At 46.6% G+C, this 72,089-nt stretch overlaps 1 pseudogene; it reads right to left on the bottom strand.

The window, feature by feature from the left end:
• Positions 1–3,803: 3,803 nt before the first annotated feature.
• Positions 3,804–58,988, bottom strand: LOC139241225 (zinc finger protein 271-like; annotated as a pseudogene).
• Between the last annotated feature and the right edge of the window lie 13,101 nt (positions 58,989–72,089).

Genomic DNA, 72,089 nt, shown 5'->3' on the forward strand with positions numbered 1-72,089 from the left:
CCCTCCCCACAGTCTCCACATTCCCACGGTTTCTCCATGGTGTGGCTGTCCTTGTGTTTCTCCAGTTTGGACAATAAGTTGAAGATTCGTCCACACACACATCACGTGTAGCTTCTCTCCGCTGTGAATGTTGCGAAGTATTTTCAGGCTGTGTAACTGGTTGAAGAACTTTCTAGTGCACTGGAACAATCTCACGCAAATGTTTGTGTGTCGTGGTGCTTTCCCAGATGTTTGAAATATTTTCCCACAGAGAGAACAGACAAACATTCCTGCTTCAACATTCAAAGGCCGAGGATGTTGATCATTTCCACCTTACATGGTTGGGTTCAGACCTGCAGCAGCTGTGTGCAAAGTGAGAATAAAATCAATGAGATGCTGATTTTCTCTGCTGGCCACTCGGTCTTTTGTGCTGGCCTAATAGGGTGAGACTGTGTTGCCCGATAGGCTGAGCCTGGGCTGGCCCAATAGGATGAGCCTGTGCTGCCCGATAGTGTGAGCCTGTGCTGGCCCGATAGTGTAAAACTGTGCTGGGACGATCGGGTGAGACTGTGCTGCCCGATAGTGTAAAACTGTGCTGGGCCGATCGGGTGAGACTGTGCCGGCCCGATAAGGTGAGCCTGGGCTGGGCCAATAGGTTGAGAATGTGCTGGCCCGATAGAGTGAGACTGTGCTGGCCCGATAGTGTGAGACTGTGCTGGCCCGATAGTGTGAGACTATGCTGGCCCAATAGAGTTAGACTGTGCTGGCACAATAGTGTGAGCCTGTGCTGGCCCGTTAGTGCGAGTCTGGATTGGCTCGATAGGGTGAGGCCGGATTAGCCCAATAGGGTGAGCGTGTGCTGGCCGATAGTGTGAATCTGTGCTGGCCCGCTAGTGCGAGCCTGGATTGGCTCGATAGGGTGAGGCCGCGTTAGCCCAATCGGGTGAGCCTGTGCTGGCTCAATGGGGTGAGCCTGGGCTGGCCTGAGAGGGTGAGGCCGGGGTGTCCCAATAGGGTGTATCAATGCTGGCCCAATAGGGTGCGATGTATGCTGTATAGCGTCCACATCTCTGAGCCATACAGAGGGGGTGTATTGCACAGTTTGAAGACCATGTGCTTGCTGAAAGCTTTGAAATCAAATTGCTGGAAAAATACCATCAACGATGTCTTCACAAGATCATGCAAATCCCCTGGGAGGACAGATGCACCAACGTTAGCGTCCTTGACCAGGCCAACATCCCCAGTATTGAAGCACTGACCACACTCGACCAGGTCCGCTGGGCGGGCCGCATTGTTCACAAGCCTGACAGAAGACTCCTAAAGCAAATGCTCTAGTCGGAACTCCTACATGGCATGCGTTCCTAAGGTGGGCAGAGGAAGCGTTTCAAGGACACCTTCAAAACCGCCTGATAAAGTGCAACATCCCCATCGGCACCTGGGAGTTCCTGGCCAAAGACCACCCTAAGTGGAGGAAGTGCATCCGGGAGGGCATTGAGCACCTCGAGTCTCATCGCCGAGAGCATGCAGAAATATAGCACAGGGAGCGGAAGGAGCGTGCAGCAAACCAGTCCCACACAGCCTTTCCTTCAACCACCGTCCATCCCAACTGGGACAGGGACTATAATTCCCGTATTGGACTGTTCAGTCACCCGAGAACTCACTTTTAGAGTTTGATCAAGACATCCTCGATTTCGAGCGACTGCCTATGTTGATGATGAATAGGGTGAGCTTTGGATGGCCCAATAGGGTGAACATGGGATGGCCCAATAGGGTGAGCCAGGGTTGGACCAATAGGATGAGCCCATGCCCAGGGTCACCAGGCAACAATCAGCACAGCAAGGCTCTCTTTCTGGGGCCACTGACCTGGGCACAAACATGTGACAATTCAAACTGACGTACACCCTGAATCCCTGCCCACACGTTGTCCCTGCACAAAGGAATACACGTGCGCCGTGAGACCCGCCCTGACCAAGATGGCGGCCGCTGAGCCCGCTCCCCACCCGGGAAACAGTTAACACCAAGAAAGTAAGCAAGAAAACATCACCGAAGGGCTGCAAGGAATGCAGAAGGGGGAGGAAGGAGATTTACTCCATCTACATGTACAAAGTTCACCCCGACACCGGCATCTCCTCCAAGGCCATGGACATCATGAACTCGGTTGTGAACGATATTTTGGAGCGCATCGCGGGTGAGGCTTCCTGCCTGGCCCATTACAACAAGCGCCGCACCATCAGCTCCCGGGAGATTCAGACCGCCGCGCGCCTGCTGCTGCCCGGGGAGCTGGCCAAGCATGCCGTGTCGGAAGGGACAAAGGCGGTGACCAAGTCCACCAGCTTCAAGTAAAACTGTGCGCTGTCCTGAGAGATCAAACCCAAACACAACGGCTCTTTCAAGAGCCACGCACAACCTCTCTGAAAGAGCTGCACAAACCTATCTCCCTTGAGACTCAATTTACTGTAATTATTTCGTGAACATGTGTGTGGGGACTTTTGCAGTTCCAGCTGTAGATTTAGTTTTAAATTCTCAGATAACTGATTTTACTGTCCGGTTCTTCCTTTTCCCTCCCTAAACTACAAACACGGTCCCTGGTCGCCATTTCCCTTTGTTCTCAGACCTTTTTATTTACAGCGCCTGCCGAAGAATTAGAAACTTGTTTTAGGATGAGACTCAGAATTTAACCACCTCGTTCTCTCTCACGCCCTTTTCAATTTAAAAGAAAATTATACTTAGGAGTCAAATCGTTTATTAACCTTCGAGTCCGAGTGTAACAACCCAGAATGGGAGTTCTTACAGAGACCAGAAGCGCGGCAGTTTGCACACTCTGTCCCTCTTCACTTTTCACAGAAGGACTCCCAGTTCTGGTCTCACTGCTGCCTGTTCGGGGGTTCGATCGATAATCTATGAAATCCAACTTTTACAAAGATTGAGCTGGATTGTGTCCCGTTACAGAATAAGTGGGAAGTGATTCCCTCCCATTACATATAGTTTGAAACTGAACCCGAATTTAATCCTGATTGTAACAGCCTGGAATTTGCAAGTGAAATGTGGATAAAGACAAAGGGAAACTAAAAGTGTTTGGTAATATTTAGCTAATGGGGAAGTTACTAACATAATCCGCAATTTTAACAATTATTGGCGGGATTTTAAATCCTTCGAAGACTGACTGTTGAGAACAGTCATTTCCGCGCAGTTTTCTTTGGTGGGCTAAACAGGCTGCGATTGGTCATCGGAAAGGAGCAATGAAATTCACCACAGAGCGACCAATCACAAGTTCACTCCCTGCATTCCTCCAGAAGGTAGAAGGCAGATGTGGGAGGAGTTTCTCATTCTTTCCATGAACGCGTGGATTGTGGAAATGTCTAGAAGATGAAAACGCGGCGGTAAAGCTCGGGCCAAGGCCAAGTCTCGCTCCTCCCGGATAGGACTGCAGTTCCCTGTGGGCCGTGTTCACAGGCTTCTGCGGAAGGGGAACTACGCTGAGCGTGTGGGTGCCGGAGCCCCGGTCTACATGGCAGCTGTGCTCGAGTATCTGACCGCAGAAATCATGGAGCTGGCCGGCAACCCGGCCCGCGACAACAAGAAGAACCGAACCATGCCCAGACACCTGCAGCTGGCCATCCGCAACGACCAGGAGCTCAACAAGCTGCTGGGAAAGGTGACCATCGCTCAGGGCGGGATGCTGCCTGATATACAGACCCAAGAAAACCAGCAGTGTGTCCAAGAGCAAGTAAAGCGGACAGGATTTAATCTAATAAACCAAAGGGTCTTTTCCGAGCCACCCACAGTATCAAAGTAAGGGCAGGTTAATGCTCGCTGGATCACAATTATCCCAGATCTAAATTAACATTGAATCTCTGCAATTAAGCGGTTAGTTTCCTGATCAGAAATGACCCTCAGATATTGTTGGTTATAAACTGGTCACCGCCGACAGACAGTGTAACAGGTTTGCTGTTATAGAATCCTGCTGCAAGATACCATAAATCATTTCTGGCCTGCAAGGCGGCAAACTTACCCCGATTGCGATGGCCGGTAGGTCTGCGACTGAAAAAGGTGAAGTGCATCTTCCTAGCTCCAGAGGTAGAATTCCTGGGGATGAGGGTAGCAGCAGTCGGGATCAGACCGACTGTGTCCAAAACAGAAGCGATCCAGAGAGCATCCAGACGCCGTAACACGACGGAGTTGCATTCATTCCTGGGGCTCCTGAATTATTTTGGTCACTTTCTTCCCAAATTGAGCCGCGACACGTGCTCCTGCACAAAGGTCGTGAATGGGTCTGGGGGGGGACAGCCAGGAAAGGGCTTCTAATTGAGCGCAAAATTTGTGATGCTCCAACAATATGTTAACGCTATATGACCCATGTAAGAAACTTGATTTAAAATGCGATGCGTCGTTCTATGGGGTAAGGTATGTGTTGCAGCATGTGAATGCCAATGGTCAGTTACAGCCGGTAGCGTATGCCTCCAGAAGTCTGTCCCAGGCAGAACGGGGCTACGGGATGGTAGAATAGTAAGCGCTTGAATGGATATATGGTGTAAAAAAATGCACCAGTACCTCTTTGGCAGGAAGTTTGAGCTGGAGACAGATCACAAACCCCGAACGTCCCTTTTGGCTGACAACGAGGCCATAAATGCAAATGCATTGGCCCCCATACAGACGGGGCACTCACGTTAGCCGCCGGTGACTACACAATTCAGCACAGACCGGGCACTGAAAACTGCACCGATGCACTCAGCAGGCTCCCACTAGCAACCACCGAGGGGCCAACCGAACATGCTGCTGAGATGGTCATGGCTGTTAAAGTTTTCGAAAGCGAAGGCTCACCTGTGACAGCCTGTCAGATCAAAACCTGGACAAATCGAGACCCACTACTGTCTTTAGTCAAGAAATGTGTCCTAAATGGGGACTGGGCAGCCAGGTACGGGACATTCCCTGAGGAATTCAAACCATTTCACAGACGCAAGGATGAACTCTATTCAGGTCGATTCCCTGCTATGGGAAAACCGTCTAGTCATGCCCCAGATGGTCAGAGAGATGTTCAACAGAGAACTCCACAATGAACACCCTTGCATTGTCATGATGAAGGCAATTGCCAGGTCACACGTTTGTTGGCCAGGGAAAGATGCAGACCTGGAATTTTATGTTCACAGATGCAACACGCGTTCCCAGCTGGGCAATGCGCCCAGGGAAGTCTCCCCTTAGCCCCTGGTCCTGGTCCGCCAAACCATGGGCATGTATCCATGTGGACTACGCAAGTCCTTTCATGAGAATAAATGTTTTTGGTTGCAGTAGACGCCTACTTCAAATGGATCGAGTGTGACATTCTCAATTCAAGCACATCCTCCGCCAAGGTAGAAAGTCAACGTGCAATGTTCGCTGCCCATGGTCGACCGGACGCCTTGGTCAGCGACAATGGCCCGTGCTTTACAAGCATTGAATTCCAGGATTTATGGCAGGAAATGGTATCAACCATGTCAGAACGGCACCGTTCAAGCCGGCCTCAAATGGTCAGGTGGAACGAGCAGTGCAGATAATCAAACAGGGGATGCTCAGAATCCAAGGGGGTTCCCTACAAAGCCGCTAATAATGCCTCCTGTTGGCCAATAGATCCCGACCACACTCGCTCACAGGGGTTCCACCCGCAGAGCTGCTAATGAAAAGGACACTCAAAACCAGGTTATCCATTATACACCCCACCATCAAATAAATTGTTGAGAGCAGGCGCCAGTCACAATGTGACTACCATGACGGGAATGCGAGTGCGCGATGTATTGATGTCAATGACTCTGTCTTTGTCCTCAACTATGCTGCAGGGCCTAAATAACTTGCAGGCACTATGATTGCCCAAAGATGGAAATAGGATTCTGATAGTTAAACTTACCAATGGACAAATCTGCCGGAAACACGTGGATTAAACAAAAAGGGAGTTCAGCAACACCATAGAAGAAGCAGAGGAAGAACACGATATAGAGTTCACTCCTCCACAGGTGAGCGAACATCGGGACCAAGCGGAGGAGAGCCCAGTGACTGTGGGAAGTCCGGACGGGCCTGAGGCACGGCAAACAGCAGTAACTCAGGCCAACGCCCAACAACTGGATCCCCAACTCAGGCGCTCTACAAGGGAGCGTAAACCACCAGAGAGACTTAACCAATGATCCCAATAAGACTTTGGGGAGAGGTGATGTCATGTATTCAACTGTCATTGGAACCCATATACAAACTGACCTAAGTTGGACACCGTGAGAACATTGACCATAAGGGGGTGCATTTGTGGGAGACACTCCTAACCTGGACTATCAGTTATAAAAGGGGAAGCTCCACCCATTATCATCACTTCAGTGCTGGCTAATAAATGTTACTGGCCACAGAGTGACCTTCTCTCAAGTATGGGCCTCGTGTGCATTTACACTGAATAGTAAGGACATATGAGACAGATTGTTCAAACTGCCCTGGTTATGGTCTATATAATAACTCCCATTCTGGATTGTTATACTGCGGGGAGTGTCGGTTAATAATCGGATTGACGCAACAGGAATTGAAAAATAAATTTGATAAGTACTTGCGAGAGAGAATGTGTGACTGAAATCTGAGTCTCAGCCCCTAAACATGCTTTTAATTCGGCAGGCGGTGTATATGAACAGGTCTGAGAGTGAAGCTGCTTATCTGAGAATTCAAAACTAAATCTACAGCTGGAACTCCAAATGTTCTCACACAATTGTTCAGGAAATAATTAGTGATTTAAGTTTAAAGGAAGATGCGTTTGTGCAGCTCTTTCAGAGAAATTGTGGGTGGCTCTTAAAAGAGCCGTTGTGTTTGGGTTTGACCTCTCAGGACAGCGTGCAGTTTTATTTGGAGCTGGTGTACTTGGGCACCGCCTTTGTCCCTTCCGAGACGGCGTGCTTGGCCAGCTCCCCGGGCAGCAGCAAGCGCACGGCGGTCTGGATCTCCCGGGAGCTGATGGTGCGGCGCTTGTTGAAATGGGCCAGGTGGGAGTCTCACCTGCGATGCGCTCCAAAATTTCGTTCACAACCGAGTTCATGATGTCCATGGCCTTGGAGGAGATGCCGGTGTCGGGGTGAACCTGCTTCATCACTTTGTAGATATAAATGGAGTAACTCTCCTTCCTCGACTTTCTGCGCTTCTTGCTGCTCTTCGGTGGTGTTTTAGTGACCGTTTTCTTGGCGCCTTTCTTGGTAGTATCTAATAAGAACATAAGAACATAGAATTAGGAACAGGAGTAGGGCTTCTAGCCCCTCGAGCCTGCTCCGCCATTCAACACGATCATGGCTGATCTGGCCGTGGATTCAGCTCCACTTACCGGCCGCTCCCAGTAACCCTTAATTCCCTTATTGGTTAAAAATCTATCTATCTGTGACTTGAATAATCACCCATAAAACTGGTGGGCGGTGCTTCAGGATGTCTGTCAGTTTGATTGGTCACATGTTTATGTCCAGCTCAGTGCCCCCTGAAAGGGAGCCTTGTTGTTCTGATAGTTGTCTGGTGACTCTGGGCCAGCACGCCTCACCCTATTGGGTCAGACCAACCCACGCTAACCCTATTGGGCCAGCCCAGGCTCACCCTAATGGGCCAACACAGTCTCATCTCCTTGGGTCAGCCCGGGCTCACACTATTGGGCCAGACCGGGCTCACCCTATTGGGTCACCCAGGCACATCCTATTGGGCCAGCCCGGGTTCACCCTATTGGGCCAGCACAAAAGACCCAGTGATCAGCAGAGAAAATCAGCAGCTCATTTATTTTATTCTCACTTTGCGTACTTACCCAACCATGTAAACTGGAAATGATGAATACCATCTGCCTTTGAATGTGGAAGGAGAAACATTTTTCAGTTCTGTCTGTGGGAAAATATTTCAAACATCAGTGTGACTGTAAAAGCACCGAGACACACATTCCCTATCCGAGTGAGAATGTTCCAGTGTACTGAATGTGGAAAGAACTTCAACCAGTGACACAACCTGAAAAACATCGCACCATTCACAGCGGGGAGAAACTGCACGTGTTCTGTGTGTGGACGAAACTTCAACTGATCATCCAACCTGGAGAGACACAAGGACACCCGCTCCATGGAGAAATCATGGAAATGTGGAGACTGTGGGAAGGGATTCAGTTCCCCGTCTGATCTAGAAATCCATCATCACAGTCACACTGGGGAGAGACCATTCACCTGCTCTGTGTATGGCCAAGGTTTCACTCAGTCATCTGATCTGCTGAAACAAAGCGTCTTCACACTGGATAAGTGTGGGAAGGGATTTACTCAGTCATTTGAATTGCGAGTTCGCAAGTGACTGCAGGGGTTGTGTTCTACTGTTGTTACTGCTGTTAATCACATCTTGACTGAATCGTGTTCATTCTGTGAGTTGGGATTTGTTTCTGCTGATGTTAATCACCCATAAAACTGGGCTGGAGTTTAATATTTTGATATTTCAAATAACACAGTGTGTCGATACTTGGTGTCTCCATGATAAGAGGTGAAAAATTGATGTCTTGTTATCGAAAGCTTCATTTTGTGCCTTTTCTCCTTTCTAACTGTAGATTGTTTCAATTCCCAGAACTTTGGTTACTCTCAGGACAAGTCCCAGTTCCCCATACCTTCCAGATTGCCTTGATGTCCAGGGTAGGGACAGCTAACACGCCCTGGATCACTAAACACAAAATCCAGTCTGTTAATCACTTACAGATACTGGAATTTCCGTGTGTCCACAGCATCTCTCTCACCTTCAATGTGTGAATAGAGGATCACACCTGCAAAGCTGGTTTCAATTTGTATTTGAATCCACTCACTAAATGTATTTTTTTAAATATCTACATTAAACCGATCACATTAACTATTTGGCAAAGGTTTATTGTCAACTAGATGGACAAGTAAAAAAATAATGGCCCAATAACACAGCTCGATATTCACAGGAGAAAGTCTGTTATCTAAGTCCTCGAATGTCAGTTGGTGAGATGAGAGACTGAATCTCTTTCCACACTCAGCTGGTAAATGGCCTCTCCCTGATGTGGTTCCAGCCACAGCACATCTGCACCCATTCCCACAGTACGCACATTTACATGTTTATTCAGCTGGGCACACGAGTCTCAGAGGTTGACGAATGGTTGAAGTTCTATCCACACACACAACATGTGTACTGTTTCTCACCGCTGTGATTGGTGTTTTTCCAAAGGCTGATGATAAGGTGATCCTGATGAATCTGGTGAATCTCTCAAATTTTGACGTGATGTTTGGTTTGAGTTACCAAGCTGCAGATCCTCCCATTCTAATACCCTGCAAATGTAGATTACAAAAGTTGTTACTTTAAGTACAGGATATAAATTCAGAATAGACAAATCTAATTCTATAGGACATTCTGTCCCCTCCTGTCCCTCCAAAGATGTAAAAGCCTTATTCTAGACATTCTCCCCCCATCCTTACTGTCTAAAATCAACTGCGAGTTACTTTCTCCAGGAAGTGCTGAATCTGGCTGGGTGCAATTCCACAGAAATTTTTTAATCTCTGGTGCTTCACCATCAGTCGACTCAGTGAGTGTCAGCAGGATTTGCACCGTGGTAGGCATCAGAGACGAGTCCAATCCTACCCTCAAAAGACATCCATACACTTCACAATTGATATCACTCGATCAGTATCGAGAGCAATTGCATTAGCTAATTTTTACTCATATTTAGCCCAGTGGTACTGAGGACAATTATAACCCCTGAACTGCTGCCTTGGCTGAGATCAACTAACAGCCCTGATCAAGGACCGAATTTGGCACCTTCCCAGTCAGTATTGCAGAGTGTTCTAAAATTTGGTGTGGGGGGTGGTGTGAGGGAGGGTTAGAAAGATTATTTTGAAACAAGTTTTACTACACTTTTAAACAAAACCTTCGTCAAACTGCACAAATCTGAAATGACCACCAATGCGTCCACTATTTCTCGGGCCACTTCTTTAACTACTCTGGGATGCAGACTATCAGGCCCTGGGGATTTATTGGACTAGAGTCCCTTCAATTTCCCAAACACCATTTCCTGACTAATAAGGATTTCCCTCAGTTCCTCCTTCACGCTAGACCCTCAGTCCCCTAGTATTTTCGGGAGGTTATTTGTATATTCCTTAGTGAAGACAGAAACAAAGTATTTGTTCAATTGGTCTGCCATTTCTTTGTTCTCCATGACGAGTTCACCTGATTCTGACTGCAAGGGGCCTACATTAGACTTTACACATCTCTTTCTCTTCACATATCTATAGAAGCTTTTACAGTCAGTTTTTTATGTTCCCTGCAAGCTTACTCTCATATTCTATTTTCCTCCTCCTAATTACACCCATAGTCCTCCTCTGCTGAATTTTAAATTTCTCCCAGTCCTCAAGTTTGCTGCTTTTTCTGGCCAATTTATATGCCTCTTCCTTGGATTTAACACTGTCCCTAACTTCCCTTGTTAGCTACGGTTGAGCCACCTTTCCTGTTTTATTTTTCCGTCAGACAGGGATGTACAATACTTGTAATTCATCCATGTGATCTTTAAATGTCTGCCATTGCCTATCCACCGTCGACCCTTTAAGTATCATTCGCCAGTTTATTCTCACCAAACCACGTCTCATACCATCGAAGTTTACTTTAAGTTCAGGACCCTAGTCCCTGAGTTAACTGTGTCGCTCTCCAGCTTAATGAAGAATTCTACCATATTATGGTCACTTTTCTCCAAGGGGCCACGCACGACTAGATTGCTAATTAATCCTCTCTCGTTACACAAGACCCAGTCTAGGATGGCCTGCTCTCTCGTTGGTTCCTCGACATATTGGTCTCGAAAACCATCCCTTATACACTCCAGGAAATCCTCCTCCACAATATTGCTTCCAGTTTGTTTAGCCCAATCAATATCGAGGAAAAAGTTACACATGTTACCTGCTGTACCCTTATTGCATGCATCCCTAATTTCCTGTTTGATGCCATCCCCAACGTATCTACTACTGTTTGGTGGTCTGTACACAACCCAAATTAACGTTGTCTGCCCTTTGGTGTTTCGCAGCTCTACCCATATAGATTCCACATTATCCCAGCTAATGTCCTTCCTTACTATTGCATTGACCTCCTATTAAACCATTAATACTATGCCATCTCTTTTTCCTTTCTGGCTATCCTTCCTGAATATTGAATACCCCTGGATGTTATGTCCCAGCTTTGTTTACTCTGGAGCCAAGTCTCATTAATCCCAATTACATCATTTCCGTTAACAGCTATCTGTGCAGTTAATTCGTCCAACTTATTACGAATGCTTCTCGCTTTGAGACTCAGAGCTTTCAGGCTTGTTTTTTTTAACACTCTCTGTCCTTTTAGAATTATGTTGTAATGTGACCCTTTTTAATGCAGAATGAACCCCACAGGCAATTACCAGAAATTGACAGGTACAGGATAAAATCGATGCTTTCGTGTCAGAAACTAACAGAGTAAAACCCTCATCCACATCGCCGAGATGGACAGATTAGAGTAAAATCCACACTCCCATACCAGACACCCACTATATAAAAAATAAGAACTTTAGAAATAGGAGCAGGAGTAGGCCATACGGCCCCTCGAGCCTTCTCCATCATTTAATACGATCATGGCTGATGCGATCATGGACTCAGGTCCACTTCCCTGCCCGCTACCCATAACCTCTGATTCCCTTATCGGTGAAGACACTGTCTATCTCTGTCTTAAATATATTCAATGACCCAGCTTCCACAGCTCTCTGAGGCAGCGAATTCCACAGATTTACAACCCTCAGAGAAGAAATTCCTCCTCATCTTAATTTTAAATGGGGGGCCCCTTATTCTAAGATTATGCCCCCTAGTTTTAGTCTCCCCTATCAGTGAAAACATCCTCTCTGATACCACCTTGTCAAGCCCCCCCATAATCTTATACATTTCAATACATCATGTCTCATTCATTCTTCTGAATTCAATGATTTGAGGCCCAACCCCCTCAACCTTTTCTCATAAGTCAACCCCTCATATCTGGAATCAACTGACCGAACCTTCTCTCTTCTTCCTCCAAAGCAAGTATATCCTTTCATAAATATGGAAACCAAAACTGCACGCAGTATTCCAGGTGTGGCCTCACCAATAACGTCTATAACTGTAGCAAGACCTCCCTGCTTTTATACTCCAACTCCTTTGCAATAACGGACAAGATTGCATTGGCCTTCCTGATCACTTGCTATACCTGCATACTAACCCATTGTGTTTCATGCACAAGTACCCCCCAAGTCCCGCTGTACTGCAGCACTTTTCGATCTTTCTCCATTTAAATAATAACTTGCTCTTTGATTTTTTTTCTGCCATAGTGCATGACCTCACACTTTCCAACATTATAATCCATCTGCCAAATTTTTGCCCACTGACTTAGCCTATCTGTGTCCTTTTGCAGATTATGTGTGTCCTCCTCATACATTGCTTTTCCTCCCATCTTTGTGTTGCCAGAAAACTTGGCTACGTTACAATCTGTCCCTTCTTCCAAGTCGTTAATATAGATTGTAAATAGTTGGGGTCCCAGCACTGATCCCTGCCGCACCCCACTAGTTACTGATTGCCAACCCGAGAATGAACCATTTACCCCAACTCTCTGTTTTCTGTTAGTTAGCCAATCCTCTATCCATGCTAATATATTACCCCCAGCCCCGTGAACTTTTATCTTGTGCAGTAACCTTTTATGTGGCACTTTGTCAAATGCCTTCTGGGAGTCCAAATACAGCACACCCACTTTATCCACCATGTTCATTACATGCTCAAAGAATTCCAGCAAATTTGTCAAACATGACTTCCCCTTCATAAATCCATGCTGACTCTGCCTGACCGAATTATGCTTTTCCAAATGTCGTGCTAATGCTTCTTTAAGAATGAGCTCTTCAACATTTTCGTAACCACAGATGTTCCGTTAACTGGTCTATAGTTTCCTTCTTTTTGTCTGCCTCCTTTTTAACCGAGTGCGGGTCTCAGTCCCCGGGCAACACCGAGTGCGGCTCTCATTCCCCGGGCAACACCGAGTGCAGCTCTTGGGACCCGGGCAACACCGAGTGCGGCTCTTGGGCCATGAGTCAGAGCCACTGTGCCCAGCACCAGCAACCACCGGGGGCAGCACGTCCCCCACACCAGGAAAACAACAACTTGCAGGGCCAGCAATTCCCAGCCGCTCTGTATCAGGGTGGGCGCTGGATGTGAAAGTCGCTCCCTGACCTCCTGTGTGGGTCTATTTGTTACATCAGTTTGAGCTGGATGGAGAGGGGGGAGAAGCTGCTGGGTTTCACCCTCAGTGCTTCTGGGCCCAGTGGGAAAACAATTTCCCATGTGGGCCTGTCGAGGGAGGTGGGTTCCCTTCTCTGACGGACAGTACTGACCCAGATGTGTTTTTACGACAATCTAGCATCTTTCATGATCACTTTTTTCTCGTGCCGGCCACACAAATGACCAGATTCATTAAGCTCAATTTCACAACCTGCCTTTGTGTTTTTGTGGGTTCTCTCTCACACTCCCTTTTTCATGTTTGAAATTCACTTTACAGGCTGTTAACAGGAAAGGATTTGTAGACTAGAAGCTCAAACCAAACATCACCTCAAGATCTGACAGTCACTCGGGACTGGAATATCATCAGTTTTTGAACATGGAAGCAGAAGGCACCGTTCACAGTGGGGAGAAACGGTACACGAGCTCTTTGTGTCGACAAGGCTTCAGCCGATCATCCAAACTAGAGAGACAGAAGTGCAGTCACATAGAAACATAGAAAATAGGTACAGGAGTAGGCCATTCGGCCCTTCTAGCATGCACCACCATTCAATGAGTTCATGGCTGAACATGCAACTTCAGTACTCCATTCCTGCTTTCTCACCATACCCCTTGATTCCACTAGTAGTAAGGACTCCATCTAACTCCTTTTTGAATATATTTAGTGAATTGGCCTCAACAACTTTCTGTGGTAGAGAATTCCACAGCTTCACCACTCTCTGGGTGAAGAAGTTTCTCCTCATCTCCATCCTTAATGGCTGACCCCTTATCCTTAGACTGTGTCCCCTGGTTCTGCACTTCCCCAACATTGGGAACATTCTTCCTGCATCTAACCTGTCTAACCCCGTCAGAATTTTAAACGTTTCTATGAGGTCCCCTCTCATTCTTCTGAACTCCAGTGATTACAAGCCCAGTTGATCCAGTCTTTCTTGATAGGTCTGTCCCGCCATCCCGGGAATCAGTCTGGTGAACCTTCGCTGCACTCCCTCAATAGCAAGAATGTCCTTCCTCAGGTTAGGAGACCAAAACTGTACACAATAGTCCAGGTGTGGCCTCACCAAGGCCCTGTACAACTGTAGCAACACCTCCCTGCCCTCAACTCAAATCCCCTTGCTATGAAGGCCAACATGCCATTTGCTTTCTTAACCGCCTGCTGCACCTGCATGCCAACCTTCAATGACTGATGTACCATGACACCCAGGTCTCGTTGCTCCTCCCCTTTTCCTAATCTGTCACCATTCAGATAATAGTCTGTCTCTCTGTTTTTACCACCAAAGTGGATAACCACACATTTAACCACATTATACTTCATCTGCCATGCATTTGTCCACTCACGTAACTTATTCAAGTCGCTCTGCAACCTCATAGCATCCTCCTCGCAGCTCACACTGCCACCCAACTTAGTGTCATCCGCAAATTTGGAGGTACTACATTTAATCCCCTCGTCTAAATCATTAATATACAGTGTAAACAGCTGGCGCTCCAGCACAGAACCTTGCGGTACCCCACAAGTCACTGCCTGCCATTCTGAAAAGTCCCCATTTACTCCTACTCTTTGCTTGCTGTCTGATAACCAGTTCTCAATCCATGTCAGCACACTACCCCCAATCCCATGTGCTTTAACTTTGCTCATTAATCTCTTGTGTGGGACCTTGTCGAAAGCCTTCTGCAAGACCAAATATACCACATCAACTGGTTCTCCCTTGTCCACTCTACTGGAAACATCCTCAAAAAATTCCAGAAGATTTGTCAAGCATGATTTCCCTTTCACAAATCCATGCTGACTTGGACCTATCATATCACCTCTTTCCAAATGCACTGCTATGACATCCTAAACAATTGATTCCATCATTTTACCCACTGGGGAGAAATCGTGTATATGTGGGGATTGTGGGAAACGATTCAACTCCCCGTCCCAGCTGGAAACACATCGGCGAGTTCACACTGGGGAGAGGCCATTCACCTGCTCCGACTGGGGATAGGGATTCATTCAGTCATCCGACCTGCTAATACACCAGCGAGTTCACACTGGGGAGAGGCCGTTCACCTGCTCCGACTGTGGGAAGGGATTCACTGCATCATCCAACCTGCTGAGACACCAGGGAGTTCACACTGGGGAGAGGCCATTCACCTGCTCTGAGTGTGGGAAGGGATTCTCTCTGTCAGGCAACCTGCTGAGACACCAGCGAGCTCACATGTGACTGCAAGGGTTGGATTCTGTTGTTAATCGCATCGTGGACTGCATTCTCTTTGTTTTGATAGTTGGGGTTTATAATCCCTGTAACGCTGATGTTAATAACTCCTCTAACTGGACTGGAGTTTAATATTTGGGAAACAGACACATAAATTAGTGTTGCTTCCAACACATTGCTGTGGATTTTTGTCTTTCCCACCTGAGGATTTAGCATCACCTGGCTGGAGCTGAGAAAGGACAATCTGTGGGGAGGATCTTACACGGGGAACAGAACTTCAGCCTGGACACAGTCCTTCAGGGCCACACTGAGATCACCTCATTCTTCTGAACTCCAATGTGTATAGTCCCAACCTACTCAACCTATCGTCATAAGTCAACCCCCTCATCTCCGGAATCAACTCTGGAATCTGCAGCAGACATGAACAAGGACCTGAGGCTAATTAAAAGACACATATTTCATTACAGACAAGGTTACACTGGGTGAAATGTTCAGTTAGAACATGAGAATATAATTAATAGGAGCTGGAGTAGGCCATTTGGCCACTCGGGCATGCTCCGCAATTCAATAAGATCATGGCTGATGTGATCATGGACTCAGTTCCATTTCCGTGCCCACTCCCATAACCCTTTACTCCCTTATCGCACAAAAATCTGTCTATTTCCGCCTTAAATATATTCAAAGACCCAGCCTCCACAGCTCCCCTGGGCAGAGAATTCCATAGATTTACAACCCTCAGAGAAGAAATTCCTCGCGTCAGTTTTAATTGGGTGGCCACTTATTCTAAGACTATGTCCTCTAGTTTAAGTTTCCCCTATAAGTGGAAATATCCTCTCTGCATCCACCTTGTCAAGCCCCCTCATTATCTTATATTTCGATAAAATCATCTCTCATTCTTCTGAACTCCAATGTGTTTAGGCCCAACCTACTCAAGCTATCTTCATAAGTCAACCCCCTCATCTCCGAATCAACCTAGTGAACCTTCTCTGAACTGCCTCCAATGCAAGTGTATCCTTCCTTAAATACGGAGACCAAAATACGGAGTCCAATTCAGGCAAAATGCCAAGCACACTGGCACCTTAACAGTGTCTCATTGGCCGACAGGCTTTTCCTAAATAGATTTGGTGAGTGGATATAAACTTAAAGCAGGTTTGCAGGCATGATGCTCTATTCACATATTGAAGGTAGAAGAGATGCTGTGGGGTACATGCTAAGTCCAGTAGCTGAAAGTGGTTTACAGACTGGGTTTTGTGTTTACTGATCCCAGGCGTGTTACCAATACCAGAAAAATCGAAGCCCATGGAATAACGGGGACAGTGGCAGCATGGATATGAAAGTGGCGAAGTGACACATACAGAGTACTGGTGAATGGTTGTTTTTCAGACTGGAGGAAGTGGTGTTCCCCAGAGGTAGTTACTGCTTTTTTTAATCTATATTAATGAGCTAGACTTGGGTGTACAGGGCACAATTTCCAAATCTACAGCTCACACAAAACTTGGAAGTACAGTGAACAGTGAGGAGGATAGTGATAGACTTCAGAAAGACATAGACAGGCTGGTGGAATGGGCAGACATGTGGCAGGTGAAACTTAACGGAGAAATGTTTAAAAGTGCTACATTTTGGGATAAAATTGCAAAAGGGGTGCATGAGCAGAGAAACTCAGGAGTATATGTGCATCAATCACTGAAGATGGCAGCACAGGTTGAGAAAGTGGTTACAAAGACTTATGGATTCTCAGCTTCATGAAATGAGGTATGGAGTACAGAAGTGTGGATATTATGATGAACCTGCATAAAACTCTGGTTCAGCCTCAACTGGAGTATTGTGTCCAATTCTGGGTCATCATCATCAAAGGCAGTCCCTCGGATCGAGGAAGACATGCTTCCACTCTAAAAATGAGTCCTTAGGTGGCTGAACAGTCCAATACAGGAGCCACAGTCCCCGTCACAGGTGGGACAGATAGTCGTTGAGGGAAGGGGTGGGTGGGACAGGTTTGCCGCACGTTCTTTCTGATGTGTGCGGTTAATTTCTGCATGCTCTCGGCGATGAAACTCGAGATGCTCAGCGCCCTCCCGGATGCTATTCCTCCACTTAGGGCGGTCTTTAGCCAGTGACTCCCAGGTGTCAGCGGGAAGATGTTGCACTTTTTCAGGGAGGCTTTGCGGGGACCTTGTAACGTTTCCTCTGTCACACGTTTGGCTCGTTTGCTGTGAAGGAGTTCTGAGTAGAGTGCTTGCTTTGGTAGTCTCATGCCTGGCATGCGAAAAATGTGGCCTGCCCAGCAGAGCTGATCAAATGTGGTCCGTGCTTCAATGCTGGGGATGTTGGCGTGGCCGACGACGACGTTGGTGCGTCTGTCCTCCCAGGGGATTTGTAGGATCTTGCAGAGACATCGTTGGTGGTCTTTCTCCAGCAACTTGAGGTGTCTACTGTACATAGTCCATGTCTCTGAGGGTGGGTATTACTGCACCCCTGTAGATCATGAGCTTTCTGATAGATTTGAGGGCGTGGTCTTCAAACACTCTTTTCCTCAAGCGGCCGAAGGCTGCACTGGAGGCGGTGTTGAATCTTGTCATCAATGTCTGCTCTTGTTGATAAGAGGTTCCCGAGGTATGGAAAATGGTCCACGTTGTCCAGGGCCGCGCCATGGATTTTGATGACTGCGAGGCAGGGGGTGGGTGGAGTGGGGAGTGCTATTTGGTGAGGACAGGCTGGTGGAGGACCTCGGTCTTACAGATGTTTAGTGTAAAGCCCATGCTTTCGTATGCCTCAGTAAATACATCGACTGTGAGTTGGAGGTCAGCCTCTGTATGTTCGCAGACACAAGTATTGTCCGTGTATGGTAGCTCAACGACAGAGATTGGGGTGGTCTTGGAACTGGCCTGGAGACGACTAAGGATGAACAGGTTCCCACTTGTTCTGTAGTTTAGTTCCACTCAAGCGGGGAGCTTGTTGACTGAACTGGAGCAATTCTGGCTTACGCATTTCAGTAAGTATGCGATGGCCTTTTGATAGCGTGCAGAAAAGATTCACGAGAATGATTCCAGGGATGAGGGACTTCAGTTACGTGGATAGTCTGGAGAAGTTGGGTGTTTTCAGAACAGAGAAGATTGAGAGGAGATTTGACAGAGGTGTTCAAAATCATGAGGCGTCTGGTCAGAGTAGATAGAGAGGGATTAGCTGAATCTCTTGCAGATAGCCGGCATGGGCTCGACAGGCCAAATGGCCTCCTTCCATGTTTTAACCAGTCTCTGATTCTATGATGATGAAAAATGTGTTGCCCAGGATGCTCCATCTCCCGGGCACTGGCACCCAGTTGGGAACAGAGATTCTGAAGCCCCGCCCACTCTCTATTCCTAAACCAAAATGGCCGCGCATGTGCCCTGATAACGCCATGTGCAAGAAGGCGGCCCGTGACCCTGCTCCCCCGGGCCTGTCACCACGCGGCCTGTGGGATCTAATTCGGTGCCTGAGATTTATTCTGTATCGAAGCCATGCTGTTCCTGCCCTGGGATTTTTTGATGAGATAGTTTAGAGGGAGCTTTACTCTGAATCTAATCAGTGCTGTACCTGCTCTGGGAGTGTTCGACAGGACAGTGTAGATGAAGCGTTTTAATACATACGAAAAATGACGGACAGGTAAATACCATCTGGATCATCAAGCCTGTCCCACACAATTGCGATATATCACAGCGTATACACTCCAATCCACCTGAATCCATGGGAGAGGCAAAAATACAGATTTTTTGAAAACCTAGACAATTTGGGAAATTAAAACCTGGGAAATTCCTCACCAACCCATCTAAGCGATGGAAACTAGTCCAGGAGATCACTCTGGCCATTAAACTCCCTGCAGTACCTACCTTCTGTAAGTGTTAATCTCCGCTGCAGGCAGAAACAAATCAAGCTTTTACTTGAAGGAATTCAGTGAGTCTGCATCCACCACATGAGAGGGCAGCTTGTTCCAGAGGTCTACTGTTCTCTGGGAAAATAACCACCTGCTGATGTGTAACCTAGATCTAGCCTTGTACAACTTGTAATTTTGTCCCTGGTCCTGTCTAACCTACTTAATTGAAATAGACGGTCAGCTGGAACACACTCTTTCACTTTCATTATCTTATAAACCTCAATCATATCGCCCTAAGTCGATGCTGCTCTCAGATAAAGAGTCCCAACTCTTTTAACCTATCTTGATAATTAAGATGCTTTAGACTTGAAATTAGTCGAGTGACCCTTTCCAGAACCTCAATATCATCCACCATGTGAGGAGTCCAAAACTGGACACAGTATTCCAAGTGTGGCCTGACTAAGGTCTTGCATAACGACAAAACAGTACTCCTCGTCTTATTCTCAATTGTCCTATGGATACACCCGAACACCCTATTTGCTCTAACTGTCGCTTCACTGCGTTGCTCGTGTACATTTAAGGATGTATACACTAGAATGTCTAAATCTCTTTCTATCTCCACTATCTTTAATGCCTTTCCCTGGAGGTTGTATGAATGTTGAGCATTTGCCCTGCCCACATACATAACACTGAACTTATCTAAGTTATACATCATTTTCCAGTCATGAGGCCAGTGTCCCAACACAATTAATGTCTGCCTGAATCAGACGAGCCTCTTCTACAGTTCGAGCACTCGCACAGCTCTTGGTATCATTTCAAATGTGTGCCCCCAACACCAAAATCCAGAGCATTAATAAAAAATAGTAAAAAGCAACAGTACCAACACTGATAGCTGCGGGACACCACTGGTGACCGGACTCCAAACAGATCCAAATCCATCTAAAACTGCTCTTTACCTACATCCTGCCAGACAGTTCTGTATCCAACTCAATATATTTCACTAATACCGGAGGCACCGATCTGAAAGAGAAGCCTCTTGTGCCGTAACTTATCAAAAGGTTTTTGGAAATCTAAGTGGACAATGTCTACTGGGCTTCCCTCATCCACCAACTTTGTAACTTATTCAAAAAATACAATTAGAGTTGTGAGACAAGAACATTTTTTATGAAGCTATGTTGGCTTTCCCTAATATGTCCTTCCCTATCCAAGTATTCATATATTGCATCCCTTATGATTCTTTCCAGCATGTTACCGATTACTAATATTAAACTGATGGGCCTAAAGTTACCCAGCTCTACCTTGTCACATTGTTTTAAAATGGGGACTACTTTAGCCTCCTTCCTATCTGTAGGAACCATTCCAGAGTACAGTGAGCTATTAAACATACAGGACAGGGGCTCGCACAGCACATGTCCCATCTACCGGAGGACTCTCACACAGCACATGTTCCATCTCCCGGAGGGGCTCACACAGCACGTGTCCCATCTCCCGGAGTGGCTCACACAGCACATGTCCCATCTCCCGGAGGGGCTCACACAGCACATGTCCCATCTCCCGGAGGACCCTCACACAGCACATGTCCTATCTCCCAGAGGACCCTCACACAGCACATGTCCCATCTTGCGGAGGGGCTCACACAGCACATGTCCCATCTCACGGAGGTCCCTCACACAGCACATGTCCCATCTCCCGGAGGACCCTCACACAGCACATATCCCATCTCACGGAGGTCCCTCACACCGCACAGGTCCCATCTCCCGGGTGACCAGCGGGTGGATATTCTCCTGCCCAGCTGCTCTATCTCTTTTTAAGTTCTGAATGTTTTCTAAAACAATATGTTTATCGATGTTAATGTTACTGATAAAACTATTATTAATAAATTCTAATATTTGAGATGATGTTAAAGGGTGAAGACTGATGCACGGTACTCACTAATATTCCCGCCATACTCAGTGAGTCCTGTGTAACCTGTCCTTGAACACCCTTCAGTGGCCCAATACTGACTTTGATAGTTCTCGGACTCTGCACATAACTGAAAAAGCTCCGCCCATGACGGCCAGTTGTCTACAATCCTTTTATTCCCAGAGACTTTTTCCTGATCAAATCGAAGCCTTCGTTTTCTTTAGTTGTTCCTTGTATTCATCCTATTTATTTAAGTGTTAAATTTAATTAATTTATGGAAACTTTTCTGTTTACATCTTTGTGCAGAGCCAGTCAGCCACCTCGGCTTTTTCTTACCACATTTCTATCTTTTGATTTTGACTACGTTTGTTTACCACATTTTTAAACTTGTTCTTAAAACCTTTCCATTTATATCCAACATCGGTCACATCACCACCGAGGAGGGTTGACTAATTTACCCGTTACAATCCTCTGCCAGTTTGGAGAAGTTTGCCCTGAAATGCGGTCTGTGTTTCAGGTTCTCAGTCCCTTTGGTTCTCCCGGCCAATCGGGATGGTATAATGTGATCAGTGTTGCCCAGATGTTCCCCACTCGGAGGCCTGATGCGAGGTCAGGCTCATTACTAAACACCAGATCCAATCTCTGGTTTTCCCCAGTTACTGCATTAACATGTTGTGTCAGGAAACAGTGCTGTATATTGTCACTCAATCTTTCTGCTGCACTGCCCCCAGCAGCATGTCAAGGCCCGTGCCCCTGAATGTCAGCCCAATGACAATGATCTTCCCTCAGCTCCATTCTCTCCCTCTCCCCCCACACATACACTGCCTGAGCTCTCAGGCTGACTGTTCCCAGCACCTTCTCTCTTTATTCTCTCACATTGCAGCATTCCCGCTGCTGGGCTCTGGGGCTTTGTGGGCGGGGCCCTGACCTCACACCCGGTGGGCGTGGCTGTGACCTTAAACACGGTGGGCGGTCCCTCTCTCAGACAGGAATTGAGAGCGAGTTGCATCTTCATTGTTGTCTCTCCGGACACAGAGAGAGCCCCATACAGTGGGAGGGAGAAAGCCCTTGTTAATCAGTGTCATTAAAGCTGGCCAACGCTCCAGGGAAGTTGCTGAGTTTCTGAGCTGAATATATTGTCTGTCAGCTCTCTCTCTGCCTGAGTTGTCACTGAGAGAAAGCAAAACACGAGGGAAAGACAGACAGGTGGAGGCTGGGCGGGTGTGTCCTGGATGGGCTTCAGCCAGGAATATAAAGGAATGGGCAGTGATTGTAGATAGCGGAGAAAGCATGCTGGCCTTCATAGCGAGAGGATTTGAGTATAGGAGCAGGGAGGTCTTACTGCAGTTGTACAGGGCCTTGGTGAGGCCACACCTGGAATATTGTGATCTGTTTGGTCTCCTATTCTGAGGAAGGTCATTCTTGCTATTGAGGGAGTGCCACGAAGGTTCACCAGACTGATTCCCGGGGTGGCAGGACTGACACATGATGAAAGACTGGATCGGCTAGGCTTATCCTCACTGGAATTTTGAAGAATGAGAGGCGATCTCATAGAAACATATACAATTATGATGGGTTTAGACAGGGTAGATTCAGGAAGAATGTTCCCGATGTTTGGGAAGTCCAAAACCAGGGGACATAGTCTAAGGATAAGGGGTAAGCCAGTTAGGACCGAGATGAAGAGAAACTTCTTCACCCAGAGAGTGGTGAACCTTTGGAATTCTCTACCACAGAAAGTTGTTGAGGCCAGTTCGTTGGATATATTCAAAAGGGAGTTAGATATGGCCCTTAGGGCTAAAGGCATCAAGGGTATGGAGAGAAGGCAGGGGTGGGGTACTGAGGTTGAATGATCAGCCATGATCTTATTGAATGGCGGTGCAGGCTAGTACGGCCGAATGGCCTGCTCCTGCACCCATTTTCTATGTTTCTATGTTCAATATGTGACCTGCTCCTGGCAAATGCACGGCCAGTATATGAGGAGTCTCTAACTGCGGAATATGAAATTATTTTTACTTCAATGTTTTGTTTCGACCAGTAACTATAAGGTAGGTTAATATCGCACTCTATTTCACATCGATAATATTGTTCTCATTTTCTGTCCTGATTAGATGTCCCGGTGAATGTAGGAGTGCTTGAGAAAATTCCAGCTGTGGACCTAACAGGGATTGTAGACTGAGGAACAACACCAGGTGAACCAGCCCAGGATTGTGAGAGCACCAAATAGAGAACATTATTGATTCAAAGAGCTTTCATACATCGATAGAGGCGAAAGGTAAGCGAGAGTCCCATGGATTCAGATACACACTGGTCCGGGGATGGACAATCGCAAAAGGTCAGAAAGAGTACCATTGACTCAGATAAACACTATTCCTGGGGATAGACTGGGGAGAAAGTTCAGAGAGTCCCATTGACTCAGATAAACGCTGGTCCTGGGGATAGACTGGGGAGAAAGGTCAGAGAGTCCCATTGACTCAGATACACACTGGTCCTGGGGGACTGGGGAGAAAGGTCAGAGAGAGTCCCATTGACTCAGACATACACTGGTCCTGGGGATAGACTGGAGAGAAAGGTCAGAGAGATTCCCATTAACTCAGATACACACTGGTCCTGTAGGACTGGGGAGAAAGGTCAGAGAGAGTCCCATTGACTCAGATATACACTGGTCCTGGGGATAGACTGGGGAGAAAGGTCAGAGAGAGTCCCATTGACTCAGATAAACACTGGTCCTGGGGATAGACTGTGGAAAAAGGTTAGAGAGAGTCCCATTGACTCAGATACACACTGGTCCTGGGGGGCAGGGGACAAAGATCAGAGAGAGTCCCATTGACTCAGATACACACTGGTCCTGGGGATAGACTGGGGAGAAAGGTCAGAGAGAATCCCATTGACTCAGATAAACACTGGTCCTGGGGAGAGACTGGGGAGAAAGGTCAGAGAGAGTCCCATTGTCTCAGATACACACTGGTCCTGGGGTACTGGGGACAAAGATAAGAGAGAGTCCCATTGACTCAGATACACACAGGTCCTGGGGGACAGGGGAGAAAGATCAGAGAGTGTCCCATTGAATCAGATACACACTGGTCCTAGGGATAGACTGGGGAGAAAGGTCAGAGAGAGTCCCTTTGACTCGGGTACACACTGGTCCTGGGGGACTGGGGGGAAAGGTCAGAGAGAGTCCCATTGACTCAGATAAACACTGGTCCTGGGGGACTGGGGAGAAAGTAAGAGCGAGTCCCATTGACTCAGGTACACACTGGTCATGGGGATGGACTGGGGGGAAAGGTCAGAGAGAGTCCCATTGACTCAGATACACACTGTTCCTGGGGATGGACTGGGGAGAAAGGTCATAGGGAGTCCCAATCCACGTCACGTTATCAATATTTATGTAATTTTCTGTCTCGCATAATTAGATCTCGGGTAAATGATGGAGTGATAGAAAAAGGTCTGCAGCTCGAAGTGAACAGGGGTTGCAGACTGAGGAACAACAGCAGGTGAACCATCCATTGCTGAAAAGCTTATCTCTGCCTTTGCTACCTCTAGACTTGAATATTCCATCATTCTCCTGGCCGGCCTCCCTTCTTACACCCTCCGTAAACTTGCACTCATCCAAAACCCTGTTGCTCATTTCCTAACTCCTCATAAATTAATGCCAGAGAATAACTTCAACAACTGTTTGGAGAAATTCCTGATCCGAGACTGAATCGCTTGCATTTCCATTGTGAAGAAAGGAAAGGATGCTGAGATTTAACGTGCATGAGCGTGTGTCTGCACACGCACAAGTGGAGAATTGTGATTGTAAAACATCAGCTAACTCTACCAATTATATATTTATGGTGTTTTGAGATTGTAAAACACCTAAAGATAATGAAACAAATCACTGTTATGTATCCCCTGACTGTGAAGGTACACAATTCATTCTACATTATGTTATCAGTGGGAGAGTGGGAAATGTCCTCACCCCCTAAAGTGCTCATTCTTCATCATCGCAGGCAGTCCGTCAGAATCGAGGAAAACTTGCTTCCACTCTAAAAGTGAGTCCAATACGAGAACCACAATCTCTTTCACAGGTGGGACAGAGAGTGGTTGAGGGAAAGGGTGGGTGGGACTGGTTTGCCGCAGGCTCCTTCCGCTACCTGAGCTTGATTTCTGCATGCTCTTAGCAACGAGACTCAAGATGCTCAACGCCCTCCCGGATGCACTTTCTCCACTTAGGGCGGTCTTTGGCCAGGGACCTCCCAGGTGTCGGTGGTGATGTTGCATTTCATCAAGGAGGCTTTGAGGGTGTCCTTGAAACGTTTCCTCCATCCACCTTGGGCTCGTTTGCTGTGAAGAAGTTCCGAGTCGAGCGCTTGCTTTGGGAGTCTTGTGTCAGGCATGTGATCAATGTAGCCTGCCCAGTGGAGTTCATTAGTCAGGTGCTGACACCATGAGATATGGTCAATATATTCAAATAGAAGCAGCAACCAGTTCACATCTCCCTGAACACACGGACAATATCACTGCCCACAGAGACCAGAGGAATTACACCCAGCTATATGTTGTGTATGTGGATAGATATAATAGTCATAAAATGCCATAATTTAATATCCCAATTCAAAAATATTAAACACACATCTGTGAATAAAAATAATACAATACTGCCATTAAATGGCGGAGCAGGCTTGAGGGGCCAGATGGCCTACTCCTCCTATTTCTTATGTTCTTATGCCAGACTATGTAAAACTGAGTGAAGGATCATTTAATTCATCAATGATCACCCGCTCCACATTTCCCTGCTGAATATTCCCTACCTTGGGAATAATGGTTTGGGCCTGCACTGTGATTAAATCTCACCAATGGTCGCTCACAGTGCGGAGTCTCGGCCAACGGGAGCCCGTCTGGAACTGGGTTGTGGAGATCAGTGGGACTCACTGGATTTACTGGGCAGCTGTCTGTGTCACACGTGATGTGGAAAGTTCATCGTAACACTTGGGAAATGCTCGATCCCAGAGCTAACCGCTGTTGTACTGGTGCGGGAGAAGGGACTGGGTATCATGTTTAACAAGGCAATGTCCTCCTTCCCATTTTAATATTTCCCTCTAACCCTCCTATTAATATATTTATTACAGAGCATCAGAACCTGGGAACGCCTGTCATCGCCATGGCTGAAGGTCCAAACAGGGGAGAAGATCCAACATCTTCAACAAGAATGAGAATGGACACAGCTAGGTTCACATCACCACTTCCAGGGCAGTTACAGCACGGGTTATATACAGAGTAAAACTCCCTCTACACTGTCCCATCAAACACTCCCAGAGCAGGTACAGCACGGGTTAGATACAGAGTAAAGCTCCCTCTACACTGTCCCATCAAACACTCCCAGAGCAGCTACAGCACGGGTTATATACGGAGTAAAACTCCCTCTACACTGTCTCATCAAACACTTCCAGAGCAGCTACAGCACGGGTAAGAAACAGAGTAAAGCTCCCTCTACACTGTCCCATCAAACACTCCCAGAGCAGGTACAGCACGGGTTAGATACAGAGTAAAGCTCCCTCTACACTGTCCCATCAAACACTCCCAGGCAGGTACAGCATGGGTTAGATATATGGTAAAGCTCACTCAATGCTGTCAAACCAAACAACCCCAGGGTAGTTGCTGACTGGGTTAGATGCAGAGTAAAGCACCCTCTATACTGCCCCATCAAAGACTCAGGCAGGTCCATCACGCGTTGGATATGGAGGAAAGCTCCTTCTGCACTGTCCCACTAAACACTCCCAGGGGCAAATACAGCATGGGTTGGATACAGAGTAAAGCTCCCTCTACATTGTCCCACAAACATTCCCAAGGCAGGTACAGCACGTGTTAGATACAGAATACTGCTCCCTCTACACTGTCCCATCAAACACTCACAGGCAGGTACAGCACGGGTTAGATACAGAATAAAGCTCCCTCTACACTGTCCCATCAAACACTCCCAGTACAGGTACAACATGGATTAAATACAGAATAATGCTCCCTCAAAAGTAGTCATCTCAGGATTGCTACCAGTGCCACGTTCTAGTCAGTGTAGGTATCTCAGGATAGCTCAGATGAATACGTGGCTTGAGGAGTGGTACAAAAGGGAGGGATTCAAATTCCTGGGACATTGGAACCGGTTCTGGAGGAGGTGGGACCACGACAAACTGGACGGTTTGCACCTGGGCTTGACTGGAACCAATGTCATCGGGGAAGTGTTTGCTCGTGCTGTTGGGGAGGAGTTAAACTAATATGGCAGGGGGATGGGAACCTATGCAGGGAGACAGAGAGAAGTAGAATGGGGGCAGAAGCAAAAGATAGATAGAAAGAAGAAAAGTAAAAGTGGAGGGCAGAGAAACCCAAGGCAAAAAGGGTCACATTGCAGCCAAATTTTAAGTGGGGCAAAGTGTGTAAGAAAGACAAGCCTGAAGGCTCTGTGCCTCAATGCGAGGAGTATTCGGAATAAGGTGGACGAATTAACTGGGCAGATAGCAATTAACTGGTATGATGTAATTGGCATCACGGAGACATGGCTCCAAGTTGACCAAGGCTGGGAACTCAGCATCCAGGGGTATTAACATTTAGGAATGGTAGACAGAAAGGAAAAGGAGGCAGGGTGGCATTGTTAGTTAAAGAGGAAATTAATGCAATAGAAAGAAAGGACATTTGCTTCGATGATGTGGAATCGGTATGGGCGGAGCTACGGAATACCAAAAGGCAGAAAACGCTAGATGGGAGTTCTGTACAGACCGCCAAACAATAGCAGTGAGGTTGGGGACAGCATCAAACAAGAAATTAGGGATGCATGCAATAAAGGTACAGCAGTTATCATGAGCGACATGAATCTACATATAGATTGGGCTAACAAACTGGTAGCAATGCGGTGGAGGAGGATTTCCTGGAGTGTATTAGGGATAGTTTTCTCGACCAATATATCGAGGAACCAACTAGGGAGCTGACCATCCTAGACTGAGTGATATGTAATGAGAAGGGACGAATTAGCAATCTTGTTGGGCGAGGCCCCTTGGGGATGAGTGACCATAACATGGTAGAATTCTTTATTATGATGGAGAGTGACACACTTATTTCAGAAACTAAGGTCCTGAACTTAAGGAAAGGTAACTTTGATGGTTTGATGTGTGAATTGGCTCGAATAGACTGGCAAATGATACTTAAAGGGTTGACGGTGGATAGGCAATGACAAACATTGAAAGATCACTGGATGAACTTCAGCAATTGTACATCCCTGTCTGGAGTTAAAATAAAACTGGGAAGATGGCTCAACCGTGGCTAACAAAGGAAATTAAGGATAGTGTTAAATCCAAGAAAGCGGCTTATAAATTGGCCAGAAAAAGCAGCAAACCTGAGGACTGGGAGAAATTCAGCAGAGGAGGACAAAGGATATAATTAAGGAGGGGGAAATTGAGTATGAGAAGAATCTTGCCGGGAACATAAAAACTGACTGCAAAAGCTTATATAGATATGTGAAGAGAAAAAGATTAGTGAAGACAAACGTAGGTCCCTTGCAATCGGATTCAGGTGAATTTATAATGAGGAACAAAGAAATGGCAAACCAATTGAACAAATACTTCGGTTCTGTCTTCAAAAAGGAAGACACAAATAACCTTCTGGAAGTACTAGGGGACAGAGTGCCTAGTGAGAAGGAGGAACTGAAGGATATCCATATTAGGTTGGACATTGTGTTCGGGAAATTGATGGGATTGAAGTCCGATAAATTCCCGGGGCCTGATAGTCTGCAACACAGAGTGTAAGGAAGTGGCCGTAGAAATAGTAGATTCATTGGTGATCATTTTCCAACAGTCTATCGACTCTGGATCAGTTCCTATGGACTGGAGGGTAGCTAATGTAACACCACTTTTTAAAAAGGGAGGGAGAGGGAAAGCGGTTAATTATAGACTGGTTAGCCTGACATCAGTAGTGGGGAAATTGTTGGAACCAATTATTAAAGATGAAATAGCAGCGCATGTGGAAAGCAGTGACAGGATCAGTCCAAGTCAGCATGGATTTATGAAGGGGAAATCATGCTTGACAAATCTTCTGCAATTTGTTGAGGATGTAACTAGTAGAGTGGACAAGGGAGAATCAGTGGAAGTCATGTATTTGGACTTTCAAAAGGCTTTTGACAAGGTCCCACACAAGAGATTGGTGTGCAAAATTAAAGCACATGGTATTGGGGGTAATATACTGACGTGGATAGAGAACTGGTTGGCAGACAGGAAGCAGAGAGTCGGCATAAATGGGTCCTTTTCTAAATGGCAGGCAGTAACTTGTGCAGTGCTGCAGGGCTCAGTGCTGGGACCCCAGCTCTTTACAACATACATCAATGATTTGGATGAAGGAATTGAGTGTAATATCTCCAAGTTTGCAGACGACACTAAAGTGGGTGGCAGTGTGAGCTGTGAGGGGGACGCTAAAAAACTGCAGGTTTACTTGGACAGGTTAGGTGAGTGGGCAAATGCATGGCAGATGCAGTATAATGTGGATAAATGTGAGGTTATCCACTTTGGGGGCAAAAACGTGAAGACAGAATATTATTTGAATGGTGGCAGATTAGGAAAAGGGGAGGTGCAACGAGACCTGGGTGTCATGGTTCATCAGTCATTGAAAGTTGGCATGCAGCTACAGCAGGCGGTGAAGACGGCAAATGGTATGTTGGCCTTCATAGCTAGGGGATTTGAGTATAGGAGCAGGGAGGTCTTACTGCAGTTATACAGGCCCTTGGTGAGGTCTCACCTGGAATATTGTGTTCGGCTTTGGTCTCCTAATCTGAGGAAGGGTGTTCTTGCTATTGTGGGAGTGCAACGAAGCTTCACCAGACTGATTGCCGGGATGGCAGGACTGACATATGAGGAGAGAATGGATCACCTGGGCCTTTATACATTGGAATTTAGAAGGATGAGAGGGGATCTCATAGAAACATAAAAGATTCTGACAGGACAGGATAGATGCGGATAGATTTTTCCCGATGTTGAGGAAGTCCAGAACCAGGGGACACAGTCTTAGGATAAGGGGTAGGCCATTTTGGACTGAGATGAGGAGAAACCTATTCACTCAGTGAGTTGCAACCTGTGGAATTCCCTGCCACAGACAGTTGTTGATGCCAGTTCATTGGATATATTCAGGAGGGAGTTAGATATGGCCCTTACGGCTAAGGGGATCAAGGGGTATGGAGAGAAAGCAGGAAAGGGGTACTGAGGGAGTGATCAGCCATGATTTTATTGAATGGTGGTGCAGGCTCGAAGGGCCGAAGCCCTACTCCTGCACCGATTTTCTATGTTTCTATGAATGAGAGATGATCTTATAGAAACATATAAGATTATGACAGGGCTTGACAAAGTGGATGCAGAGATGATGTTTCCACTGATGGGGGAGACTATAACTAGATGGCTTGATCTTAGAATAAGGGGCCGCCCATTTAGAACTGAGATGACGAGAAATTTCTGCTCTCAAACGGTTGTGAATCTGTGGAATTCGTTGCCTTAGAGAGCTGTGGAAGTTGGGACATTAAGAAACTGTATATTTCTGTGTTAAATTTATTTAAATGATAAGGGGATAAGGGGTTATGGGGAGCAGGCAGAGAAGTGTAGCTGAGTCCATGATCGGATCAGCCATGATCTTATTGAACGGCGGAGCAGGCTCAAGAGGCCTTATGGCCTGCTCCTGCTCCTATTTCTTATGTTCTTCTGTTCTTATTTATTAAAAATATACAGGAATGTTTCCTGACTCAACATGCTAATGACGTAACTTGGGAAAATTATATATTGGATGTGGTGATTCGTAGTGAGCCTGACCTCCTATCAGGTCTCCGTGCGTAGGAACATCTGGGCAACAGTGATCACATTGTAGGGTCCCAATTGGCCGGGGGAACCAAAGTGACTGAGAACCTGCAACTCGCACCGCATTTCAGAAGGGCTCGGTTCTCCAAAATGGCAGAGGACTTGCAACAAGTAAATTGGCCAACCCTACTCGGTGGTGATGTGACGGATGTTGAATATAAATGGAACGTATTTCAGAATTAAAATGTGGAAAACAAACGTAGCCAAAATCTAAAGGTGCAAATGTGGTAAGAAAAGGCCAAGGTGGCTGACTGGCTCTGTACAAAGACAAATAACATGTAAACAGAAATGTCACTAAAAATTAAATAAATTTAACACTCAAATAAATAGCGTTGAATACAAAGAACTAAAGAAAACGGAAGCTGCAATTCGATCAGCAAAAAGGTTGTTTTGAAAAAAGAATTGTAGGCAACTGTGGCAGTCATGGGAAGAGCCTGTTTTATTTATGTAAAGAGTCAGGGAACTATTAAGGACTGTATTGGACCACTGAAGGGTGTTCAAGGACAGGTTACAAAGTACTAACTGAGTATGGCGGAAATATTAGTGAGTACCTTGCATCAGTCTTCCCCCTTGAAGATCATGCTCAAATATTAGAATTTAATAACCCTAGTTTTTCTCAGTAACATTAACATAGATAAGAATATTGTTTTATAAAAAATAAAGAACTTAAAAATATATAGAGCAGCCATCCGAGGGTCCTCCGGGAGATGGGACATGTGCTGTGTGAGAGTCCTCCGGGAGATGGGACATGTGCTGTGTGAGGGTCCTCTGTGAGATGGGACATGTGCTGTGTGAGGGTCCTCCGGGAGATGGGACATGTGCTGTGTGAGCCCCTCCGGGAGATGGGACATGTGCTTTGTGAGGGTCCTCCGGGAGATGGAACATGTGCTGTGTGAGGGTCCTCCAGGAGATGGGACATGTGCTGTGTGAGGGTCCTCCGGGAGATGGGACATGTGCTGTGTGAGGGTCCTCCGGGAGATGGGACATGTGCTGTGTGAGGGTCCTCCGGGAGATGGGACATGTGCTGTGTGAGGGTCCTCCGGGAGATGGGACATGTGTTGCGTAAGGGTCCTCCGGGAGATGGGACATGTGCTGTGTGAGTCCCTCCGGGAGATGGGACATGTGCTGTGTGAGGGTCCTCTGGGAGATGGGACATGTGCTGTGTGAGCCCCTCCGGGAGATGGGACATGTGCTGTGTGAAGGTCCTCCGGGAGATGGGACATGTACTGTGTGAGGGTCCTCCGGGAGATGGGATATGTGCTGTGTGAGGGTCCTCCGGGAGATGGGACATGTGCTGAGTGAAGGTCCTCCGGGAGATGGGACATGTGCTGTGTGAGGGTCCTCCGGGAGATGGGACATGTGCTGTGTGATTCCCTCCGGGAGATGGGACATGTGCTGTGTGAGGGTCCTCTGGGAGATGGGACATGTGCTGTGTGAGCCCCTGCGGGAGATGGGACATTTGCTGTGTGAGGGTCCTCCGGGAGATGGGACATGTGTTGTGTGAGGGTCCTCCGGGAGATGGGACATGTGCTGTGTGAGGGTCCTCCGGGAGATGGGAAATGTGCTGTGTGTGGGTCCTCCGGGAGATGGGAATATGCTGTGTGAGGGTCCTCCGGGAGATGGGACATGTGCTGTGTGAGGGTCCTCTGGGAGATGGGACATGTGCTGTGTGAGGGTCATCCAGGAGATGGGACATGTGCTGTTTGAGGGTCCTCCAGGAGATGGGACATGTGCTGTGTGAGCCCCTCCGGGAGATGGGACATTTGCTGTGTGTGAGTCCTCCGGGAGGTGGGACATGTGCTGTGTGAGGGTCCTCCAGGAGATGGGACATGTGCTGTGTGCGAGATCCTCTGGGAGATGGGACATGTGCTGTGCGAACCCCTCCGGGAGATGGGACATGTTCTGTGTGAGCCCCTCCGGGAGATGGGACATGTGCTGTGTGAGGGTCCTCCGGCAGATGGGACATGTGCTGTGTGAGGGTCCTCCGGGAGATGGGACATGTGCTGTGTGAGGGTCCTCCAGGAGATGGGACATGTGCTGTGTGATTCCCTCCGGGAGATGGGACATGTGCTGTGTGAGGGTCCTCTGGGAGATGGGACATGTGCTGTGTGAGGCCCTGCAGGAGATGGGACATGTGCTGTGTGAGGGTCCTCCGGGAGATGGGACATGTGTTGTGTGAGGGTCCTCCGGGAGATGGGACATGTGCTGTGTGAGGGTCCTCTGGGAGATGGGACATGTGCTGTGTGAGGGTCATCCAGGAGATGGGACATGTGCTGTGTGAGGGTCCTCCAGGAGATGGGACATGTGCTGTGTGAGCCCCTCCGGGAGATGGGACATTTGCTGTGTGTGGGTCCTCCGGGAGATGGGACATGTGCTGTGTGAGGGTCATCCAGGAGATGGGACATGTGCTGTGTGAGGGTCCTCCAGGAGATGGGACATGTGCTGTGTGCGAGATCCTCTGGGAGATGGGACATGTGCTGTGCGAACCCCTCCGGGAGATGGGACATGTGCTGTGTGAGGGTCCTCTGTGAGATGGGACATGTGCTGTGTGAGGGTCCTCCGGGAGATGGGACATGTGCTGTGTGAGCCCCTCCGGGAGATGGGACATGTGCTTTGTGAGGGTCCTCCGGGAGATGGAACATGTGCTGTGTGAGGGTCCTCCAGGAGATGGGACATGTGCTGTGTGAGGGTCCTCCGGGAGATGGGACATGTGCTGTGTGAGGGTCCTCCGGGAGATGGGACATGTGCTGTGTGAGGGTCCTCCGGGAGATGGGACATGTGCTGTGTGAGGGTCCTCCGGGAGATGGGACATGTGTTGCGTAAGGGTCCTCCGGGAGATGGGACATGTGCTGTGTGAGTCCCTCCGGGAGATGGGACATGTGCTGTGTGAGGGTCCTCTGGGAGATGGGACATGTGCTGTGTGAGCCCCTCCGGGAGATGGGACATGTGCTGTGTGAAGGTCCTCCGGGAGATGGGACATGTACTGTGTGAGGGTCCTCCGGGAGATGGGATATGTGCTGTGTGAGGGTCCTCCGGGAGATGGGACATGTGCTGAGTGAAGGTCCTCCGGGAGATGGGACATGTGCTGTGTGAGGGTCCTCCGGGAGATGGGACATGTGCTGTGTGATTCCCTCCGGGAGATGGGACATGTGCTGTGTGAGGGTCCTCTGGGAGATGGGACATGTGCTGTGTGAGCCCCTGCGGGAGATGGGACATTTGCTGTGTGAGGGTCCTCCGGGAGATGGGACATGTGTTGTGTGAGGGTCCTCCGGGAGATGGGACATGTGCTGTGTGAGGGTCCTCCGGGAGATGGGAAATGTGCTATGTGTGGGTCCTCCGGGAGATGGGAATATGCTGTGTGAGGGTCCTCCGGGAGATGGGACATGTGCTGTGTGAGGGTCCTCTGGGAGATGGGACATGTGCTGTGTGAGGGTCATCCAGGAGATGGGACATGTGCTGTTTGAGGGTCCTCCAGGAGATGGGACATGTGTTGTGTGAGCCCCTCCGGGAGATGGGACATTTGCTGTGTGTGGGTCCTCCGGGAGATGGGACATGTGCTGTGTGAGGGTCATTCAGGAGATGGGACATGTGCTGTGTGAGGGTCCTCCAGGAGATGGGACATGTGCTGTGTGCGAGATCCTCTGGGAGATGGGACATGTGCTGTGCGAACCCCTCCGGGAGATGGGACATGTGCTGTGTGAGCCCCTCCGGGAGATGGGATATGTGCTGTGTGAGGGTCCTCCGGCAGATGGGACATGTGCTGTGTGAGGGTCCTCCGAGAAATGGGACATGTGCTGTGTGAGGGTCCTCCGGTAGATGGGACATGTGCTGTGTGAGGGTCCTCCGGCAGATGGAAATGTGCTGTGTGAGCCCCTCCGGGAAATGGGACATGTGCTGTGTGAGGGTCCTCCGGTAGATGGGACATGTGCTGTGTGAGTATCCTCCGGGAGATGGGACATGTGCTATGTGAGTGTCCTCCGGCAGATGGGACATGTGCTGTGTGAGCCCCTCCGGGAGATGGGACATGTGCTGTGTGAGCCCCTGGCATGTATGTCTAATAGCTCACTGCACTCTGGAATGGTTCCTACAGATAGGAAGGAGGCTAAAGTCGTCCCCATTTTTAAAACAACATGACAAGGCAGCCCTCGGTAACTATAGGCCCATCAGTTTAATAACAGTAATAGGTAAGAGGCTGGAAAGAATCTTAAGGGATGCAATATATGAATACTTGGATAGCGAGGGACATATTAGGTAAAGCCAACATGGCTTCATAAAGAGTTCATGTGTCACAACTCTAATTGTATTTTTTGAAGAAGTTACAAAGTTGTTGGATGAGCGAAGCCCAGTAGACATTGTTGCTTAGCTTTCTAAAAACCTTTTGACAAGGTACCACACAAGAGGCTTCTCTATAAGATCGGAGCCTCTGGTATTTGTGAAATATGTTGAGCTGGATACAGAACTGGCTGCAGCATCCAGTTAAAGAGCAATTATAAATGGATTTGGATCTGTTTGGAGACCGGTCACCAGTGGTGTCCTGCAGGGATCAGTACTGGGACTGTTGCTTTTTACTATTTTTATTAATGATCTGGATTTTGGTGTCGGGCCACAATTTTGAAATGATACCAAGATCTGTGCGAGTGATCGAACTGTAGAAGTGGATTGTCTGATTCAGGCAGATCTTAAAGTGTTGGGACACTGGCCTCATGACTGGAAAATGATGTATAACTTAGATAAGTTCAGTGTTATGTATGTGGGCAGGGCAAATGCTCAACATTCATACACCCTCCAGTGAAAGGCATTAAATATGGTGGAGATATAAAGAGATTTAGACATTCTAGTGAATACATCCTTAAAGGTTCACGAGCAATGCGGTATAGCGACAGTTACAGCAAATAGGGTGTTGGCGTGTATCCATAGGACAATTGAGTATAAGACGAGGCGTACTGTTTTGTCCTTATACAAGACCTTAGACAGGCCACACTTGGAATTCTGTGTCCAGTTTTGGTCTCCTCACATGGTGGGTGATATTGAGGTTCTGGAAAGTGTCACTCGACTAATTCCAAGTCTAAAGCTTCTTAATTATCAAGATAGGTTAAAGGAGTTGGGACTCTTTACCTGAGGGCAGCGTAGACTTAGGGCGATATGATTGCAGTTTATAAGAGAATGAAAGAGAAAGAGAGTGTTCCAGCTGACCGTTTATTTCAATTAAATTTGTTAGGCAGCACCAGGGGACACAAATTTCAGTTGTACAAGGCTAGATCTAGGTTACACATCAGGAGGTGGTTCTTTTCCCAGAGAACAGTAGACCTCTGGAACAAGCTGCCCTCTCACGTGGTGGATACAGACTCACTGAATTCCTTCAAGTAAAAGCTGGATTTGTTTCTGCCTATGGCGGAGATTAACACTGACAGAAGGTAGGTACTGCAGGGAGTTTAATGGCCAGAGTGATCGCCTGGACTAGTTTCCATCGCTTCGATGGGTTGGTGAGGAATTACCCAGATTTTATTTTCCCAAATTGTCCTAGGTTTTTTTAAAATCTGTTTTTTTGCCTCTCCCAGTTGATCACATGGATTCGGGTGGAGTGGAGTGTATTCGCTGTGATATATCGCAATTGTGTGGGACAGGCTTGATGGACCAGATGGTCTTTACCTGTCCGTCATTTTTCGTATGTATTAAAACGCTTCATCTACACTGTCCCATCGAACACGACCAGAGCAGGCACAGCACTGATTAGATTCAGAGTAAAGCTCCCTCGATACTATCTCATCAAAGAATCCCAGGGCAGGTACAGCACGGCTTAGATACAGAATAAATCTCAGGCTCTGAATTAGAGCCCACAGGCCCCGTGGTGACAGGCCCGGGGGAGCAGGGTCATGGGCCTCCTTCTTGCACATGGAGGGATCAGGGTGCATGCGCGACCATCTTGGTTCAGGAACAGAGAGTGGGCGGGGCTTCAGATTCTCTGTTCCCAACTGGGTCCCAGTGCCCGGGAGATGGAGCATCCAGGGCAACACATTTTTCATCATCATAGAATTAGAGACTGGTTACAACATGGAAGGAAGCCATTTGGCCCGTCGAGCCCATGCCGGCTATCTGCAAGAGCTTCTACTAATCCCACTCCAGTTTCTCTGTCCAGACCCCGCATGATTTTGAACACCTCTGTCAAATCTCCTCTCAATCTTCTCTGTTCTGAGAACAAAACAAACTTCTCCAGACTATCCACGTAACTAAAGTCTCTCATCCCTGGAATCATTCTTGTAAAACTTTTCTGCACACTCTCAAAAGGCGTGCTTACTAAAACGCGGAAGCCAGAATTGCTCCAGCTCAGTCAACAAGCTCCCTGCTGGAGTGGAACTAAATTACAGAACCAGTGGCAACCTGTTCAACCTTCGTCGTTCCAGGCCAGGTCCAAGACCACCACAATCTCTGTCGTTGAGCTACCGTACGCGGACAATACCTGTGTCTGCGAACATACAGAGGCTGAACTTCAAGTCATAGTCGACGTATTTACTGAGGCGTACCAAAGCATGGGCTTTACACTAAACATCTGTCAGTCCGAGGTCCTCCACCAGCCTGTCCTCGCCAAATAGCACTCCCCACTCCACCCACCCCCCACCCCGCAGTCATAAAAATCCATGGCGCGGCCCTGGACAACGTGGACCATTTTCCATACCTCGGGAACCTCTTATCAACAAGAGCAGACATTGATGACAAGATTCAACACCGCGTCCAGTGCAGCCTCCGGCCTCTTGAGGAAAAAAGTGTTTGAAGATCACGCCCTCAAAGCTATCGGCAAGCTCATTGTCTACAGGGCTGTAGTAATACCCACTCTCAGAGACATGGACTATATACAGTAGACACTTCAAGTTGCTGGAGAAATACCTCCAATGATGTCTCTGCAAGATCCTACAAATTCCCAGGGAGGACAGATGTACCAACGTTGGCGCCGTCGGCCAGGCCAACATCCCCAGCATAGAAGCACGGACCACATTTGATCAGCTCCGCTGGGCAGGCCACATTTTTCGCAAGCCAGACATGAGACTCCCAAAGCAAGCACTCTACTCAGAACTTCTTGATAGCAAACGAGCCAAAGGTGGGCAGAGGAAACGTAGAAGGACAATCTCAAAGCCTCCCTGATAAAGTGCAACATCCCCACTGACACCTGGGAGTCCCTGGCTAAAGACCGCCCTAAGTGGAGGAAGAGCATCCGGGAGGGCGTTGAGCACCTCGAGAGTCATCGCCAAGGGTATGCAGAAATCAACCGCAGGCATCAGAAAGAACATGCGGCAAAGCTGTCCTACGCACCCCTTCCCTCAACGGCTATCTGTCCCACCTGTGACAGGGACTATGGCTGTTCAGCCACCTCAGGGCTCATTTTTAGAGTGGAAGCAAGTCGTCCTCAATCCGAGGTACTGCCTATGATGATGATGACCCAGAACTGCACACAATACTCCAGTTGAGGCCGAACCAGAGTTTTATGTGGGTTCAACATAATATCCACACTTCTGTACTCTATACCTCTATTCATGAAGCCTAGGGTCCCATAAGACTTTGTAACCACTTTCTCAACCTGTGCTGTCACCTTCAGTGATTGGTGCACATATACTCCTGGGTCTCTCTGTTCACGCCCCTCTTTACAATTATACCCTTTAGTTTATATTTCCTCTCCTCTTTCTTCCGACCAAAATGTATCACTTTTAAACTTTTCTACGTTAAGTTTAATCTGCCACGTTTGCCCATTCCACCAGCCTGTCTATGTCTTTCTGAAGTCTATCACTACCTCCTCACTGTTCACTGTACTTCCAAGTTTTTTGTGAGCTGTAGATTTGGAAATTGTGCCCTGTACACCCAAGTCCAGGTCATTAATATAGATCAAAAAAAGCAATGGCCCCAATACCGACCCCTGGGGAACACCACTTCCTCCAGTCTGAAAAACAACCGTTCAACACTACTCTGTTTGTGTCAGTTAGCCACTATCATATCCATGCTGCCACTGTCCCCGTTATTCCATGGGCTTCGATTTTTCTGGTATTGGTAATACGCCTGGGATCACTAAACACAAAACCCAGTCTGTTATTCACTTTCAGCTACTGGACTTAGCATGTGCCCCACAGCATCTCTTCTACCTTCAGTATGTGAATAGAGCATCACGCCTGTAAACCTGATTTAAGTTTATATCCACTCAGCAAATATATTTAAGGAAAGCCTGTAGGCCAATGACACACTGTTAAGCTGCCAGTGTGCTGCTGGTTTGATTTGCATTTTGCCTGAAATGGACTCTGTATTTTGGTCTCCGTATTTAAGGAAGGATATATCTGCATTGGAGGCAGTTCAGAGAAGGTTCACTCGGTTGATTCCGGAGATGAGGTGGTTGAATTATGAAGATAGCTTGAGTCGGTTGGGCCTAAACACATTGGAGTTCAGAAGAATGAGATGTGATTTTATCAAAATATAAGATAATGAGGGGGCTTGATCGGTGGATGCAGAGAGGATATTTCCACTTACACGGGAAACTAAAGCTAGGGGATATAGTCTTAGAATAAGGGGCCACCCAATTAAAACTGAGACGAGAAATTTCTTCTCTGAGGGTTGTAAATCTGTGGAATTCTCTGCCCAGGAGAGCTGTGGAGGCTGGGTCTTTGAATATATTTAAGGTGGAAATAGACAGATTTTTGAGCGATAAGTGAGTAAAGGATTATGGGGAGAGGGCAGGGAAGTGGAACGGAGTCCATGATCAGATCAGCCATGATCTTATTGAATAGTGGAGCAGGCCCGAGGGGCCAAATGGCCTACTCCGGCTCCTTTTTCTTATATTCTAGCTGAACATTTCTCCGAGCGCAACCTTGTCTATAATGAAATATGTGTCTTTTTTAATAAGCCTCAAGTCCTTGCTCATGTCTGCTGCAGATTCCAGAGTTGATTCCCGAGTTGAGCGGTTTGACTTATGGTTGAGTAGGTTGAGGAGGTTGGATTAAACATATTGGAGTTCAGAAGAATGAGATCTAAGTGTGGCCCTGAAGGTCAGTGTCCAGGCTGAAATTCTGATCCCCCCGTAAGATCCTCCCCACAGAATTTCCTTTCTCAGCTCCAGTCAGGTGATGCTAAACACTCAGGTGAGAAAGACAAAAATCCACAGCAATGTGTTGAAAGCAAAATTAATTTATGTGTCTATATCCCAAATATTAAACTCCAGTCGATTTCAGGAGTTATTAACATCAGCGTTACAGGATTTATAAACCCCAACTGTCAGAATAAACACGATTCAGTCCGGAAAGTGAATAACAGCAGAATCCAACCCCTGCGGTCACTTGTGAACTCGCTGATGTCTCAGCAGGTTGCCTGACTGAGAGAATCCCTTGTCACACTCAGAGCAGGTGAATGGCCTCTCCCCACTGTGAACTCGCTGGTGTGTTAGCAGGTTGGTTGAGGTAATGTATCCCTTCCCACATTCAGAGCAGGTGAATGGCCTCTCCCCACTGTGAACTCGCTGGTGTGTTAGCAGGTTGGTTGAGGTAATGTATCCCTTCCCACACTCAGAGCAGGTGAATGGCCTCTCCCCACTGTGAACTCGCTGGTGCGTTAGCAGGATGGTTGAGGTAATGTATCCCTTCCCACATTCAGAGCAGCTGAATGGCCTCTCCCCAGTGTGAACTCGCTGGTGTCTCATCAGTTGCTCTTTGCTTTTAAAACTCTTCTCACAGTCAGAACATTTACAAGGTCTCCACTCATTATGAACTCGCTGGTGTCTCAGCAGGCTGGATGATGCAGTGAATCCCTTCCCTCAGTCAGAGCAGGTGAACGGTCTCTCTCCACTGTGAACTTGCTGGTGTGTCAGCCGGTGGGATAACTGAGTGAATCCCTTCCCACAGTCGGAGCAGGTGAACGGCCTCCCCCCGGTGTGAACTCGCTGGTGTGTCAGCAGGCTGGATGATGAAGTGAATTCCTTCCCACAGTCAGAGCAGATGAACGGTCTCTCCCCAGTGTGAACTCGCTGGTTTGTCAGCAGGTGGGGTGATAGAATGTATCCCTTCCCACAGTCGGAGCAGGTGAACGGCCTCTCCCCGGTGCGAACTCGCTGGTGTGTCATCAGTTGCTCTTTGCTTTTAAAACTCTTCTCACAGTCAGAACATTTACAAGGTCTCTCCTCATTATGAACTCGCTGGTGTGTCAGCAGGTTGGATGATGTATTGAATCCCTTCCCACAGTCGGAGCAGGTGAATGGTCTCTCCCAATTGTGAACTCGCTGGTGTGTCAGAAGGTGGGATAACTGAATGAATCCCTTCCCACAGTCGGAGCAGGTGAACGGCCTCTCCCCAGTGTGAACTCGCTGGTGTGTCAGCAGGTGGTATGATGTAATGAATCCCTTCCCACAGTCGGAGAAGGTGAACGGCCCTACCCAGTGTGAACTCGCTGATGTGTCAGCAGGTGGTATGATGAAGTGAATCCCTTCTCACAGTCGGAGCAGGTGAACGGCCTCTCCCCAGTGAGAGCTCGCTGGTGTGTCAGCAGGTCAGATGATGTAGTGAATCCCTTCCCGCAGTCGGAGCAGCTGAATGGCCTCTCCCCAGTGTGAACTCGCTGGTGTATCAGCAGGTTGGATAACTGAGTGAATCCCTTCCCACAGTCGGAGCAGGTGAATGGTCTCTCCCCAGTGTGAACTCGCTGGTGTATCAGCAGGTTGGATAACTGAGTGAATCCCTTCCCACACTCAGAGCGGGTGAACGGACTCTCCCCAGTGTGAACTCGCTGATGTGTTTCCAGCTGGGATGGGTAGTTGAAACGTTCCCCACAATCCCCACATTTACACGGTTTCTCCCCAGTGTGACTGCACTTGTTAATTCAGAGACCATGGTCCAGAACTTAAAGAAGGCTAACTTTGAAGGTATGAGGCGTGAATTGGCTGAGATGGATTGGCAAATGATACTTAAGGGGTTGACTGTGGATGGGCAATGGCAGACATTTAGAGACCGCATGGATGAACTACAACAATTGTACATTCCTGTCTGGCATAGAAATAAAAAAGGGAAGGTGGCTATCAAGGGAAATCAGGGATAGTATTAAAGCCAAGGAAGTGGCATACAAATTGGCCAGAAATAGCAGCGAACCTGGGGACTGGGAGAAATTTAGAACTCAGCAGAGGAGGACAAAGGGTTTGATTAGGGCAGGGAAAATGGAGTATGAGAAGAAGCTTGCAGGGAACATTAAGAATGATTGCAAAAGTTTCTATAGATATGTAAAGAGAAAAAGGTTAGTAAAGACAAATGTAGGTCCCCTGCAGTCAGAATCAGGGGAAGTCATAACGGGGAACAAAGAAATGGCGGACCAATTGAACAAGTACTTTGGTTCGGTATTCACGAAGGAGGACACGAACAACCTTCCGGTTATAAAAAGGGTCGGGGGGTCTAGTAAGGAGGAGGAACTGAGGGAAATCCTTATTAGCCGGGAAATTGTGTTGGGGAAATTGATGGGATTGAAGGCCGATAAATCCCCAGGGCCTGATGGACTGCATCCCAGAGTACTTAAGGAGGAGGCCTTGGAAATAGTGGATGCGTTGACAGTCATTTTCCAACATTCCATTGACTCTGGATCAGTTCCTATGGAGTGGAGGGTAGCCAATGTAACCCCACTTTTTAAAAAAGGAGGGAGAGAGAAAACAGGGAATTATAGACCGGTCAGCCTGACATCGGTAGTGGGTAAAATGATGGAATCAATTATTAAGGATGTCATAGCAGTGCATTTGGAAAGAGGTGACATGATAGGTCCAAGTCAGCATGGATTTCTGAAAGGGAAATCATGCTTGACAAATCTTCTGGAATTTTTTGAGGTTGTTTCCAGTAGAGTGGATAAGGGAGAACCAGTTGATGTGGTATATTTGGACTTTCAGAAGGCGTTCGACAAGGTCCCACACAAGAGATTGATGTGCAAAGTTAGAGCACATGGGATTGGGGGTAGTGTACTGACATGGATTGAGAACTTGTTGTCAGACAGGAAGCAAAGAGTAGGAGTAAATGGGTACTTTTCAGAATGGCAGGCAGTGACTAGTGGGGTACCGCAAGGTTCTTTGCTGGGGTCCCAGCTGTTTACACTGTACATTAATGATTTAGATGAGGGGATTAAATGTAGTATCTCCAAATTTGCGGATGACACTAAGTTGGGTGGCAGTGTGAGCTGCGAGGAGGATGCTGTGAGGCTGTAGAGCGACTTGGATAGGTTAGGTGAGTGGGCAAATGCATGGCAGATGAAGTATAATGTGGATAAATGTGAGGTTATCCACTTTGGTGGTAAAAACAGAGAGACAGACTATTATCTGAATGGTGACAGATTAGGAAAAGGGGAGGTGCAAAGAGACCTGGGTGTCATGGTACATCAGTCATTGAAGGTTGGCATGCAGGTGCAGCAGGCGGTTAAGAAAGCAAATGGCATGTTGGCCTTCATAGCAAGGGGATTTGAGTTGAGGGCAGGGAGGTGTTGCTACAGTTGTACAGGGCATTGGTGAGGCCACACCTGGAGTATTGTGTACAGTTTTGGTCTCCTAACCTGAGGAAGGACATTCTTGCAATTGAGGGAGTGCAGCGAAGGTTCACCAGACTGATTCCCGGGATGGCGGGACTGACCTATCAAGAAAGGCTGGATCAACTGGGCTTGTATTCACTGGAGTTCAGAAGAATGAGAGGGGACCTCATAGAAACGTTTAAAATTCTGACGGGGTTAGACAGGTTAGATGCAGGAAGAATGTTCCCAATGTTGGGGAAGTCCAGAACCAGGGGACACAGTCTAAGGATAAGGGGTAAGCCATTTAGGACCGAGATGCGGAGGAACTTCTTCACCCAGAGAGTGGTGAACCTGTGGAATTCTCTACCACAGAAAGTTGTTGAGGCCAATTCACTAAATATATTCAAAAAGGAGTTAGATGAGGTCCTTACTGCTAGGGGGATCAAGGGGTATGGCGAGAAAGCAGGAATGGGATACTGTAGTTGAATGTTCAGCCATGAACTCATTGAATGGCGGTGCAGGCTAGAAGGGCCGAATGGCCTACTCCTGCACCTATTTTCTATGTTTCTATGTCTATGTTTCTATGTCTATCCAGTTTGGCCGATTGGCTGAAGCATTGTCCACACACAGAGCACGTGTACCGTTTCTCCCCACTGTGAACGGTGCCTTCTGCTTCCATGGTCAAAAGCTGATGATATTCCAGTCCCGATGTAACGAGTGACTGTCAGATCTTGAGGTGATGTTTGGTTTGAGCTTCCAGTCGACAAATCCTTCCCTTTTAACACCCTGTAAAGTGAATTTCAAACAGGAAAAGTGAGTGCGAGAGAGAACCCACAAAAACACAAAGGCAGGTTGTTTAATTGAGCTTAATGAATCTGTTCATTTGTGGGGCCGGCACTAGAAAAAAGTGACCATGAAAGCTGCCGGATTGTCGTAAACACACATCTGGGCCACTGCTGTCCTTCAGGGAAGGGAACTCACCTCTCTCGACAGGCCCACATGAGAAATTGTTGTTCCCACTGGGCCCAGAGGTACTGGGGGTGAAACCCATCAGCTTCTCCCCCCTCTCCATCCAGCTCAAACTGATGTAATAAACAGACACACACAGGAGGCCAGTGAGTGACTTCCACATCCAGCGCCCCCTGATACAGAGCGGCTGGGAATTGCTGGGCCAGCTGTATAAATGTAAGTTGTTGTTTTCCTGGTGTGGGGGACGTGCTGCCCCCGGAGTTTCAGCTGCTGGGACCAGTGGCTCTGACTGAGTGCCTGAGAGCCGCACTCGGTGTTGCCCGGAGACTGAGAGCCACACTCGGTGTTGCCCGGGGACCCAAGAGCTGCACTCGGTGTTGCCCGGGGACTGAGAGTCGCACTCGGTGTTGCCCGGGGACTGAGAGCCGCACTTTGTTTTGCCTGCGGTCCGAGAGCCACACTCGGTGTTGCCCGGGGACTGACAGCCGCACTCGCTGTTGCCCAGGGACTGGGAGCCGCACTCGGTGTTGCCCGGGGGCCCGAGAGCCACACTCGGTGTTGCCTGGGGGCCCGAGAGCTGCACTCGGTGTTGCCCAGGGACTGGGAGCCGCACTTGGTGTTGCCCGGGGACTGAGAGCCACACTCGGTGTTGCCCGGGGACCGAGAGCCACATTCGGTGTTGCCCGGGGACTGAGAGCCGCACTCGGTGTTGCCCGGGGACTGAGAGCCGCACTCGGTGTTGCCCAGGGACCGAGAGCCACATTCGGTGTTGCCCGGGGACTGTGAGCCGCACTCGGTGTTGCCCGGGGCCCGAGAGCCGCACTCGGTGTTGCCCGGCGGCCCCAAAAGCCACACTCGGTTGCCCGGGGACCGAGAGCCACCCTCGGTGTTGCCCAGGGACTGAGTGCCGCACTCGGTGTTGCCCGGGGACTGAGAGCCAAACTCGGTGTTGCCCGGGGACTGTGAGCCACACTCGGTGTTGCCCGGGGACTGAGAGCCACACTAGGTGTTGCCCGGGGAATGAGAGCCACACTCGGTGTTGCCCGGGGACTATGAGCCACACTCGGTGTTGCCCGGGGACTGAGAGCCACACTCGGTGTTGCCCGGGGACTGAGAGCCACACTCGTTGTTGCCCGGGGACTGAGAGCCACACTCGGTGTTGCCCGGGGACTGAGAGCCGCACTTGGCGTTGCCCAGTGACTGAGAGCCACACTCGGTGTTGCCAGGGGACTAAGAGCCACACTCGGTGTTGCCCGGGGACTCAGAGCCGCACTTGGCGTTGCCCGGTGACTGAGAGCCACACTCGGCATTGCCCGGGGACTGAGAGCCACATTCGGTGGAGCCCGGTGACTGAGAGCCACACTCGTTTAAAAAGGAGGCAGACAAAATGCAGGAAACTATAGACCAGTTAGCCTAACATCTGTGGTTGGGAAAATGTCGAAGAGTTCATTCTTAAAGAAGCAGTAACACGACATTTGGAAAAGCATAATTCGGTCAGGCAGTCAGCATGGATTTATGAAGGGGAAGTTAAGTTTGACAAATTTGCTGGAATTCTTTGAGCATGTAATGAACAGGGTGGATAAAGTGGGTGTGGTGTATTTGGGCTTCCAGTCGGCATTTGACAAGGTGCCACATAAAAGGATACTGCACAAGATAAAAGTTCACAGGGCTGGGGGTAATATATTAGCATGGATAGAGGATTGTCTAACTAACAGAAAACAGAGAGTTGGGGTAAATGGTTCATTCTTGGGTTGGCAATCAGTAACTCGTGGGGTGCCGCAGGGATCAGTGCTGGGACCCCAACTATTTACAATCCATATTAACGACTTGGAAGAAGGGACCGACTGTAACGTAGCCAAGTTTGCTGGCGATATAAAGATGGGAGGAAAAGCAACGTGTGAGGAGGACACAAATAATCTGTAAAAGGACACAGATAGACTAAGTGAGTGGGCAAACATTTGGCAGATGGAGTATAATGTTGGGAAGTGTGAGGTTATGCACTATGGCTGAAAAAAAATCATAGAGCAAGTTATTATTTAAATAGAGAAAGATTGCAAAGTGCTGCAGTACAACGGGATCTGGGGGTACTTGTGCATGAAACACAAAAGGTTAGTATGCAGCTACAGCAGGTGATCAGGAAGGTCAACTGAATCTTGGCCTTTATTATAAAGGGGATGGAGTATAAAAGCAGGGAATTCTTGCTACAGTTATACAAGTTATTGATGAGGCCACACCTGGAATACTGCGTGCAATTTTGGTTTCTATATTTATGAAAGGATATACTTGCTTTGGAGGAAGTTGAGAGAAGGTTCACTGGGTTGATTCCGGAGATGAGGGGTTGACTTATGCGAAAAGGTTGAGGAGGTTGGGCCTCTACTCATTGAATTCAGAAGAATGAATGAGAGGTGATTTATCAAAACGTAAACGATAATGAGGCAGCTTGACAAGGTGGAATCAGAGAGGATGTTTTCACTGATAGGGGAGACTAGAACTAGGGGGCATAATCTTACAATAAGGGGCCCCCATTTAAAACTGAGGTGAGGAGGAATTATTTCTCTGGGGGTTGTAAATCTGTGGAATTCGCTGCCTCAGAGAGCTGTGGAAGCTGGGAAATTTAATATATTTAAGACAGAGATAGACAGTGTCTTAACTGATAAGGGAATAAGGGGTTATGGGGAGCGGGCAGGGAAGTGGACCTGGGTCCATGATCGGATCAGCGATGATCGTATTAAATGACGGAGCAGGCTCGGGGGGCCGTATGGCCTACTCCTGCCCCTATTTCTTATGGTCTTATTTTCTTATATAGTGGGTGACTGGTATGGGAGTGTGGATTTGATTCTGTATCTGTCCATCTCTGGTATGTGGATGAAGGTTTTACTCTGTATGTTAGTTTCTGATACGAGAGCATGGATTTTATCCTGTACCTGTCAATTTCTGGTAATTGCCTGTGGGTTTCATTCTGTATCAAAAAGGGCCACATTACAACATAATTCTTGAAGGACAAAGATTGTTAAAAAAACAAGCCTGAAGGCTCTGAATCTCAAAGCGAGGATCATTCGTAATAAGGTGGACGAATTAACTGCACAGATAGCTGTTAACGGATATGATGTAATTGGGATTACAGAGACATAGCTCCAGAGTAACCAAGGCTGGGAACATAACATCCAGGGGAATTCAATATTCAGAAAGGATAGCCAGAAAGGAAAAGGAGGTGGGGTAGTGTTAATGGTTAAAGAGGAGTTTAATGCAATAGTAAGGAAGGACATTGGCTGGGATGATGTGGAACCTATATGGGTCGAGCTGCGAAACACCAAAGGGCAGAAAACGTTAGTTGGGGTTGTGTACAGACCACCAAACAGTAGTAGGGAGGTTGGGGATGGCATCAAACAGGAAATTAGGGATGCGTGCAATAAGGGTACAGCAGTTAAAATGGGTGACCTAAACCTAGATATTGATTGGGCTAACCAAACTTGTAGCAATACTGTGGAGGAGGATTTTCTGGAGTGTATAAGGGATGGTTTTCTAGACTAATATGTCGAGGAACCAACTGGAGAGCTGGCCATCCTTGACTGGGTCTTGTGCAACGAGAGAGGATTAATTAGCAATCGAGTCGTGCGTGGCTCCATGGGGAAAAGTGACCATAATATGGTAGAATTCTTCATTAAGCTGGAGAGTGACACAGTTAATTCAGAGACTAGGGTCCTGAACTTAAAGGAAACTTCAATGGTATGAGACGTGATTTGGCTACGATTATCTGGCGAATGATACTTAAAGGGTTGACGGTGGATAGGCAATGGCAGACATTTAAAGGTCACATGGATGAATTACAACTATTATACATCCCTGTCTGGAATAAAAATAAAACCGAAAACGTGGCTCAACCGTGGCTAACAAGGAAAATTAGGGAGAGTGTTCAATCCAAGGAAGAGGCATATAAATTGGCCAGAAAAAGCAGCAAACCTGAGGACTGGGAGAAATTTAGAATTCAGCAGAGGAGGACAAAGGGTCAAATTAGGAGGGGGAAAATAGACTATGAGAGTAAGCTTGCAGGGAACATTAAAAACTGACTGCAAAAGCTTCAAGAGGTATGTGAAGAGAAAACGATTAATGAAGACAAACGTGGTCCCTTGCAGTCAGAATCAGGTGAATTCATAATGGGGATCAAGGAAATGGCAGACCAATTGAACAAATACTTTGGTTCTGTCTTAACTAAGTAAGACACGAATAACCTCCCGAGGATCTAGCGGGAAGGAGGAACTGAGGGAAATCCTTATTAGTCAGGAAATGTTTGCAGGGAAACTGATGGGACTGAAGGCCAATAAATCCCCAGGGTCTGATAGTCTGCATCCCAGAGTAGTTAAAGTAGTGGCCCTAGAAATAGTAGATGCATTGGTGGTCATTTTCCAGAATTCCATGGACTATGGATCAGTATCTATAGATTGGAGGGTAGCTAATGTAACCCCACTTTTTTTTAAAAAAGGAGGGGAGAGAAAACAGGGAATTATAGACCGGTTAGCCTGACATCGGTGGTGGGGAAAATGCTGAAATCAATTATTAAAGATGTATTAGCAGATCATTTGGAAAGCTGTGACAGGATTGGTCCAAGTCAGCTTGGATTTATGAAAGGGAAATCATGCTTGACAAATATTCTAGAGTTTTTTGAGGATGTAACTAGTAGAGTGGATAAGGGAGAACCAGTGGATGTGGTGTATTTGGAATTTCAAAAAACTTTTGACAAGGTCCCACACAAGAGATCAGTGTGCAAAATTAAAGCACATGGTATTGGGGGTAATGTATTGACGTGGATAGAGAACCAGTTGGCAGACAGGAACAAAGAGTAGGAATAAACAGGTCTTTTTCAGAATGGCAGGCAGTGACTAGTGGGGTGCCGCAAGGTTCAGTGCTGGGATCCCATATATTTACAATATATATTAATGATTTAGATGATGGAATAGAAGGTAATATCTCCAAGTTTGCAGATGATACTAAGCTGGGTGGCAGTGTGAGCTGTGAGTCGGATGCTCAGAGGCTGCAGGGTGACTTGGACAGGTTAGGTGAATGGATAAATGCATGGCAGATGCAGTATAATGTGGATAAATTGAGGTTATCCACTTTGGTGGCAAAAACAGGAAGGCAGATTATTACCTGAATGGTGACAGTTAGTAAAATGGGAGGTGCAAAGAGATCTGGGTGTCATGGTACATCAGTCACTGAATGTAGGCATGCAAGTACAGCAGGCAGAAAAGAAAACAACTGGCATTCTGGCCTTAATAGCAAGAGGATTTGAGTATAGGAGTAGGGAAGTCTTACTGCAGTTGTACAACGCCTTGGTGAGACCACACCTTGAGTACTGTGTGCAGGTTTCGTCTCTTAATCTTAGCAAGGACGTGCTTGCGATTGAGGGAGTGCAGCGAAGGCTCACCAGACTGATTCCCGGGATGGCAGGTCTGACAGATGAAGAAAGACTGGATCGGCTAGGCTAACACTCACTAGAATTTAGAAGAATGAGAGGGGATCTCATAGAAAGATATAAAACTATGAGAGGACTGGACAGGTTAGATGCAGGAGAATGTTCTCGGTGATGGGGAAGTCCAGAATCAGGGGTCACAGTCTAAGGATAAGGGGTAAGCCATATCGGACTGAAATGAGGAGAAACCTTTTCACCCAGAGAGTGGTAAACCTGTGCAATTCTCTACCACAGAAAGTTGTGGAGTCCAGTTCGTTGGATATATTCAAGAGGGAGTTAGATGAGTTTTTTACGGCTAAGGGGATCAGGGGGTATGGAAAGAAAGCGGGAATGGGGTACTGAAGTTGCATGATCAGCCATGATCATATTGAATGGCAGTGCAGGCTCGAAGGGCCGAATGGCCTGCTCCTGCACCTATTTTCTATGTTTTTATGTTTCTTTCCATTCCTGGTGTGTGAGTGTGTGTTCTGTGCTCTATCTGTCCATCTCTGTTATGTGAATGTGAGCTCTACTCCATACCCGGCATTCTGCAGTATGTTGGTATTGTTTTACTGTGTACCACCAATTCCTGATAGAGTATTGGTTTTACTTTCTAACTGTCAATTTGTGTTATGGAGGCGAGTTTTATGCTGAATCTGTCGGTCCTGATAAATGAATCTGAGGTTTACTCTGTATCGAGCTGCCTCTGGTATGTGAGTGTGGGCCTTTCTCTGTATCTCTCCATTTCTGTTATGGGAGCCTGGGTTTTATTCTGTACCCGTCAAGTTCTGATATGTGATTGTGTGCCTTACTCTATAACTGCCTGTTTCTGTTTAATTATGAGTGGACTTTCCTTTGTACCTGTCAGTTTCTGGAATGAAAGAGAGGTCTTTACCCTGTACCTGTCAATTACTGGTTCGTGAGTATGGGCATGTCACTGTATGTCAATTTATGTTATGGGAATATGGATTTTAATATGTCAGCCTCTGATATGTGAGTGTGGGTTTTATACTGTATCTCTCAGTCTCTGATATGCAAGTGTGTGTATTTTTCTGTAAATGTCAGGTTTTGGTGTGTGTTGAGGTTTAATCTGTGCCTCTCAGTTTCTGCGATGGTCGTCTGGGTTTAATCTGTATTTGCCAGTCTCTGGTATGTGAACGTGAGAATCAATTTAACTTTTTAACCTGTATTTCTCTGATATGTGAATGAAGATTTTGCCTTCAACGTGTCTTTCAATTTTCCGACATGTGCACATGGGATTTACACTTTACCTGTCGCTCTCTGGTATGTAAGTGGGGATTTTATTCTGTTACTGTCACTTTCATATATGTGGGTGTGTGTTGTATACTGTATCTGTCAGTCTGTGGTACGGGAATGTGGGTTTTATTCTGCACCTCTCATCTTCTGGTATGTTCGGCGGGGTTAAATACTGAATCCGTCAGATTCTGAAACATGAAAAGGCTTTTGCTCTGTACCCATCAGCTTCTGATATGCGAGTGTTGTTTATACTACCTGTTTGACATTTTTTCTGATCGATGATTGTCTTTTATTCTCTACCTGCCAGTTTCTGGCAAGTGAGTGTGGGTGTTTAATGTACCTGTCAGTGTGATATTTTTCAATGGTGAAACAGCATGTGATTATACTGCTCCATGTGGCTGTAAGATTCACAATGTAACTCTGCCACTTCGGTTCACTGTGGGACTGACAGCTTCTGCTGCCTGTGACAATAGGATTGAGGCCAGTTCTGTGTGTCTGCGCTCTGTGAGTGATAATCTACTTACTGTGTGTGAGAAGGAGCTGCCTGCACTGTTCCTTGTGTTCCGGGTGGAGGAAAGATCACATTTGTTCTGGCTGAAGAATTTTGTTCTGAGAATAATAATACGAGAACATTATTAGTTCTAAGATATGGATGCGTGGAGAATATGATGTATCTGAGGGAGTGACAATGTATCTCTCGATCATCAGCAACATGGTTCTGGAAAACTCAGCTCACCAAAACAACATAACCCATCTTTAAAATATCTTCCCCCACACTCCTTTCCTGATGCCTTCAATAGATGCACTTTGTGAAACTCCTCACATCCTCACTTTCAGGCTGTGTTTCCACTGCTCACTGCCCAAGAACAACAGACACGGTGAGATTGGAACTAAATCAGGAACATTCACTGCTGATTGGGTTGGGGGCAGTATATTAGCATGGATAGAGGATAGGCTAACTAACAGAAAACAGAGAGTCGGGATAAATGGGTCTTTTTCTGGTTGGGAATGGTGACTAGTTGGGTGCCGCAGGAATCGGTGCTGGGTCCTCAACTATTTACAATCTATATTAATGACTTGGATAAAAGGACCGAGTGTAACGTAGCCAAGGTTGCTGATGATACAAAAGTGAGTGAGAAAGCAAATTGAGGACACAAAAAATCTGCAAAGGGATATGGACAGGCTCAATGAGTGGGCAAAAATTTGTCAGATGTAGTATAATATAGGAAAATGTGAGGTTATCCACTTTGGCCAAAATAATAGAAAAGAAAATTATAATTTAAATGAAGAACAATTGTAAGTGCTACAGGACAAAGAGACCTAAGGGTGTTTGTGCATAAAACACAAAAAGTTAGTTTGCAGGTAAAGCAATTAATCAGGAAGGCAAATGGAATGTTGGTCTTTATTGCAAGGGGGATAGAGTATAAAAGCAGAGAAGTACTCCTACAACTGTACAGGGTATTGGTGAGACCACACCTGGAATACTGCGTGCATTTTTGGTCTGCGTATTTAAGGAAGGATATACTTGCATTGGAGGCTGTTCAGAGGTTGATTCCGGCGATGAGGGGGTTGTCTTATGAGGATATGTTGAGAAGGTTGGGCTGATACACTTTGGAGTTCAAAAGAATGAGAGGTGATCTTATTGAAACATATGATAACGAGGGGACTGGACAAGGTGGATCCAGAGAGGATATTTCCACTCAAGTTAAACTAAAACTAGGGTGCATCGTCTCAGAATAAGGGGCCACTCATTTAAAACGGAGATGAGGAGGAATTTCTTCTCTCAGAGGTTTGTAAATGTGTGGAATTCAGTGCCCCAGAGCTGTGGAGGCTGGGTCATTGAATATATTTAAGGCAGAGATAGATGGATCTTTGAGCGATAAGGGATTAAAGGGTTATGGGGAGCGGGTAGAGAAGTGGAGCTGAGTCCATGATCAGATCACATGATCTTATTGAATGGCAGAGCAGGATCCAAGGGCCAAATGATCCACTCCTGCTCCTATTTCTTATGTTATTATGTTCTTATGAGATAATAACCCTGGGACTGTACATGGGGACTCTAACCCTGGGACTGTACATGGGGACTCTAACCCTGGGACTGTACATGGGGATTCTAACCCTGGGACTGTACATGGGGACTCTAACCCTGGGACTGTACATGGGGATTCTAACCCTGGGAGTGAACAGCTCTGGGGCTTTCCTGTTACAATTGTCTGGGATGTAACCAGAAGCTTAGAACTGAGCAGCGCCTTTAGGAGATGGTGAGAAATCCGAGGTGTCGAGAATAAAATAACTCAGCTGTTACTTTACCAAGATGGCCACGCATGCGCTTTGCTGCTCACTGAACAAAGATGGCGGAGAACTGACCCTGCCTTCCTGTACAAAGATGGCCGCCGTTACCCTGGGCCTCTGACTGGGAGAAAGCCTCGAGGCTGCAGTCGTCGATATTCCGGTTATTATTCCGGGCTTCCGGCGGGCACCAGTTGTTTGTGAAGCCTCCCCGGCTACCCGCTGGTCCATTACTCATCTCCGCCCCGCTGAAATTGAGCTGTTTTGCGGAGCACATTTCACCATCCCTGCTCCGCCATTACACACACCGCGCATGCTCCGAATACAGCCAGTTTCTGCGCCTGCGCACTCGGTCCCTGAAGTCTGGGGTCGGCAGGAATACTGGGTAAATAGGAACAGCCAATCAGTATATGGGACAGGATTTACTGGGCCCCCATTGGGCACTGAACCATGTTCATTCTGGCACTTCGACTTTGTTTCTGCTGCTCTGAAAAACCCGATACCTGAGCTGGAGATTAATGTTCTGTCTCAATACTGAATAAATAAGCTTGTTTCAAACACCGAGTGTCCAATATTTCATTTCTCCATAACCATCATCATCTTAGCCAGTCCCTGGAAGTGAGGATGACTTGCTTCCACGCCAAAAAGGAATGAGTTCACAGGTATTTTAATGAAGGACCTGGTATTGCAGATCCCGAGCTACAGCTTCAAGGGTGGAAGATGCCTGTGCTTGGATGTTTTTAACGTGTGGTGGCCGTTGCACACCAGCCATCACACTGGCTTGACAGAGCTGGGTCTTGGTCCAGTGGCAAGCATTACCCCAGACAACTGGAGATCAGCTCTGCTGCATGGACTGAGCGCACACATATAGCAGTCTAAGCTGGGCCATGCTGCCCCTAGGCCCTTGCCCCTTCTGGGCCCCAGACTCATGCCTGTCCTGGGCCCCGGTTACGTCCTTCTATAATCTCTTGCCGCTCCTTCGCCCCTCCTGCTGTGCCTGCCCGCACTGCAATTAGCGACGTGACTTTGCAGCCGTCACCATCCTGCAATGGAATGCCACCGCCGCACACTGCTCCCTCTGATGGCCCTGACCTGCTGATGGTCATGCAGGCCGGGACCGTACCGCTGCACGGGAGACTAATTCATGTTCCCTTCCCTTCCATTTTGTGCCTTTTCTTACTCTACATTATCTCACTTCTCACACAGTTCATCTTTTGCCACATCAAATCCCAAGCTTATTTTGTTTGAGCATGCGGCTTGTGGATGTCATACACTGAACCGGCGTGTCTCACTTTACACACATTTGACGTTCGTTGAAAGAACTATCTTGCTTAAGACTGGAACTCTCTTATTTTCTATATTGTTTAACGATTTTTGAATGCGGTTAACAGATCTCCACACATACTGCATGTGATCGCCTTTGAAATGTTCTGGTCTTTGTAATTCTCTTTGCTAATTTTGATGGATTAGTTGATTATAATTACTTGTTACGAACATACGTTGCAGAAATTTTTTGCATCAAAATAATTGTTTAAACACTTCCTTTATCGGGTCTTTAGCTTCCCCACTGATCTCTGTTTCCTCTTGTGGGGGGAATCGAGAACTCGGTGGCAAAGTCTGAGCATAAGGGGCCGCCCATTTAAAACGCAAATGAGGATGAATTTCTTCTCTCAGGGAGTCGTGAATCTTTGAAATTCTCTATCCCAGAGAGCAACGGACGCTGGGGTCATTCAATATATTTAAGTTGCAGATGGACTGATTTTTGAAAGACAGGGAAGTCAAGCGTTATGCGCAGAGGGCAGGGAAGTGGAATTGAGGCCAAGATAAATTCAGCCATGATATTATTGAATGGCAGAGCGGGCTCAAGGGGCCAGGTGGCCTACTTCTGCTCCTATTTCTTATGTTCTTAGCATTGATTAGGGGCTGGGTTTAGATGTCGGTTTAGTGGTTAGTGGGTGTGGTTTGTGGCTATGTGTTAGGATTGGGATTAGTGATTGGGATAGTCAATATGATATTCGGCTTAGGATATAGTGATTAACGTAGAAAGCACTATTGGCAATATAAGTGTCACTGGATTTGCCCTTTTCCATTTCATGTTTTTAACCTCTCACAGACGAGTCACAAAACAGCCTCACAATGTGTTAATTCAAGGAACCTTCGTTTCTGCGCAAGCCTCACTTCCTCCCTTCTTTTACATCTCTACATTTCTCACAGAAAAATCAATTAGTGACATTAGATTTGGGGATTTTGGGACAATAACAGACAGATACAGTTGTTGTGCTGGTTACATTTGATCATCAGCCTGCTTGAAAAGGGCTTCTGACAATAATCTGTCACCAGGCCTCACCAGTCACCGTCTGATTCCACCATCATATCTTCATTCATTACCCACCTTTCCCCCTAACTAGAGCTGCTTTCAGCGGCATGGCCATTCCCCATACTGAGGCCCTCTAATTACCGAGCAGAGCATGAACACCGGCACAGACTGGTTAATCCGAATGGTCCATTTCTGTCCCATATATCTGATGTAATTCTATAGTCTCAGTGTAAGTGGTCCAAGGATATGGTGCCTCAGTGTTATTGGTCCCTGGATATGTTGTCACCGTATTAGCAATCCCTCAATTTGGTGTCACGATGTAATTCATCATGGATTTGATGTCTCATTGTAACTGGTCCCTGTATTTGTTGCCTCAGTGTAAGGGGTCCCTGGATTTGATGCCTCAATGTAAGTTGTCCCTGGATTTGGAGTCACAATGTATGTGGTCGCTGAATTTGGAGTCAACAACACCTCGTCACTGGGACTGAGGGCAAACCCGCCGCCCAGCCACGTATTCAGCACAGAATGATCACACTCAAATCTATTCCCAATTAACATTGCCCACATTAATTCAACAGAAACAGTCCAGTGCCTGCAAGGAACTGCAACCCCACGTCTAACACACAATACAAAACATTTTAAAGGAAAAATAAACCCTATCATAATTCAACAAAGGCAATTAAACGCTGTAAATCCCATTCACTCATACACCTTCTTCACCCCTACTCTCTACCTCCCCCTCCCCAACTGCTCTTTCAAACCAACTCCCCAACCCCTCACTCCAACTCCTCTATCACCGCATTTCTCTCAAACCCTCACCCCAACTCCTCTTTTACGCCTAATCTCCAAGCCCTCCTCACCCAACTCCTCTTTTAACCTACAATTTAATGTTTAACATCACTTACACAAGTCACCACACTGGAGCTAAATCTCAGGACCTTCTGTGTGATGGTAAGTGATCATTGGGCAATAAAGTGCAGAGACTGGTGGGAGGCTGCTTATTACCCTCGGTGAGATTTACTCCCCTTTCCCACAACATACTGCGGACAAGTGGTCACCTTGGTAACGGAATGGTCATTGTGACATCACTTTCGAAACAGGAGCACACAAGACAATGGGTCATCAATAAATGGTAAAGGGATTAAACACTCTGCAATTTCATTGTAAATAAGAGCAAATAAAATGCTGGAAAATAACTGGCGAAGGCAATAGCTTATCTCTGTGGAATTCACTGTCAAACATTAAGAAAGATGTGTTTTGTTTACACACACGCATATATAGCAAAGACTATGTGTGTGCACTTTTCAGTTGTTGTGCTTAACCAGATGCGTCATTTTACTTTGGCCTTTAGGACCTTGCGGGAGCCCACTGGCGGTGCTTGCTGTGTGAGGAGAAAAAGAGACCTCGCGCGTTTGCTCCTCCCAAACCTGGGGGAATGCAGCAGATATTTAAAGGGACCCGGACTCCCTTTTCACTGCCTATTTATACTTAAAGGAACAGTGCAGTTTATCTCGGAGTGTCGGGGGACTTCACGAACCGATCTCCCATTGACAGTCGCACCCTTCTGTACTGTGCAGTGATTGAAAAGCTGTCGATTTCAGTAATTTGCGCCTTTCTAAAATGTCACACCCTTTTTGATGCTCCATTGGACTTGAATTTGGAAATACTTCAGAATTGTGCAGTGTGACGAAGGTTTCGTTTAAAGCTGGAGTAAAATGTGTTTCCAAATATTATTTCTATCCCTCCCCACACCCCCCAAATTTTAGAACAATATGCAATATTGATTGGGAAGTTCTCAAGTTCGTTCCTTGATCTGTGATGTCAGTTGATCTCAGCCAAGGCAGCAGTTTAGGGGTTATAATTGTCGTCACTACCACTGGGCTAAATATGATTAAAAATTAGTCAGTGCCCATGCTCATGATGCCGTTCCAATGACCTCAACTGGGAAATGACCTCAACTGGGAAGTGTGTGGTTGTAATTTGAGGGCAGGACTGGACTCGACTCTGATGCCTGCCACAGTGGAAATGTCTATCCTGTACTTAAAGTAACAACGTTTGTAACCTCAATTTGCAGGGTAACAGAAGGTGAGGGTCTACAGCTGGGAAACTGAAACCAAACATCACGTCAAGATTTGAGAGATTCACCGGATTGATCACGATCACCTTATCATCAGTCTTTGGAAAAACACCAATCACAGCGGTGAGAAACAGGACACATGTTCTGGGTGTGGATGCACCTTCAACCAATCGTCTAGCCTGTGAGACCCGTGTGGCCAGCTGACTCAACAATGTAAATGTGAGGACAGTGGGAATGGATGCAGGTGCACGTTGGGTGGCAAGACATCAGGGAGAGACCGTTTACCAACTGAATGTGGAAAGTGATTCAGTCTCTCATCTCACCAACTGACATTCGAGGACTTAGATAACAGACTTTATCCTGTGAAGATAGAGCTGGGTTACTGGGCCGTGATATTTTTACTTCTTCATCTTGTTGACTGTAAACCTTTGCCAATTACTTGATGTGATGGGTTTACTTGTATATTTTTCTTTAAATACATTTACTGAGTGGATTCAAATTTAAATCGAAACCAGATTTGCAAGATTCTTTATTCACCCATCGAAAGTGAGAGAGATGCTGCCAGGAACGCGCTAAGTCCTGTAGCTGAAAGGGATTAACAGACTGTGTTTTGTGTTTAGTGATCCCAGGCGTGATAGCTATCCCTACTCTGGACACCAAGGCAAAGAGACGCACTGTGGAATGTATAAGGAACTGGGACTTCTCTCTGAGAGTAACCAAAGACATGAGAACTGAAACAATCTAGAAATGGAAAGGAGAAAAGGACCAAAATATAACAGGACATCAATTAGTCTCCTTTTATCATGGATATTTCAAATATCGAAACATTGTATTATTTGAAATATCAAACAATTAAACTCCATCCCAGTTTTCGGGGTTAGTATTATCAGCAGAAACAAATCTCAACTGACAGAACGAACATTATTCAGTCACGATGCTATTAACAGCAATAATAACAGTAGAACATAACCCCTGCAGTCACTTGTGAACACGCAATTCAGATGACTGAGTGAATCCCTTCACACACTTCCCCAGTGTGAACTCGCTGGAGTTTCAGCAAATTGGATGACTGAGTGAACCCCTGCCCACACACAGAGCAGGTGAACGGCCTTTCTTCGGTGTGACTGTGACAATGAATTTCTAGATCAGACGGGGAACTGAATCCCTTCTCACAGTCTCCACATTCCCACGGTTTCTCCATTATGCAGGTGTCTTTGTGTCTCTCCAGGTTGGATGATCAGTTGAAGTTTTGTCCACACACAGAACACGCGTAGTTTCTCCCCGCTGTGAATGGTGTAATATTTGTTCAGCTGTGTAACTGATTGAAGCTCTTTCCACAGTCAGTGAACGGGAACACTCTCACTCGGCTGTGTGTGTGCTTTTCCAGTCACACTGATGTCTGAAATATTTTCCCACAGTTATTTTGTGGAAAAATATTTCCGAGACTGTATAATATATAAAGAGAGGTTTATTAAATCGGAGACAAATCTCTGGGAGAAGTGTTAGAGACCACTATCTCTGAACCAGCTTCTCAATTTGGTATCTCCAGTGAGGTTCTTTTATCTTACAAATTACGTCACTTTACATCACATGCTTTAGCACGAGTCCTTCAGTCTAATCATCGCATTACAAGTTTTACAAAGCTTTTCATACAATTACTATCCAAGGCTGAGCTCTTGATATAAACCATCCTCGCATTTTGACAGGACATTATAAACAAGTGCAGGCTTTTTGGCACCGGTATAGACTAACATACCCCCACTTATCTCTCCAGACGTTCATTATCTCACTTTCCTGTCTCCATAACTCAAGGCCAGCATACCATGTAGTCTAACTGTGTTTTTTCTTATATAAAGCATAATGCATCAGTATTGTCCCTTACAAAATTCATTAAAAGGGGAAATGAAAACAAATGTTTAGTCCCGTATACTAGTCAAGTATATGTCCAAAAATCAGCTCCAACAATATTCCCCCTTTTGTTCCTGGAGGATGTTCACGAAATCCAGATGACCACAATGATAGTAGCATGGTGTCATATATTCGTCCTTTGGGGTATGTTACTTCCCTGATGTTCCGTATGTCCACCTTGCCTGTAGCTCTAGGCTACCCTTCAAAGATAGTGGTCGGTGTCATCATCGTCTGTTTCTTCATCCTTGGTGTCTTCAGGTATTTCCATCAGGTGTGCTTCTTCTTCGGCGATTACACTGGCTACTGGCATCAGTCGAGCCATCATAACTTTAATGCAGACATTAAAACATCCGATAATCAGACAGCAAGTAATTATTATTACAACCAGAATAATTACCAGAGTAATTATGCATAATTACTCCATGCATAAGATAGGACCCACAGGATTCCCCTAACAGCCAGTGAAACCAGCTACATCCTCCTGCTGTTGTGGATAACTTATTTACCTCCTTTCTGGCGTGATCAGCGAGGTTGGTTATGTTTTCTGAATTATCGGGAATGTAAGTGCAACATTCAGCTCCAATTAAGGCACATGTGCCCCCACTTTGTGCTACTATCTTGGGCCATTCGGTTCTGGAATACCATTGTGCGTATGGCTACCATTTCAGCCGTTATGCACTCTATTTCTTCAGAAGTGTCGTTAAGTATCTCTTCCAGTACCCTCTCTAGGTTACGTAATTCATCTATGGTGCGTCCTATCCCGAATGTGTATGGTTCATGCACTCTACCATCCTAGAACTCTGCGGGTGGTAGGGGATGTGGAATTTTTGTTTTATGTCCATCAGCTGGCATATTGTTTTTACAATTTGTTCCCAGTGACGTGGGTACCTTGGTCAGAATATCCTTGCCACTGTGAGGCAGTGCAATCACGTGTGGGGAAAGCTTCCACCCGCCGGGTAAATTGATCTATAATCACTCGGCAATATCCTTTTCCATGAGATGGGTCAAAGGACCTGCGAAATCAATTTGTACGTGTTCCCATGGCCCCCGTGGAAGGGGCTGGTGTCCCATTTTAATTTTAATGGGTCTGCCTGGATTATATTGTGCACACTTAACGCCTCGATGGCAATATTTGGCGATATCTCTCCCCATCCCTTTCCACCATCAATCTCTCCCAAGACTCCCGGTCATGGCTTCTCGTCCTGAATGAGAAAGGCCATGATGCAACTTCAATAAGGTATTCTGTATGCATTCAGGCGCAATTGCCTTGTCGTTTCGTGTCCAAACGTTATCCTTCCCTTGCATTGCGCCCTGCTTTGTCCACAAACCTATTTCCTCCTCAGAAGTGTCCTGGTGTAGTTTCTCAATACTTATCTGTTCGTCTCTGGCCCCAGCGGCACTGACTGAGGCTTCCTCACACTCTTCCTGTTCAAATGCCTTCTGTGCAGCTACGTCTGCAGCTTTATTTCCCTGGTGACTCAGCCAATCTGGACTGGTTCGGTCCGGCCCCTCCTGTGGGCTTTAATTTTAATAACCGCTCCCTGTTTTGGTTTATTACTGGCTGCTAAAAGAGCTTCTATTCTCAGCTGATGCTTTATGGGATGTCCGCTAGTTGTGATAAAACCCCTTCTCCCTCATGTTGTAATATAATCGTGTACTACCCCGAATGCATATCTACTGTCCGTATAGATATTAACAATCTTATTTTCAGATAATTCCAGTGCCCGGGTGAGGGCTACCAGTTCTGTCACTTGAGATGACGACCCCCCATTAATTCGCCCTGATTCAACTGTCTCTAGATCCTGGTTAACTATGGCCCATCCGGTACGAGGTAGTCCCTCTACGTATTTTCGTAAGCCGTCCACAAACAAGGTTTGTTCTGCGGTTTGAAGGGGGGTGTCTTTTATTCTATCCTCTTCCATATCCTCACATACCTCTTCACAAAGGTGGAGTTTTCTTCACCCATCATACCTTCTGCGGGGTTGTTTTCTACATCCCTATTATGGTTACCGCTTTGTTGGGTGTTAAGAGGACTGCTTCCCATTTTGCCAATCTCATATTAGATACGGTTCTCAGTTTTCCTGTGTTTAACATTTCTACCAATGTGTGTTTAGTGTGGAGAATGATGTTTCCAGTCATCACCACAGGCTCGCTTATTTTTACCGCCCAAGCTGCGTAATCTAGCGCTGCTATACATCTGGATAACTCAGTCACCACCGGGCTTTCGGTGGTACAGTAGTAGGCTATAGCTCTCCTTTTAACCCCGCGATCTAGGGGGACCACGGCCATATAGAACCCACCTTCATTGTTACAGTGGATGTGGAAATCCTTACTCATGTCAGGCAGTCCCAATCCTGGTGCAGAGACTAGTTCTGACTTGAGTTTACTATACACCTGTTCTTGTTCAGGGCCCCATTCTATGAGGTCTAGGCCGGTTTCCCCCCTTTCACTAATCTTTGTATTGGCTCAGCAATTTCTGCAAAATCAGGGATAAAGTTCCGGCTGTAAGTAAAGAGTCCCAGTACCTTCCTCACCCCCCTTACCGTTACTGGTCGAGGCATGTCCTTGACAGCCTTTTTCCTATCCGAGGGAATTTCTTTCAGCTCCTTTGAGAGGCAGTACCCTAGGTACAGGACCTGGGATTTCCCTACCTGGGCCTTTTGGGGTTAACCTTGAGGCCCTCCGTTTCCAGAGCCCTTAATACTAAGTATAGGGTTGCCTGATGTCCTTCTTTGGTTTCTGAGGCTATTAATATGTCGTGGACATATTGTAAAATATTATTTCCTGCCGGTACCTCTATTTGTTTTAGTATATCCCTCATGACACGATGGAATATGGCAGGACTATTATGGAATCCTTGTGGTAATCGGGTCCAAGTATATTGTTTATCCTCCACCTTGAAGGCAAATTTTTCTTGTGATTCTGGGTCGAGGGGAAGGGCCCAAAAACCATTGGCTATGTCGAGGACTGTAAAGATCTTATGTTCAGGGGATAATCCATTAAGGATTGTGGAGTGGCTCGCCACTATCGGGTGTAATTTGGGGGTGACCTTGTTAAGGGCATTGTAGTCGATAGTGAGTTTATAACTCCTATCTGGTTTCCCTACCGGCCATGTTGGAGAGTTAGTGGTGCTAACTGTTTCTTTTAAGATAACCTTTTCCACTAGCCCTTTTACTATTTCTACAACCGCTGTTCTAGCTTCAGGTCTTATAGGGTATTGCCGATGTGGTTTATGAGGTGGTCCAGGGAATTTAATAGGATCCATCTTCGCCTTTCCAGTATACAATTTTGTCTGTGCCCAGACCCCGAGGACAGAGGCACATATGCCTCCATACCCTCCAGTCCCGATATGCCAGTCAGTTTTTGTGGCTGTAGCGACACCTATACTTTCCACATGGTGGGCTATCTGTCCTATATCTCCCTTACTGCCATCCGCCTTTGGCCATGTCAGTTTCCCCTTGCCACAATCAATCAGGGCCTTAAATTCCCTAATGAAATCATTCCCCATTATTGTTCCCTCACGATTCTTGCATAGGTAAAATCTCATGGGTATATATAAGTTATCACTTTGCACCAATTGGGTGGTGCTCAGGTAGGCCAGGGCGGGCCGTCCATCTATTCCGTTTATCAGAGCCTTTTTGTCGATGACGGGAAGGGGCATATTAGTAATGGATATTGAGGCTCCCGTGTCCACCAGCATCTCACACTGTCGGCCCCATACTCGTGCAGACACATATATCCTTCTCTCCTTTTTACTTTGTACAGGGGCCGCCGGACATCACAGGGTGGCTTTGTACGCCTGCCACTGCAGGTATTCCTGTTCTGACAGGGTCCTTGCCTTATTAGGATAGCCATTTTTACCATAGCATATCGCTTCCAGGTGCCCTTTCTTACCACAAAACGTACATTGGTTTTTACTGCCTTTCACTTTGCATTCCCTGGCAAAATGGCCCGGTTTTCCACAATTATGTCAAGTCCCCCTTTTCTGCCCTCCTCCTGTTCCCGTGGCAGGTACCATTTCCTGCGTTATCTTTGTCTGAGATTTTTCATCGCCCCCTCCCTGGACGCCACTAGCCCACTCGACCAGTTCATCATAATCCTGGGTTACAATTACTCCCATTTTTATAATGGTCTGGTGTGCAGCGGATAGTCCATCCTTGAATGCCTGAATAAATGCTCGATCACCGCGGCCTGGGTTTCCCTGTCCAGAGCATTCTTGATATATCTGGAACAATCGTTCCCCATACTCTGAGGCTCCTTCCACTTTTTGCTGTTTGGTTGTAGTAATTTTACCCCAATTAGTAGGGGCATTACCTAAAACTCGTTGGATCTCGATTTTAAAAGGGACAAAGGCCGTCAGTTGACCATCTACTTCGGTGGTTAAAGGTACCGCGTGTGTCCAACGTCCCCATGAAAAGCCGGCATTGGCTGCTATCGCGGCTCCTCCGGCCACTACACTCCAATGATCTGCCGGGCAAGCCACTCAGACTAGTTGGTGGATATCTCTGAGCTGTAGTTGGTGGCCCACCCAAACTGTATGCAGCTCTGCCCAAAATTTAATATTCGCGCATCGGGGCTGTAATTTACCCAGGGATGCCATTGTCTGCTGTCTTTCGCCGGGGGTAAAGGGCTAAAAGGTCGCAGTGGGATTTGCGGCCGTCCACCCTCTTGTTACCAGCACCACCGGGAGGGTTTCTAAATCTTCCTGACCTGGGGCAGTTGCTTCGCATTGATAATTCTCGTAAGGGGGCAGCGATCCTCCCTATTGAGATCGATCCTGGATCTGTTGTTCCAGCGACAGGCATTTCTTTTCCCACTCTATATTTTTCCTTTGTGTCTGGTTTAATTGTTTACTTTTTTCATCCATTTTCTCTTTAAACTCCTTAATCTGTTCAATTACTCCAGCTAACTGATGCACCAATAATACTCCGGCTATTTTAGTTTTATCTTTCTTTTGTTTAACTATCCAACTTCCCTGTTGTTCTAACGTCTGGGATACGTCCCAACCGTCCTTTTGCATTTTCTTGATTAAGACCTGTCGATCGGTCAAATCGGAATTAATTAACGACCCGGGCGGCCCGCGTTTTACATTCCCTCCCTTACCTTATATATATAAAGAGAGGTTCATTAAATCGGAGAGAAAACTTTGGGAGAAGTGTTAGAGACTCCTGTCTCTGAACCACGACTCAAATTGTTATCTGCAGTGAAGTTCATTTATCTTACAAATTACATCACTTTACAACACATGCTTTAGCACTACAAAGCTATGACTATCGAAGTCTAAGCTTTTGATATAACCCATCCTGCATTGTGACAGGGCAGTATAAACAAGTGCAGGCTTTTGACACCGGTATAAACAAACATACTCAGCACTTAACTCTCCAGTGTTTATTATCTCACTTTCCTATCTCCATTAACTCAAGGCCATTATACCTTGAAGTTTAACTGTTGAAAGCATAATGCATCAGTATTATCCCATAAAAAATTCATTGAAAGGGGAAAATAAAACAAATGTTTGGTCCCGTATACAATCAAGTATATGTCCAAAAATCCGCTCCAACAGCCTGGATGATGTAGAATCGGTATGGGTCGAGCTGCGGAATTTAAAGGGCAGAAAGCTCTAGTAGGAGTAGTATATAGACCACTAAATGGTAGTAGTGAGGTTGGGGACAGCATCAAATAAGAAATAAGGGATGTGTGCAATATAGGTACAGCAGTAATCATGGCGACTTTAATCGACATATTAACTGGGCTAAGCTAACTCGTAGCAATGCGGTGGAGGAGCCTTTCCTCGAGTGTATTAGGGATGGTTTACTAGACCAATATGTCCAGGAACCAACCAGTGAGCTGGACATCCTAGACTGCGTGATGTGTAATGAGAAGGGACTAAACTTGTTGTGCGAGGCCCCTTGGTAAAAAGTGAACATAATTTGGTAGAATTCGTTATTAAGATGGAGAGTGTCAAATTTAATTCGGAAAATAAGGTCCTGAACTTAAGGACAGGTAATTTCGACGGTATGAGGCGTGAATTGGCTAGAATAGACTGGCAAACGACACTCAAAGGGGAGACGCTGGATAAGCAATGGCAAAGATTTAAAGATCACATGGATGAACTTCAGCAAATGTAAATCCCTGTCTGGAGTAAAAATAAAACTGGGAAGGTGGCTCATCCATAGCTAACAAAGGAAATTAAAGATAGTGTTAAAGCCAAGAAAGAGGCAAGTATATTGGCGAGAAAAAGTCACAAACCTGAGTTCTGGGATAAATTTAGAATTCGACAGAGGAGGACTAAGGGTTTAATTAAGAGGGAGAACAAACACTTCGAGAGGAAGCTTGCAGGGAATATTAAAACTGACTGCAAAAGCTGCTATAAATATGTGAAGAAAAAAAGATTAGTAAAGCCAAACGTAGGACCCTTGCAGTCGGATTCAGGTGAATTTATAATGGGGAACAAAGAAATGGAGGACCAATTGAACAAATACTTCGATTCAGTCTTCACGAATGAAGAAACAAATAACCGTCTGAAGGTACTAGGGACAGTGGGTCTAGTGAGAAAGAGGAACTGAAGGATATCCTTATTGGGCGGGAAATTGTGTTCGGAAAATTGATGTGATTGAAGGCCGATAAACCCGATGGGCCTGTCGTCTGCATTCCAGAATGCTCAAGGATGTATTTCTAGAAATAGTGGATGCATTGGTGATCATTTTACAACAGTCTATCGACTCTGGTTCAGCTCCTATGGACTGCAGGGTAGGTAATTTAACATCACTTTTTAACAAAGGAGGGAGAGAGAAAACAGCTAATTATAGACCAGAAAGCTTGACATCATTAGTGGGGAAAATGTTGGAATCGATCATGAAGGATGAAATAGCAGCACATTTGGAAAGCGGTGACAGGATCGGATCAGGACAGCATTGATTTATGAAAGGGATATCATGATTGACGAATTTTCTGGAACTTTTTGAGGATGCAACTAGTAGAGTAGACAAGGGAGAACCAGTGGATGTGGTGTATTTGGACTTTCAGAAGGCTTTTGACAAGGTCCCGCACAAGAGATTGTTGTGCAAAATCAAAGCACATGGTATTGGAGGTAACATACTGAGGTGGATAGGGAACCAGTTGGCAGACAGGAAGCAGAGTTCGGGATAAATGAGTCGTTTTCAGAATGGCAGGCAGTGACCACTGGAGTGCTGCAGGGCTCAGTGCTGGGAACCCAGCTCTTTACAATATACATTAATGATTTGGATGAAGGAATAGAGTGTAATATCTCCAAGTTTGCAGATGACACTAAACTGGGTGGCGGTGTGAGCTTTGCGTAGGACGCTAAGACACTGCAGGGTTACTTGGACAGGTTAAGTTAGTGTTCAAATGCATGGCAGATGCAGTATAATGTGGATAAATGTTAGGTTATCCATTTTGGGGCAAAAACACGAAGGCAAAATTTTATCTGAATGGCGGCACACTAGGAAAAGGAAAGGTGCAACGAGACCTGCGTGTCATGTTTTATCAGTCACTGAAAGTATGCACGCAGGTACAGCAGGCGATAAAGAATGCAAATGGTATGTCGGCCTTCATCGCTAGGGTATTTGAATATAGGTGCTGGGATGTCTTACTGCAGTTGTCCAGGGCCTTAGTGAGGCCTCACCTTGTGTTTAGTGTCTGAGGAACGATGTTCTTCCTCTTGACGGAATGCAGCGTAGGTTCAGCAGACTGATTCCAGGGATGGCTGGACTGTCATATGAGGAGAGACTAGGTCAACTGGGCCTTTAGTCACTGGAGTTTAGAACGATGAGAGGAGATCTCATAGAAACATATCAATTCTGACGGGACTGGACAGGTTAGATGCGGGAAGAATGTTCCGGATGTTGGGGAAGTCCAGAAACAGGGAACATAGTATTAGGATAAGGGGTAGACCATTTCGGACTGAGATGAGGAGAACCTTCTTCGCTCAGAGAGTTGTTAACCTGTGGAATTCCCTGCCGCAGAGCGTTGTTGATGCCAATTCACTGGATATATTCAAAAGGGATTTAGATATGGCTCTTACGGTTAAGGGATCAAGATGTATGGAGATAAATCAGGAAATGGGTACTGAAGGATCAATCAGCCATAAACTTATTGAATGGCGGTCCAGGCTCGAAGGGTCGAATGGCCTGCTCCTGCACATATTCCCGATGTTTCTATGTTTATATGTAACACGACGTGGATCACGCGGTCAGAATGAGCTCGTCGCAAACACGACAGGAAATGGGAATCAACAGGGTATTCATGGTAATACATGTACTGTTTAATTACATATATAGGTCAGGTGAATGTCGAGGGTTGCAGTCACAGTTTAATGTGAAACGGAGAACTGGTGCATTTAGGGCAATAGAACAACTATTCAGTTATGAATCATATAAAGGTAATTGCAGAGAAATTGAGTCATTGTCTAATTAGAAATAGAGGACTGGGGAATTTAGCGGCAAACAGTGAGAATTTAAATAGAATGGGAGGACGACGGAATTAAGGGCAACATAGTGAGTGTTTAATTAGAAATAGAGGACTGAGGAATTTAGGGGAACACAGTGAGTGTTTAATTAGAATTAGAGGGCCGGGGAATTTCGGGGAACACAGTGCGTGTTTAAGTATAAATAGTGGTCTGGGGAATTTAGAGGAACTCATTTAGAGTTTAATTTGAAATAGAGGACTGGGAAATTTGGGAGAACGCGGTGAGTGTTTAATTAGAATTAAGAACAAAGGAACATAAGAAATTGAAACAGGAGTAGGCGTACAGCCCCTGAAGCCTGCACCGCCGTTTAATATGATCATGGCTGTTCCGATCATGGATTCAGCACCAGTCCCTGCCCGCTCCCCATAACCCCTTATTCACTTATCGTTTAATAAACTGTTTATCTGTGTCTTACATTTATTCAATGACCCAGCTTCTACAGCTCTCTGAGGCAGCGAATTCAACAAATTTACAACCATCTGCAAGAAGAAAATCGTCCTCATCTCAGCCCTGAATGGTTGGACCCGTATTCTAAGATTATGCCCCCTTGTTCTAGTTTCCACTATCAGTAGAAACATCCTCTCTGCATCCACCTTGTCAATCCCACTCATAATCTTATACGTTTCGATAAGATCACCTCTCATTCAGCATTTAATACAAATGTCGATCTTAAGCAATTTTTTTGCAGACGGCAGATGCAAACATGCATGCAGTATGTATAACTTTTACGGTGGATAGTCATGTGTGTTGTCTTGTGTTGCGTATTAATAATAATAATGATAATAATAAAATATATTTCAGTAATCTATGTATCTCTATCTGTAACAATACCTGACAATGATCTTACGCCATGACATGCCGTTGTCACCTTTTGCAGAAAAAACTTTCATAGAACAGGGAAGAGCAGCGGAGCACGGGTGACGACCAAGCAGATCTATGTCCCCTCACCGATCTCGAGCAGCCGGTGCTGGCACTTCTGGGCTTCCACAATCGTTTGCCCACCTGTGCTGCGTCGGAGCCTGTCGTCAGGCCACGTGAGTAAACTATAAACCATTGGGTGATGTAAAGTCAATTGATGCCTGATATATCCATAAAATATATCGTTGATGATTTATCGATGCAATGTTATGTAATATTATGTTATTTAATGTACTGTTATGTAATTAATGATGGGATCATGAAAGTTATTATAATGCTAATTTTGTACGCTCATGATGTTCATCAAACGTGAAGTTTGTCATCATTCTTACAGCATTAGAGTTGCTCTCATGCACATGGTTGTGTAGCGTTTAGATTCCGATGTGACCCAAGCAACCCCTTCTCCTCTAATTACGTATTTTTTGTCTTCTAGTTCAACCAAGGGTGTAGGCCTTGGAAATCGAACCACCACTTCAAACAATGGAGCCGGTCTAACTTATTTCTGGGTTCGTGGAGCCCTGAATCTTCCCCGTTCTGCTGCGGGTCCTACTGTCCACTGAGGAAAGTGAGGAGGTCAAGGAGGAGCCTGCAGCAGCCGTAGCTTCCAGTGTTCCTGCAGCCACGTACTCCTCGAACGAGGAGTTAGCGGGGCCAAGTGCTTTGCCACAGGGTGCCTCCAGTGATTCACTGCCGGTGACGACCAGGCGGCGGTTGGTTCGGCGCAGTCAAACTGCTCCACGAACAGGAGATCTTAGCGTGTACATGGTTAACTTGTCCTGGAGAAGCGTTGAGTTTCGTCAAGAGCTCCTCCAGGCAATGGGTGGAATATCACAGCAGATGGCCACCCGATCCACTAAAGTGAACGAGAAAATGACACAGATAGCGGTGGCCCTGGAGATAATAACCAGGGACACTGGTGCCAGAGTGCTATCATTGGTCCCGGAATCCGGCACTGCTCCCCAAGGTGCCGCACCCCCATTGCCCGCGACTCATGCGAACCATAGGAAGCTGTTGCATGTGGCGCGGAGGATATTTTCACAGAAATGTCCTCTCCACCATCATCACATTGGTGTTGGTAGGTGAAAGGAAAGAGGTGCTGATCAGACCGGCGGAAAGTTAAGGAGGGATGTGGCCGTCAGGATGGAGGGAATGTGTTTTGTTACACGTAAATATTGTTGTCTGTGGTGTGGGTGTGTGTTTCGCTTTACTTTTAGTTGATTAAATTGTTCCTGTTTTTAAATGTTTCATTGTTGGGATGGTTTGGGAGAGAGTGGGTTATGAAGGCGTTTTTTATTAAAATCTGTTGTTATTGTATTGCTAAAACGTTAAAATGTTGAAAGTTTGGGTTGAGGTGGGGGAGGGGGTACTGTTGTGTTGTGTTGTATTGTGTTATGTTTTATTTTAAAAAATATATTGTTAAACGTATTTATGAAAACTTAACTTAACATTGTTGCGCATTGTATTCAGCTACTTGTAGTGTTAAACTCCGGCGAGTCCTTACCATGAAAGGTTCACATCAAACGTAACGGTACTTGTCACAAACTTAACGCAAACCTTCCATTTATGAGCTGCAGACATAAAACTTTCAGCTCTGTAGCCACAACGGGCCCTTTCCTGCGTTCTGGAGGAGAGTGAGCGCACGGTTTAAACATCAGCCTGAGTGTCTTCCCCGAAGTCATCGTCCACTCATCTTCATCGTCTTCTCCTCTCTCCTGAGGTGGATCGGCAATCCCATTTGGCAATTCTTATCCCTATCTGATAGCCAAATTATGCAGCATGCAGCACACCACAATTAATTGAGCAAACTACTCAGAGTATTATTGCAATTCGTCTACTGAATGGTCCAGGCATCTGGAGTGTTGCTTAAGCATTCCAATTGTCTTTTCGACGATATTTTGTGTGGCGATGTCGCTTTCATGTTATCACCTCTCGGCTTCTGTCAGCGGCTTTCGCAGAAGAGTCCATCAGTCAGCTGGTAAGGCCATATCCTTTATCACCAGCATCCAACCGTGACTTATGGCTGACTCATAATCAGGTCAGGCAAAGTACTCTCACGCAAGATGAGTGCATCTGGGATGCTGCCTGGAAATGTTGCATTGAATGCCATGATTATTTCCTTGTGGTCAACAACGAGATGCACATTCAGGGAGTGGACTCCCTTTGGGTTCAGAAACACATCTGCATCCTGAAAGGGTGCTCGCATGGCGATGTGCGTGCTGTGTATTTCTCCCTGTAACTTGGGGAAGTTTGCTATTCTGGAGAAATCCAAGGCCCCCTCAGTCTGTGCCACCCTGGTCAAAGGGACGCTTATCGGTCCATCCTTTGAGCATAAAGGGCTTCAGTAACCTATCGAAAGCAGCAATGCGTGCCATACTGAGAGATATCGCAAATTTCGCCTGCTGATGCCTGAAAGGAGCCAGATGCATAGTAGGAAAGTGCCGCAGTAACGTTGACCTCAAAGGGCAGCACGGTCATGATGGTGCTGTTTGGCTGCAGATCTCCTTGATGATCTGGCATATCCCAGCGATGACCTCTTTTGGAATCATACTTTCCTAAGGCACGTGTTCACCGACACGTTCAGGCAAGACCGTTTCTCTCTGGAAGTGCGTCGGGTGCACGTTCGCCTCCTCCTCCTGCCACGTCCTTAATTGGGCAGATAATCCTCTTCAATATCCCTTCTTTCACCTCTTGTCTGCAGCATGTGAGTAGTCATCAATACAGGCTGAGAATTTTCAGGCCCCATTACAATTACTATTAGACCTATTCTTCAGAAATAATACATTTTCATCCGAAATTTCATAAATTATTGTAAATTTGTCCACATTATTATAAGATGATTCTTATATTTTGATATTCATCTTAAAATAACTCACAGATTAAATCAATGCTCTCCAGAAATTGAAG

Source organism: Pristiophorus japonicus, assembly GCF_044704955.1.
Source record: "Pristiophorus japonicus isolate sPriJap1 chromosome 24 unlocalized genomic scaffold, sPriJap1.hap1 SUPER_24_unloc_2, whole genome shotgun sequence".
Lineage (NCBI taxonomy): Eukaryota > Metazoa > Chordata > Chondrichthyes > Pristiophoridae > Pristiophorus > Pristiophorus japonicus.